Here is a 72089-nt window from a genome sequence, read left to right on the forward strand (position 1 = left end):
GGTCCTCCAGATGTCCCAGTCTGCATTCTAATTGCTCGAGTTTGCTCCTCTGACTTCCTATTGCATTGTCTAATTCTGTAATTTTATTGTTAATCTTTTGGATTTCTACATGTTGTCTCTCTATGGATTCTTGCAACTTATTAATTTTTCCAGTATGTTCTTGAATAATCTTTTTGAGTTCTTCAACAGTTTTATCAGTGTGTTCCTTGGCTTTTTCTGCAGTTATCCTTATTTCATTTGTGATATCTTTAAGCATTCTGTAAATTAGTTTTTTATATTCTGTATCTGATAATTCCAGGATTGTATCTTCATTTGGGAAAGATTTTGATTCTTTTGTTTGGGGGGTTGGAGAAGCTGTCATGGTCTGCTTCTTTAAGTGGTTTGATATGGATTGTTGTCTCCGAGCCATCACTGGGAAACTAGTTTTTCCAGAAAATCCGCTAAAAAAAAAAATGCAGTCAGACCCCTATCAGAGTTCTCCCTCTGGCTCAGGCTATTCGGATGTTAATGAAGCCGCCTGGGGAGGGTGGGGGAGGGAACAGAGAGATAGGAGAGTAGCACCTCAGAATATAGCCAGAGTTGCTTGTCTTGCTTGGAATGACTATTGTATCTGAGATTCCCGCGGGCGCGTCGCCTATGTGTGCTGGCTGTGTGGAGATTGCCCCCGGGGGGTCTGGCCCCTGGAGTCATGGCAGATCCTCCGCTTCCAGCCCCACGCCCAGCGTCAAGCCTCCCCTACTGGGACGGTGCACTCTCAACTCCAAAATCAGTCGCTGCCTCCCGGGGACTTCTCGTTCCTCCAGCCGCGTGGCCGTGCCACCTCCGTGCACCCGGTGGGCCCCCTCCCGGGGTTAGTTCAGATGGGTAGAGCAGCTCCCCGTGCTTGTGCCGTGACCGAGTGTCCCGGCTGGGACGCTGTTCTCCCTGCTCCAATACCAGTCGCTGCCTCCCGGGGACTTCTCCTATCGGCTGCGTCCCACGCCGCCCCCGCGACCCGGCTGGGCCCCTTCCCGGGGTTAGTTCAGGGGGGTGGAGCAGCTCTCCGTGTTTATGCCATACCTGCGTCCAGTCCAAATCCCGGTGGGACGGTTCTCTGGCTGGGACGCTGCTCTTCCTGCTCCAAGACCAGTCTCTGCCTCCCGGGGACTTCTCCTACCGGCTGCGTCCCACGCCGCCCGCAGAACCGGCTGGTCTCCCTCCCGGGGTTAGTTCAGGGGGGTGGAGCAGCTCTCTGTGCTTGTGCCGTACCTGACTGGTACGCTGGCTCCAGGCTCTGGAAACAATCGCTGCTTCCCCGTATTAGTTCGTTCTCCGTCTCTAAATCTGTGTTTGTTGTTCAGGGTTTGTAGATTGTTATGTATGTGATCGATTCACTTGTTTTTCCGTGTCTTTGTTGTAAGAGGGATCCGAGGTAGCGTCTGCCTAGTCCACCATCTTGGCCCCGCCCCCCGGTTGAATGTTTTTACTAATGTATATGCATGTCTAGGAGGGTCTAGCTCCTAAATATCGGAAGCTTTTCATTTATTTTTCATCGGGAAACCCTGCATTCATGTGTTATTATTAGATGCCTTCAAATCACTTCCAACTCAAAGCAATCCAATGTACAACAAAATGAAACAATGCCTGGTCCTGTACCATTCTCACAATCATTGCTATGCTTGAGCCAATCCTCGCAGCCACTGAGTCCATTCATCTCACTGAAGGTCTTCCTCTCTTTCTTTGACCCTCTACCAAGCATAATGTCCTTCTCCAGGAACTGGTTCCTCCTGATAACATACCCAAAGCATGTGAAATGAAGTTGTATAATCACTACAAATCATGTAGTAAGAATGTGATGAAGCTCAAATAACATGATGTTTCCGAAAGTGACAATGTGTGTCCAGAAGGAAGGTAAGCAAATGTTTCCATTCAACAACGATTCCCTTCAGCTTTGGCAAAAAAAAAAAAAAGGAATTTTGAAAGACCCTAGAATTTTCTTCCCAGTTCCAAGGCTGGGCTCTCAGATTAGAATTGGCATTATCATCATCCTTCTTCTCAACTGACTGGAAACAACTTTATAATAAGTGACCAGAGAAATGTGGTCTAGGATATTTGCTATTCAATTCTTGACATTCTTAAGATAGGACTACGAAGTAAGATAATGTCATGTATTGAATTGTGTCCCACCAAAACTGAGTGTCAACTTGGCTGGGCCATGATTTCTGATATTGTGTGGTTGTTCACCATTTCATCATTTGGTGTGATTTTCCTATGTGCTGTAAATTCTACCTCTAGAATATTAATGAGGCAGGATTGGGACAGTTATGTTAATAAGGCAGGACTCAGTCTACAAGATTAGGTTGTATCTTAAGGCAATCTCTTTTGAGATATAAAAGAAAGCAGTGAGCAGAGAGACGGGGGACCTCCTATCACCAAAAAAGCAGAGCACATCCTTTGGGCCCAGGATTCCTGTGTGGAGAAGCTCCTAGACCAGGCGAAGATTGGTGACAAGGACCCTTCTCTAGTGCTGCCACAGATAGAAAGCCATCCCCTGGAGTTGGCACCTGAATTCAGATGTCTAGTCTCCTAGACTGTGAGAGAATATGTTTCTGTTTGTTAAAACCATCGTTTTGTGGTATTTCTGTCACAGAAGCACTAGGTAACCAAGAGAGATAAAAAACATAAAAGCCAAGCTCTATGTGGAATGAGAATTTTTTAAGTTCTATTGTTGTTGTTGTTAGGTGCCATGGAGTCGATTCCAATTTATGGTAGCACTGGGTATGTCAGAGTAGAACTGTGCTCCATAGGGTTTTCAAGGCTATGATCTTTCAGAAGCAGATATCCAGGGCTGTCTTCAGAGGTGCCTCTGGATGGGTTTGAATCACCAACCTTTCAGCTAGTAGCAAAGCTCTTCCTTTAGCTTACAATCTTTCTAAGCCTCTAGTGGACTCAGACTTTTCACACAATAATAAGGCCTATATCCCTTCTGCCATGGCAGCCAGGGCTTGCTGCCTGATGAGGAGGTGATGCAGAGAAGGGAAGAAAGACAGTCTCTCTGCTACTAGAGGTTCATGGGAAGGTAAAGGAGAAACAGAAGCAAAAAGGAAAAGTCAGATCTGTAAGTGCCCTGAGGTTTCTTCTCTCCTCTCTAGCCCAAGATCGGGTGCTAGGAAAGAGACGTGATACGGTGGAAAGAAAAAAGCTGTTGGGTCTTCTTTGGGTGTTGACAATAAGCCCAACCCAAGGCCACAATGCCCAACTTGGGGCAGAGCTACATCAAATTTTAATTTGGTTACACAGAGTGGTATGACAGATCCGCCTTGAAGTTTTGCTTTTCAGGGCACCCTTCTGTTATTAGAAGTCAGACATAGAAACTAAATGTTCCTTTACTTCCGTGTTGAAGGGAGGCAAGTGGGGCTCAGCAGTCAGGGGACTTGAGAGCCAGGTGATTGGCTTGTCCATAGGGCCTGGTTTAGTGAGGTAGAAAGGGATCTCCAGCCTTGTCTGGGATGGGCCGTCAAAGCCAGGGGCCAGATGGAGGACATGGGGTTTGTTGCACCAGAGAGAGCTAAGAAATGTTGTCGAGAAAAACTTGTACATTGTTTCAAGTTTATAATGGGTTTAAAACAATTGCAATTGGGGAACTACATAGCCCGTTCAAAATGGAACCAAGTAATCCCAGGGCAGGTTCGTTATACAAGTATTCTTACGCGGTAAAAAGAGGAACCTAACCATAAAAAAAAAAAAAAAATAGGGAGAACAATTACAGAAAAATCAATTAATATTGTAATAATCACACTCTAATTGGTTATTGATTGATCTGTGATTACAGAGAGTTTCACAGGATGCTAACATAGTCACAAGATGCTTACATGTAATTTCTTTGTCTATCTTGGAACAAGAAAATATACCTTGCTGGCAACAGCACTCAGACAGCACTCTTCTGGAGTATGTGTATTTTGAGGAGTGTATATGGTCACTTGGTTAATACCCCTCAGGACATATGGTTTCACATCCTGGTTTTGACTACTGAGGAAAAACATGTTTTTTTCTCAAAAAAAAAACATAGCTGTTAGTCTAGAATCCAGATTAAAATTAGATATCATGGTCAGCATACTATGCTTCTGTCTCACTGACTGCACTAGAAGTTATCTTTTCCTGACACAGGAATAATCAGGAATGCAATGCTGAGCTCTAACCAACGAAGATAAACCAGGTCATGAGTTCCAACAGGTGAGGATCTCAGCTGCAAGAGCAGCAGGCGAGCAGCCTGCAAGCAGATAGGGACATCATCATGAAGACTAGAGGAACAGGAAGCATCATGGGGAGCTGAGGAACCCATCTTCCTCCAGGCCAGGAGATTATATAGTTCTCCTTCCCCCAGATGCCCTGGGGGATAATCATGGGTGGGGAATGGGAGGGAAGGGTAGGGAGACTTTGTGGGGAACTGAGCATTTCTTATTTACCAAAGGATAAAGAATACAGCCAAAGGGATTGTTCAAAAACCTACAATGGTCCAAGTTTAACCCTAAATAAGACCAGAAGTGACTTTTTTCATTTACTCAATAGATGAGTCCTCATGGGATAGATCAGGTATTTTTATAAATAATTTTAAGTATAGCTTGACTGCATATCTGAGATGTTGTTATCAGCTGCTGTTGTGTCACACCTGACTCATGGCGATCCCATGCTTAAAGTGATCAAACTGTTGTGATCCATCGGATTTTCATTGGCTGATATTTGGAAGTAGATCACCAGACTTTCTTCTGAGGTGCCTCTGGGTGTACTCACACTCTAAACTTTCTGAGGCATTAACACGTTAATTTATTTCTTTGTATATTTCTTCCTTAATGATACGTGTGTTTGTTTTGTGCTGATTTTTTAAATTTGATTTTATGTATCTGGAGCTCTGTTTCTTTTTCTTTAGAATGTCTTTCTTCCTTTGTATTATTTTAATTGTTGTTTTGTGCTTCTGGTCTGTGTTTGATTTTTGTGGTATCTGCTGGCCGGCTATGATTTCCTGTCACTAGCGTGTATAATGGAGCCCTGGTGGTGCAGTGGTTAAGAGTTTGACTGCTAACCAAGAGGTTGGCAGTTCGAATCCACCAGCTGCTCCTTGGAAATCCTATGGAGAAGTTCTAGTCTGTCCTATTGGATCTATATGAGTCAGAATCGACTCAACAGCAATGAGTTTTTTTTTTTTTTTCAGTGGGTATGATGGATCTCACCCACATGTGAGTCCTTTGTGATGCATGTGAGTCCTTTGTGATGTCTTCTCTTTCCAGATTGAGTGGAAATGGGAGAGCAGGTACTATCCCTGATATGAGGTGACAAGGATTGGGTGGTCAGGATCTCTCCACAGCCCTTGTGGGAGTGTAGAGTCCTTCTGCGTTGATGTTAGCAGTTAGTTCTTTCTCTGATGGTCAGAGCAGGATGTCTTTATATCCGCTGTGAAGAAATGCTACCCAAATGAACAGGGTAGGCCTGCTGCATGTCCATGAATTGACTTCTCAGTAGGTTTTGGGGTACCAAGGAGTTTCCATGCAAGTGCAGAAGGACTTCAGGAACTGTTTCGGTGTGGGATGTGTGATGATGCAGCCAGACAGACATTGGATGAGGGGACTAGGATCACCTACTCATTGTTTGCAAGAGGTACAGATGGCACCTGTTAGGATGTGACTGGCATTGCTGATATGGTGATTTGTCTGTCCAGCTGGTCACCGGGGTGTGGGTACAGAGAGTGTTCTTGCTGGACACTGGGTTGGCAGCTGTGTGTGTGCACCTCTGGTTGCTGGATGGTTGGGGCTAGGGTGCATGGGTCACTGGTCACTGGGTGGGCGGCATGGGACCTTGCACATCTGGTTTCTGGACAGGTGAGGCAGGCTGTGCAGCTTGGAATCGAGCAGAGTGGGTACAGGGTAATGTACCTCAGGGAGGGGTGGTGGGTGTGGTCAACATTTTCCATAGACTTTTGAGTTGCCTGAGCCTCTGGGAGGGGGTGGTAGGCATGGCTGGGCTTGCGCCCTTCAGTATGGGCCTTCTGCTCCTCAGGGAGGGGTGGTGGGGTTGTGCTATTAAATATAGATTTTGATTTACTCTAATTTAGCTTCTGAGAGTAACTTTCTTTTGATTCTATCAAATCGTTTAAGTTACATTGATCTTGCTCTTTTTAATCCTAGATTGTGTGATTTGTAAAGTTACAAAGGTTATTTATTTTTTTATTTGACACATTGCATCATCAGAATTTTTGGTTAAACATTTTACATGAAATTCTAGCTCTTAAAACTTTGAACTTTTCTTTATTCCAAAAAAGCCTTTGCCAGTTGATTAAATCTGGGCTTTATCTAGGTGTTCATGAGCCCCAGTTCTGGTTCACACATAGGCATAACTGGGGTTATTATATAATTAATCTTCTCCACTGCAATAGTTTTGAACGTGAAAGAGGAGTTACTAATGCAAATGTTTAAGCATTTGCCTGCTAGCTGAAAGGTTGGAGGTTCGAATCCACCAGAGGAACCTTAGAAGACAGGCCTGGAGAGCTGCTTCTGAAGCGTCACAGCCTTGAAAACTCTATGGAGCAATTCTACTCTACACACTTGGGGTCGCCAAAGTTGGAATTGACTCGATGACAACTATCAACAAAAACATGGGACAGCAATAATTGTCCTGAAAACCAAGATGTGTTGTCACTCAGCTGTAACTGTTGATGCTGTGGTGTGGATGTTATGTGAACCTTGAACTTATAAATCATCATGTAAATGTCATTTTTAATGTGTTGAGAGGCTAATTAGCCTGGTAAGCAAAAAGTCAGGCCTTTGTTAACGTGAACATGCTGTTGCTGTTAGGTGCCATCTAGTCGATTCTGACTCATAGCAACACTATATACAGCAAAGCTGCCCAGTCCTGTGCAATCCTCACAATTGTTGTTATGCTTAGGCCTACTGTAGCAGCTGCTGTGTCAATATATCTCATTGAGGGTCTTCCTCTTTTTTGCTGACCCTCTACTTTACCAAGCATGATGCCCTTCTCCAGGGACTGATCCCTCTTGACGACATGTTCAAAGTATGTGAGAAGTAATCTTGCCATCCTTGCTTCTAAGGAGCATTCCAAGACAGATTTTTTCATTCTTTTGGCGGTCCATGGCATATTCAATATTCTTCTCCAATACCACAATTTAAAGGCGTCAGTTCTTCTTTGGTCTTCCTTATTCATCATCCAGCTTTCACGTGCGTAGGAGAAGATTGAAAACACCATGGCTTGGGTCAGGTGCATCTTAATCTTCAAGGTGACATCTTTGCTTTTCAACACTTTAGAGAGGTCTTTTGCAGCAGATTTGCCCAATGCAATGTGTCTTTTGATTTCTTGACTGCTGCTTGCATGGCTGTTGATTGTGGATCCAAGTAAAATGAAGTTCTTTACAACCTCAATCTTTTCCCCAAATATCATGATGTTGTATATTGGTCAAGTTGTGAGGATTTTTGTTTTCTTTATGTTGAGGTGTAATCCATACTGAAGGCTGTGGTCTTTGATCTTCATCAGTAAGTGCTTCAAGTCCTCTTCACTTTCAGCAGGCAAGATTGTGTCATCTGCATAACGAAGGTTCTTCACGAGTCTTCCTCCAATCATGATGCCACCTTCTTCATATAGTCCGGCTTCTCAGACTATTTGCTCAACATACAGATTGAACAGGTATGGTGAAAGAATACAACCCTGACACACAGTATACATTCTTCTCTAATGCACACGCATCATTCTCCAGAATAGACCATATTTTAGGCCACACAGCAAGCCTCAATAAATTCAAAACATCAAAGTGATACAAAGTGTCTTCTCTGATCATAACAATTCAAAACTAGAAATCAATAACAGAAAGAACAAAGAAAAATAATTAAATACATGGAAACTAAAGAACACATTACTTTAAAATTATTGGATAATAGAAGAAATTAAAAACAAAATTTAAAAACTCTTAGAATCAGATGAGAATGGAAATGAAATATACCAAAAAACCTTTCAGATACACCAAAAGCAGTGCTCAGAGAACAATTTATAGCAATAAATGCACACATCAAAAAAGAAGACAGGGCCAAAGTTAATAGCTTAACCCTACAAGTAGAACAAATAGAAAAGGTGCTGCAAAAGAAGTCTATAATCACCAGAAAAAAAGGAAATAATAAAGATCAAGCAGAAATAAATGAAACAGGAAATAGAAAGAATCAACAAGAGTAGATGTTGGTTCTTTAAAAGGATCAATCTAATTGACAAAACAGTGGACAAATTGAGAAAGGAAAAGAATGAGAAGATGCAAATAACCAAAATAAGAAATGGGATAGGTGACATTACATCAGAACCAACTAAGATAAATAGAATCATAACAGAATATTATGAAAAACTGTAGTCCAACAAATTTGAAAACACAGAGGAAATAGACTAATTTCTAGAAATACGCTACCTGCCTTAACTAACACAAATAGAGCTGGAAAATTTGAACAGACCCATAATAAAAGAATAAATTGAAAATGCCGTTAGAAAAAAAAAAGCCCTAGACCAGAAAACTTCACTGGAGAGTTCTACTGAACATTCTGAGAAGAATCGATACCAATTTTACTCAAACTGTTTCAGAACATAGAAAAAGAACCCTCTCTAATTCATTCTATAAAGCCAGCATAACCCTGATTACAAAGCCAGGCAAAGACACCAATAAAAAACAAAATTACAGACCAATATCCCTCATTAATAGAGATGCAAAAATTCTTAACAAAATTCTAGCCAACAGCATATCAAAAAAATAATCCATCATGATCAAGTGGGATTCATACCAGGGATGAAAGTTAGTTTATCATTAAGAAAATTAATCAATGTAATTCACAACATAAATAATAAAAAGGAAAAGAATAACATGATTATCTCTATTAACACAGAAAAGTCACTTGATAAAATACAACAACCTCCCCTGACAAAAACTCTCAGAAAAATAGGAACAGAAGGGAAATTCCTCAACATGACTAAGGGCATATATGCAAAACCAACTGCCAACATTATTCTCACAGGAGAAAGATAGAGAGCTTCCTTTGAGAACAGGAACAAAATAATAATCCCTTTATCACCACTTATTCAATATTGTACTAGAAATTCTAGCTATAGCAATAAGGCAAGAAAGGGAAATAAAGGGTATTCAAATTGGAGAGGAAGTCAAACTATCCTTATTTGCAGATGACATGATCTTATGCATAGAAAATCACAGACTACACATAAACTTACTGGAATTAATAGAAAGGATTCAGCAAAGTGACAGGGTACAATTTCAACACATGAAAATCAACTGGGTTCCTCTACACTAACAAGGAGTACACTGAAAAGGAAACCAAGAAATCAATACTAGTAACAATTGCCCCCAAAAGGTTAAAATACATAGGAATAAACCTAACCAGGGACTTAAGACATTTATACAAGGAAAACCATAAAACACTACTGCAAGAAACTAACAGAGATCTACATAAATAGAAAAACATCATGCTCATAGATTGGGAGACTGAACATTGTGAAAATGTCAATACTACCAGAGTGATCTATAGATATAATTCACTCTTGATCTAAATCCCAACAACATTATTTAATGAAATGGAAAAACTAATCACCAAATTTATATTGAAAGGAAGGAGACCCTGAATTGCCAAAGCAATATTGAAGAAGGAGAACAAAGTACGAGGCCTCACATTTTCCATTCTTAAAACTTACTATTCAGCTACAGTAATCAAAACTGGTTCAATGACAGACACATAGACCAAAGGAATAGAATTGAGTCTCCAGAAATAAACCCATCCAACTATGGAAAGCTGATTTTTGACAGAGAGTCAAAGTTCATTCAATAAGGAAGAAACTGTCTCTTTAACAAATGGCCCTGGCAAAATTGGAAATACATATGAAGAAAAATGAATCAGGATCCATACTTCACACCATGCACAGAAACTGACTCAAAATGGATCAAAGTCTGAAATGTTAAAGCTAAAACTATAAACTTCCTGAAAGATAACAAACATAAGGTCAAAACCAGGGGTCCTAATTTTTGGCTTAAATACTCTATCAAACAAAGATAAAATTGCTCAAATGACAGAAGATAAATGAAATAACTGGAAGCCCCTAAAAATTAAATACTTATGCTCATCAAAAGACTTTACCGAGAGAGTAAATAGAACCTACAGATTGGGAAAAAAAACTTTGGCAATGACATGTCTAATAAGGGTCTAATCTCTAAAATACATAGAAAACTTCAACAACTCAACAACAAAAATACAAACAACCCAATAATAAAAAATAAAATCAAAGAAATGAACACACACTTCACCAAAAGGGGCATTCAGGTGGCCAACAAATATATGAAAAGATGCATGTGAATATTATCCACTAGATAAATGCAAATCAAAACTACAATGAGATACCATCTCACTCCTGCAAAAAAGGCAATGCTTAAAAAACAAACCCAGGAAACAACAAATGCTGGTAAGGCTCTGGGGAAATTGGAATCCTTATACATTGCTGATGGGATTGTAAAATGGTACAACTACTATGGAAATTGGTATGGCACTTCCTCAAAAAAACTAGAGATAGAAGTACCTTATGATAATGATCCACGCAGTCAAATGCCTTAACATAGTCAAAAAATACAGGTAAACATCTTTCTAGTATTCTCTGCTTTCAGCCAGGATCCAACTGACATCAGCAATGATATCCCGGGTTCCATGTCCTCTTTTAAATCCAGCTTGAAGTTTTGGCAGTTCCCTGTTGATACACTGCTGCAGCAGCTTTTGAATGATCTTCAACAAAGACATACTTGCATGTGATATTAATGATATTGTTTGATAATTTCTGCATTCAGTGGGATCGCCGCTCTGGGGAATAGGCATAAGTATGGACTTCTTCCAGTTGGTTAGCCCGTTAGCTGTCTTCCAAATTTCTTGACATGGACAAGTGAGCACTTCCAGTGCTTTCTCCATTTGTTGAATCAACTCAATTGGTATTCCGTCAATTTCCGGAGCCTTGTTTTTTACCAATGCCTTCAGAGCAGCTTGGACTTCTTCCTTCAGTACCATTGGTTCTGAAGAAAGATATTTACCTGTGTTTTATTGACTATGAAAAGGTATTTGACTCTGTGGATCATAACAAATTATGGATAACAGTGCAAAGAATGGGAATTCCAGAACTCTTAATTGTGCTCATGAGGAATCTGTACATGGATCCAAAGGCAGTCATTCAAATAGAACAAGGGGATACTGCATGGTTTAAAGTCAGGAAAGGTGTCCATCAGGATGGTATCCTTTCACTATACTTATTAAATCTGTATGCTGAGCAGTTAATTCGAGACGCTGGACTATATGAAGAAGAATGGGACATCAGGATTGGCGAAAGACTAGTTAACAACCTGCGCTATGCAGATGACACAACCTTGCTTCCTGAAAGTGGAGAGGACTTGAAGTGCTTGCTGATGAAGATCAAAGACCACAGCCTTCAGTAGGGATTACATCTCAACATAAAGAAAAAAATTCTCACAGCTGGACCAGTAGGCAACAACATGATAAACAGAGAAAAGATTGAAGTTGTCAAGGATTTTGTTTTACTTGGATCCACAATCAACACCCGTGGAAGTAAATCAAGATATCAAGACACATTGCTTCGGGCAAATCTGCTGCAAAAGACCTCTTTAAAGTGTTGAAAAGCAAAGACATCACCTTGAGGACTAAGGTGTGCCTGACCCAAGCCATGGTGTTTTCGGTTGCCTCATATGCATGTCAAAGCTGGACAGTGAACAAGGAAGGCCAAAGAAGACTTGATGCCTTTGAACTGTGGTGTTGGTGAAGAATATTGAATATACCACGGACTGCCAAAAGAACGAACAGGTCTGTCTTGGAAGAAGAACAACCAGAAAGCTCCTGAGAAGCAAGAGTGGAAAGACTACGCCTCACATACTTTGGACATGTTATCAGGGGGAATCAGTCCCTAGAGAAGGATATCATGCTTGGTAGATAGAGCGTCAGTGAAAAACAGGAAAACCCTCAGCCCAATGGATTGACACTGCAACAATGGGCTCAAGCATAGCAACGATTGTAAGGATGGCGCAGTACTGGGCAGTATTTCATTCTGTTGTTCATAGGGTGGCTATGAGTCAGAACCAACTCGAAGGCACCTAACAACAACAACAACAACATGTTTATAGGAGGTATATTTGAGTAAATTCACATGCATGTATATGTGTCTGCAGGCATATGAATATACATGTTTTTGCATGCTGTACATATATATTCACATGTATAAAAAACCACATAGAAAGCACAGTCACAGACGCTTCCTAGACATATTCAAACAACTTGCAGGGTTGGCTTACTGCGTTAAAAGGCTTGGGACCATAGCCTCAGGAGACAACTTAGTCAATTGTTCTACCATAGTTCACAAAGATAATGTTCTACATTCGAGTTTGGTGAGTAGCTTCTGGGGTCCTAAAAGCTTATAAACAGCCATCCAAGATACAAATATTGGTCTCTACTCACATGAAAGAAAATAAAGGCTCAAAGAAGAAACTAGCCCACACAAACCACAGCCTCTTTAAACCCGAGAACAGAAGAACTAGGTGGTGTCCAGCTACCACTACCAGCCATCCTGACCAGGGACACAATAGAAGGTCCCTGATAGAATGAGAGAAAAATAGAGAACAAAACTCAAATTCCTAAAAAAGACCAGACCTACTGGACCAGTAGGGACTAGAAGAACCCCAAAACTATAGTCCTAAGAAAACCTTTGAACTTAGAATTGGAACTATTTCTGCAAGTCGCCTTTCAGCCAAATAATAAATTGGCTTATAAAATAAACAATATCACTCGCGAGTAATGTGCTCCCTTAAACAATTAACTATGTGAGACTAAATGGTCAACAGTTATCCCAAAGCAAAGATTAGATGGCAGGGATGGGAAGGGAAGCTAGATCAATGGGAACAGAACAAACATAATGGAAACAAGGAGAATGCTGATGCATTGTGAAAATTGTAACCAGAGGCATGGAACAATGTATATAAAAATTGTTAAACCCAAAAAAATTGTTAAAGGGGAACCTAATATGGTATGTAAACTTTTGCCTAAAGCACAATAAAATATTATTTTTTACGTAAGTAAATAAATAAATATCATCCTATGATACCTTGTCTGAGATCTGAGTGGTAAGTAGAAAGGGCAAGCGGGAGATGTTAGAAAATAACTTCAGGAATAAGTATTTCTCTTGAACTTAAATTCAGTCCTCAGGAAAGTGGAAACTAAAAAAACAGCTGGAGGAAAGCATATGCCTTTATCTATAGAAGTGACTCCAGAGGCATTTGTTTCCAAAAATCTCAAATAAAAATAAATTTAGAAAATAAAAATAAAAAACAGGTTTTGGAAGAGTCATGAGCTGTTTATCTGACACATGTTAACTTTCTCTCCTACAGGGCCAAACCATAAGACCATCAAACAGTAAATGATTTCCAAGTGTGAGGGGACTCTGGGGATTTCTGAGCTCTCTGTACTGTCATGCAGTTTTTATTTATTTTTAGATCACCTTTATTGAGGTCACATATATATTTTAAAAACTCACCAATTTTAAGTGTACAACTCAATGAGTTTTCACTAGTCTATAAGCCTATATATACACTATCCAGTCAAGGTATAGAGCATTTCCATCACCCTCAAAAGTTTCCTCATGCCACTGTGCACTCAGTCCACCCTCATATACCCAGATGCAGGCATCTCTTGATAGATTTGCTTTCCTCTTCTTTAATTTAATATGAATAGAATCATGCCACTATGCACTGTTTTGTCTCTAGCTTCTTTCCTTGATGTAATGTTTTTGAGATCTATACATATTGTGTGTGTATCAGTAGTTTGCTCCTTTGAATTGCTTTAAGAATAGTTCATTGAACGGATTTACCACAATTTGTGTATTTATTCACCAGAAGATAGAAACGTCAGTTATTGCACTTCTGGTTAATATGAAAAGTCGCTATTAACACTCATGGACAAGTCTTTTTGTGGACATATGTTTTCATTTCTTTTGGGTAAATATCTAGGAGTAGAATTCCTGGTCTTTTGGCAAGTGGGTGTTGACCATTATAAAAGTGGCCACACTGTTTTCCAAAGTAGTTGTACCATTTTACACTTCCTCTAGCAGTGTATACAAATTCCAGGTGCTCCATATCCTCATAACACTTGATATAGTCTTTTTAATTTTAGACAATCTAGTTTTTAGTAGGTGTAGAGTTATTTCGATGTGGTTTAAATTTGCATTTAATTCAAAACTATTGATTTTGAACATCTTTCCATGTGCTTCAATAAAATGTGAGAAATATCTACTCAAAGGGTGATTATGAACATTAAATAAAATAGCATATATCAAAGTGCCAGTCTTATTGCTGCAACAATAATTGTACTCAATAAATTGTAGTGCAAATGTTGCTGCAATAAATTTAAAATTTGATTCCGAGTGAAAATCGTATTTATTTTAATAACTAAAATAGGAAATTTCAAAACATCAAAAATCCATTTTGCTAACTTTACATTTTAGAGTTGAAATAACCTTCACCTTACTACTAAATGATAATATTCAGAAATATAAAATGTGATGATCAAATTCTGTATTTAAAATTTCTAAAAATAAATATTTGAAATGGAAATTAATAACTTTGGTATCTAACAATAGATAGAATTTGTGATTTTTGTTACATCCTGTTTCTTTTCTAGTCTTCAAAATAGTTTTCTACTTTGATTTGCTTTTCTGTTTATTTTACTTTAACAATATTAGTATTATTTTATTTTCATTTCTCGTGAACCTTCTTGCAGAACAAAATTTGTACCCAAAATACCTTCCTCATCATAACACAATTGTCTCTCTCTCTCATCATTCAGAAAGCTTCTTCCCAATGACTTCCCTACTTCTATAATCTCTTTTTAACACTTCCCTTGCTTATACATAAATTATGACCCTAAATTCATAAGATTTTAAATAAAGAAAAAGAAGCAGGTGATTAATAATTTGAAAAAAAGTTTTCATCATATGACAAAATAAAACCCCACAGGGCACCTCCAATACCCCGCTCCTAGGATACATTTAGAATGTGATTGACAGTGATTCCATTTCACGTTTCTTTTCAGGAGTTCCAAGAATTTAGGTAAAATGGATTATTCCAAAAGGGAAAATAGTTTACATCTGTCTTCTAAAACATGTCTCATATATTCAGTTAGTTTATTTATATAGAAATATGTATTACAGTATATCACACTTTGGCAGGTTTGAACAAAAACGATTTCCACAGTGACAGGGTGGAGGTGGAGGAATGTTATGTGGATGAGAGTGTAGGAGTAACAGATACAGGGAGGAAGGACAGAATGTGGTATATGGGTTATAAATGAGAATTCACTGCCTTGGTTTTCTGACTTCTCATGAGAGTTGATGGACTTCAATCATTTCAGTAACACATCCATCCAAGAACTTAAAGTTCTAAGTAACCAGAAAAAAGTACTTTTAGCTTTTTGACTTAGAATAAAGAGATAAAAAAAAAATCTGAAACATGTGTGATTGATGAGGAAATTTCTAATCTACTAGTACTCCTATGAACTGACAAGAAAAAGACAATTCAATAAGGGGGGGGGCAGGGATCAAAACATGAAATTTACCTGAGGGAAAATTAAAATTTCTTGTCAATAAACACATCAGTTTCCATAACATGTACTCTGGATGAATGTAGAGGAAATACTCTTACAGAGATGGCAGTAATGTGAATTTGTTTTGGAAAGCCAGTTGTCACTATTTAATAAAATTTCTAAGCATGTATACCTTTCAACTCAGCAACACTACAATGAGGAATTTATCCCATAGAAACAAAAGTACCAGTTTATAAGGATTCAGACAAAAGGTTAACTCAGCACTGCAAAAAAAAAAATACTGTAACTAGTACAAATGTCTAAGTTATAGCACATGCATATTTTGGAAAATAAGGCTTTGGTGATAGAAATGACCCCAGAAACTGTATGACTGAATTTTGCAAGACGAACGGCTCCTTCATTGCAAATACCTTTTTTCAATAACATAAACGATGACTATACACATGGACCTTGCCAGATGGAATACACAGGAATCAAATCAACTGCATCTGTGGGAACAGATGATGGAAAAGCTCAATATCATCAGTCAGAAGAAGGCCAGGGGACGATGTGAAACACACCAGCGATTGTTCATAAGCAAGTACAAGTTGAAGTTGAAGAAAATTAGAACAAGTCCACCAGAGCCAAAGGTCAACCTTGAATATATCCCACTTGAATTTAGAGACCATCTCAAGTATAGATATGACTCACTGAACACTAATGACCAAAGAACAGATAAGTTGCGGAGTAACATCAAGGACATAATACTTAAAGAAAAAAAAAACAAAATGGATGGCAGTAGAGATGCTGAAAATTGCTCTTGAACTTAGAGTAGGAAAGGAAAGGAAGAATGAAGAAGTAAAAAAGCTGAACAGGAAATTTCAAAGGATTGCTCAAGAAGACAAAGTAGAGTATTATAACGAAATATGTAAAGACCTGAAGACAAAAAATTTAAGCCTTGAGTTGCAATATTGAAGGATTCTACAGGGAAAATATTATAACAATGCAGGAACCATCAAAAGAAGATGGAAGGAATATACAGAGTCACTGCACCAAAAAGAATTTGTCGATGTTCAACCATTCCAGGAGGTAACATATGACCAGAAACCAATGATGCTGAAAGAAGTTCAAGCTACAAGCAAAGCATTGGCAAAAAACAAAGCTCCAGAAATTGACAGAATACCAATTGAGATGTTTCTACAAAGTGATGCAGGGTTGGAGGTGCTCACATCTGTTTCAAGAAATTTGGAAGACAGCTATGTGGCCAACTGACTGGAAGAGATCCATATTGTGACCATTCCAAAGAAAAATGATCCAACAGAATGTGGAAGTTATTGAACAGTATCGTTACTATCACACAGAAGTAAAATGTTTCTGAAGATTATTCAAAAGTGTTGAAGCAGTACATCGGCAAGGAACTGCTAGAAACTCAAGCCAGATTCAGAAGGGGACCTGGAACTAAGGAAATCGTTGCTGATGTCAGATGGTTCATGGCTGAAAGCAGAGAATACCAGAAAGATGTTTACCTGTGTTTTATGATTACACAAAGACACTCAACTGTGTGGATCGTAACAAATTATGAATAACATTTTGAAAAATGGAATTCCAGAACACTTAATGGTGCTCATGAGGAACATGTACTTAGACCAAGAAGCGGTCATTAGAACAGAACAAGGGAATACTGCATGGTTTAAAGTCAGGAAAGGTGTCCATCAGGGTGGTATGCTTTCACCATACATATTCAATCTGTATGCTCAGCAAATAATTCAAGAAGCTGGACTATATAAAGAAGAACCTGGCATCAAGATTGGTGGAAGACTCATTAACAACCTACCATATGCACATGACACAACCTTGCTTGCTGGAAGTGAAGAGGACTTGAAGCACTTACTGATGAAGACCAAACACCACAGCCTTCATTACAGATTACACCTCAACATAAAGAAAAACAAAAATCCTCACAACTGGGCCAGTAAGCAACATCATGATAAATAGAGAAAAGACTGAAGTTGTCAAGATTTTCATTTTACTGGGATCCACAACCAATGACCATGAAAGCAGCAGTCAAGAAATCACAGGACAGATTTCATTGGGCAAATGTGCTGCAAAACATCTCTTTAAAGTGTTAAAAAGCAAAATGGCAGTTTTAGAACTCATGTGCGCCTGACTGAAGCCATGGTGTTTTCAATCACGTTATATGCATGTGAAACCTGGGCAATGAATAAGAAAGACTGGAGAAGAATTGATGCCTTTGGATTATGGTGTTGGCAAAGAATATTGAATATACCATGGACTGCCAAAAGAACCAACAAATCTGTCTTGGAAGAAGTACAGCCAGAATGCTCATTAGAAGACCAGGTCGTGAGACTCTGTCTCACATATTTTAGACATGTTATCAGAAGGAACCAGTCCCTGGAGAAGGAAATCATTTTTGGTAAAGTAGGTCAGTGAAAAAGAGGAAGACCTCAGTGAGAAGGATTGACACAGTGGCTGCAACAATGGACTCAAGCATAACAACATAACAGTGATTCCTTCTGTTGTACGTAGTAGGGTCACTATGAGTCAGAACTGACTCGGTGGCACCTAACAACAACAACAACAGGCTTTATATCTAATCTCCCCAAATTCAATGTCATAAATCAAGTATTTACTTAACAGTTTACTTTGATAATGAAGCCCAAGTTGAAGAGAGAGCTTAAGTTAACTTCCTTTGCACCAAGTTAGAAAATATTTTTGTAACTTTTCTCTGACACAGGCATAGAGAGCATTTTTTTTTTTTTTTTTTATAGAATACACAGAATATTTGTTCATATATCTCTATGTAAAATGTGTTGGGAAATAATCTCAGAGAAGATATAGGCAAAGGCAGGGGCATATTCACCAGTAAGCACTGTATGCTTGACTTACATTGAGTGAGGTATGCTCGTGCTTGAGTGTATTTACTTGCTAATATGTGGTGAGCAATTCACAGGGGGTTAAAAAATAAATAAATAATTTTTTTTTTTTCCAACATATCTGTGATGTGATGGAGGACAGGTGAAATTGTGCACTGCAGTTTGGTGGGAAAACACAACTGGGCCAAGGTGTACCTTGCTTTTTAGGTAATCCAGCCCTTGGCAAAACCTTAGAGATGTTCCAGACAGTTTTCTCTGTGAGTGCCAAACTCAAATAATATGAATGTTTAGCAAATGTTTTAGTGAAAAACTGTAGATCAGTATGATGAAAAGTCATGAAAATGGTCATTTCTGAGATGATAGGGAAACACAAAAAATATTATATAATTATTTAAAAATTATATAAAATGGGTTGAATTCCATGATTTCAATAACATAAAATTATGTACCAGGGAAAGATACAATCTAAAAATTGAAAATAGTTGTTTAAGAATAATGATTCTATGGTGATTTTCCACAGGATGGTTTAATTTCATTAATGGTCACATTTTAATAACAGCCAGCACTTACTGAGTGTTATTAAGTGTTTTGCTTATATCAGGAGACCTGGTGGCACAGTGGTTGAGCTCTTAGCTGCTAAAGGAAAAGTCAGCAGTTTGAACCCACTAGTTGGGCCTTATAGATAAAGAAACTGATAAGAGAGATTAAATAAATTGCCTGAGATAATGAGATTCTGAGAGGTTTCCCCAGAGTTCAAATTCCTAACCAAGGAATAATAATGATAGTAATAACAGCTAATAATTATGTAGCATTTTGTATATTGCAAGCGCCGTTCTAAGTGCTTTATATTTACTATATCATTTACTTCCCAAATCAACCCTATAAGGTAGGTGCTATTATTATCCCTTTTTACAGATGGCGAGACCAAGGCCCAGAACCAGGTCCTTCAGTCAGTGTGTGGCAGAATCAGGATTAGAACTCAGACAGACCAGCTCCAAAGTCTGAACTCTTGTTTGTTCACTGTTCTAGTTCTAGGGTTTAGTGGGAATAGCAAAGGAGAAATGAAGAAAGAGAGAGAGATTTAAGGAAAAATTAAAGTACTTGTGATAAATTCAAAGCAATTGCAAATGTTTCAGCTTGAATGAGTTGAAGAAAAATGGTTTCATTGACTAACATGAGAGGTTGATTTGAACATGTTTAATTTTAGATAACCTTGAAGTGTTCTGAGTGGATGTCTGTTGGGTGCTGAGGCACATGGGAATGTTACAGGCAATATGAAATGACTCATTATAAGGATTTGAGATTTCTAAAAAGAGGTGAAATTTTTTAACTCTATATTAAAGAGTTTCTTGAGAGATATTTTAGAACGAAGAGCAGTCTTTAAGAAAACTGGCAGTAGAAAGAGATGAAGAACAATCAAAAATTATGTGGAAAATAGCATAGAGTCGTGATAGAGAAGGGAACTCTGAAGCAGAAAGTCAAGAAAAAAGCAGATGAAGGAAAACACAGTTTGGTCACTGGAATTCCTTAATGACCTTTGAGGGATTGATGCACCTTCAGCCAGATGGCTGGGGTAACTGGAAAGGGGAAAAAAAGGAAGCAAATCACTCTCTAAGAAATTTGTCAGTGAGAGGAAGAAAAATAGGAGACAGGAGAGTAGCTGGAAGGAAGAACTCAGTTAAGGGGAAGTTTCTTCCGTAACGGTTAGTTATCTGTGCAAGAAAAGAGGCAGAGAGGAAAGATTAGAGAAGTGAAGCCAAAAAGGGAGCTGGAGAATGGAGTGCCTGTGGAAACAGGGTTCCTCAGTGCTGGGAAAAGGCAGGTGGAAGGGTTTAGCTTTGTAAAAGTGAGATGTCCTATCCTATGCCAATTGGAGTCCTTGGGTAGAGCAAACAGTTAAGCACTCATCTACCAGCTGAATGGTTGGTGGTTCAAACCCACCCAGAGGTACCTGGGAAGACAGGCCTGGTAATTGGTTTCTAAAAGGTCACAGTCTTGAAAACCCTGTGGAACAGTTCTACTCTGCGCACATGACTTGATGGCAACTATCAACTGGCATATGGAAGGAGGCAAGGATGGCATAAAAGTAAAAAAAAAAAAAAAAAACACCGAATCTGTTACTGTTGAGTTGATTCTGACTGATAGCAAACTCATGTGTTACAGAGTAGAAGAGCTCCACAGGGTTTTCAAGGCTGTAATCTTTATTGAAGCAGATCTTCAGGCATGTGAGAGCCCTAGGCACTGATAATCTGTGTTGTCCCCTATCCTGTTTAGGAACACATTTGAATGATACATGTGAGTTATATACATATATATATGTATGTATGTATGTATAAAAGCAAAACCAAACCCACTGCCGTCGAGTCAATTCTGACTCATAGCAACCTATAGGACAGAGTAGAACTGCCCCATAGAGTTTCCTGGTGGATTTGAACTGCCGACCTGTTGGTTAGCAGCTGTAGCTCTTAACCACTATGCCACCAGGGTTTCATATATATGTATAAAAAAAAATACGTATATATACACATGGGTGTATATGTATACATATGTGTGTGTGTGTGTGTGTGTGTGTGTGTGTATATATATATATTGCTGGCCCTCCTGGCTGGAGTTGCTGGATCAGCAGATGCGGATGTATAGGACCGTTCTCTCAAAATGTATCGGAGACCTGTTATCTATTAACATAATCTTTCTTTGTCCAGTAACCTCTTGTGTTGGATCCAGTTGCACATGATGAATGTAGCAAGAGTTAGACTCAACAGTCCACCCCCACCTTTTGTTTATTAGAAACAAATAGTATACTCCCAAGAGACCCACCAAGATAAGGAGTTTCAATTACAAGGGAGGGGACCATAGAAGACAGATATCGACGAAGATGTTGAAGTGGTAAGGTCCTCACAGCTTAAACAGCCTTGTGCGTGGGAGCTCTGGTGATGCTGCCTGAACTTTATTTCTGGCCATCATATTCTCATGCACTGAAGCTGGATCAATTTCATTTACTGCCCTGCCAGTTCCCTTCCACCACAGAACAAGATATAAACCCACTGCCATCGAGTCGATTCCGACTTATAGCGACCCTGAATCTATAATCTCTGAGCTTCTCTTACCTCATCCATAAAATGGGAATAATAACAGTATCTTCCTTTCAGGGTTGTCCTGAGGATTATGTGTGATAATATACGAAAAACTCCTAGTAGAGTTCTAGAAACATGGTTGGTGCTCAGTAAATTGTGGTCATTAGATTCTTGCAAATGCATGCCTCATAAATAAGCCACCAATTTATTAAGAATTCAAATTATTTCTGATAACTTGTCATGCCCCGTCACTCTGTAAGAACATTAATCTAATGAGTCTTTCACATTGGCTGGGACAAGCAAGCTTCCTTGACACCACCCAGGCCATCTGAAAAGTGGTCAGTTTCCCTTTCTTTGTGCTGCTCTCCAGAAGTAAGAGTGGTGTCATTCTCTAGAAGTGGTGCCCATTCCATGATGATAAGGCCACAGTGAGAAAAAGGAAGGCCTTTCTCACTTCTCTCTAGGGTAAATACAGTGTAGCACTAGCGTGGTTCTCTTAAAAAAAAAAAAAAAGTTGCCATAATATGGCACTACCCAGATAGACTGACTTGGGTGCCTGTGTGTCTGTATCCCTTGCAGATTGTGAGCTTCCTTTTATGAACAATAATTGTAGCTAATATTTATTGAGGGTTGTCCTATCTGCCAGGCTCTATAATAAGTGGTTTACATGAATTATCTCCTTTATTCATCAAACTACCCTTTGAAGTAGTAATATTATTCACTTTACTTTGCAAATTAAGGAAACTAAGGCAAAACACAGTTAAATAATATGTTCAGGTTCACACAGCCAATAATGAATAGAGTCGACCTGAGTCTAAAGGCCATGACATAACCACTGCCCCATCCAGCCTGTTGGTATGAGCAGGACCTTCTCTTATTCATCATTGCCACCTCCACTGTATTCAGCACAGTGCCTGGCACAGGGAGGTACTCAGTCAATGGTGATTCGTACTAAGTGGAGCAGAAAGGCCAGGGACAGTGAACACCATTGCGTAACTGATTGGGTATCTGACTTCTCTGCTATGATGAGGAGAACGCTGGGTCAAACACCTTTTTCTGGCTCATAGCTCTCTACCTCATTTGTTCCGTTCTTTTCCTCCTCTTATGTAACTCCAACAAACGGATTGGAAAGCTGGAGCTTAGTGCAGACACTGGAAAACCAGGTATGGCCTGTGTGGGATCAAGGGCAGAAAAACATGAAATCCAGGAAAAGGGAGGGATTAAAATTTATGTGTAGGGAAATACATAACCTAATGAAATCAAGCTGTTGTATGAAATTGGCACATTGCAAACAATATCAGGTTTTGAATACTGGTTCAGTACTCTTTGCTTTCTGATTGGACTTGGTCTAGGAATAAATTGATGGGTGTGTCTTAAATATCCAGATCACATGTGTAGAATTGGGCGTTACTCAGGCAAACAGGGTATCTGCCCACTGTACCCACTTGTGCACTCTAGCAGGGAGAAGTCAGCAAGGATTCACTGGTTTCCTGAGCAGCACAGAAGACAGAAACAAAATGAGTACCAGCAGCACAGCCGGAAAAGTAAGCAGTAAAAAAAATTTGGAGATACATTCTCATTTGTATAATAAATAAAAGGATAGGGTGTTTAATGAATAATTTCATACCTAAATTAGAAACAAAATATACTGATATACAATATTCTATATATGCTACATATACAAGGTATACTGAACTGCAATGGAAATAGGTGATTCCTATTTATCTGTAATAAGAAGGCATAGTATCTGTATCTACTGAAGTCTTTCTTTCCTAAATAATTAAATAAATGCTCAGTTGTTACCAAAACCAAACCAAACTCATTGCTGTCAAGTCAATTCCCACTGATGGCAAACCTATAGGACAGAGTAGAATTGCCCCATAGGGTTTCCAAGGAGCAGCTGGTGGATTCGAACCGCCAGCCTTTTGGTTAGCAGCCGATCTCTCAGCCACTGGGCCACCAGAGCTCCTAAGTAGTTACAGCGATAGTTTATTCAATACTAATCATAAATAGGAAACCCTGGTGGTGTAGTGGTTAAGTGCTACGGCTGCTAACCGAAGCGTCAGCAGTTCAAATGCACCAGGCGCTCCTTGGGAACTCAATGGGGCAGTTCTACTCTGTCCTGTAGGGTTGCTATGAGTCGGAATTGACTTGACAGCTCTGGGTTTGGTTGGAAACCCTGGTGGCGTACTGGTTAAGTGCTACAGCTGCTAACCAAAAGGCTGGTAGTTTGAATCCAGCCAGGTGCTCCTTGGAAACTCTGTGGGGCAGTTCTACTCTGTCCTATAGGGTCGCTATGAGTCAGAATCGACTGGACGGCAATGGGTGGTATGGAATCATAAATATTTTGAAAATATGTTACAAGTGTGTTTAATCAAGAAATTATATTAGGAAACCATAATTTAAAAGTGTTATTCTTTGTAATCATGTTCTTTTTATGAACACAAGGAAGTTCAGTCTAACAATAGTTTTATGAAATGGATTTGATTCAGAGGATTTTGAAATATCCTTTGAACCTTACTATAAAATCTTCTTACCAAAGGCATATTAATCTCAGAGGGTTAGAATCATCAAGGTTAAGCAAACCAACATCAACCAACATGCAAGTTCTGACAATAATTCAGGAAATTTCCATAGCACTTCTACAGAACAGTGTCTTCTTCATACAAAAGTCAACACGAATTCTATAGAAAATTACTGCTTGTAAAATTTTAATCACTTCTTAGCACTAGGAAGTGAGATTTTTGGTTCCAAGTCTCCCATAGATTCGTGCTTATTTGCTCAATGTTTTCACAGCTGCAGAGAAATGCAAGTGGTCATTCAATATGATCAATTCATGTTATGAAATTGCAAAAGCCTGTGTGCAATTGGTTCCAGTACATTCTTTGTGTTAGGAGCGTGTAATATAATATCTTCATAGGAAAACTCAATTTAAATATTCTGAGATTTCTACACAGACACTCTGTGACTCCACAGGCTTCATCAATAAGATTCTTTGGTAATCACAAGTGGCCAAAGGTCTGTTTTCTTTTTCCAACGCTCTTTATTTTCCTTCATTACCGATTAGGATTTACGATGGAATGTTACATTCCAAATGAAAAATGAGAAAAAGGAAAAATTGAACGTGCCAAAACTCAGCTTAAAAGATTTAATAGAATTCATAGAGCAAAAGAGTAAACATCATATTAATGAAACTAATAAACGATGAAATAGACGATCAGTCTTTCTTCCTGAAATGCGCCGTCAATAACTTTCAGCTTTGCAAAAACACTTCACATATGTTTAGCCTTTCTGCATTTTGGTTTCCTCAAATATTAAATGGATATTAGTAATAATACATATGTCACAAAGTAGTTGTGAGAGTTTAATTAATTCTGTAACGCACTTAGAATAGTGCCTGGTATATAGAAAAAACTCAATAAATACCAGTCACTGTTGTTGTTCTTGTTATTTACATTTTATTAAGGTATTTAGATACCAAAGGGTAATGAAAATATAATGCTGGATTTATCTTAATTCTGTACACAGCCAACTTTGTGACTCTGGGAAAATTACTCAGTTAATTAAAGCCCCAATCTTTTCATGTCTAAAATAAGGTCAATAGCCCAATAACACTACCCTGGTAGCATACTTGTAAGTTGTAAAGATCACCCAGCACAGGCCACAATATGCCTGACACTTGATACCAGTTGCCATTGAGTCAGCTCCAATTCATCGTGACCTCACACATATTCAAGTAGAACTGTGGTCTGTGGGATTTTTAGTGGCTGATTTTTTTAGAAATAGATTGCCAGGTCTTTCTTCCTAGGCACCTCTGGGTAGATGCAAACCACTAATCTTTCAATTAGCACTCCACTGTATTAACAATTTTTGCCACCAAGGGACTCCCTGCCACATGATAGTCACAATGGTTAAGGTTGTGTGTCAACTTGGCTAAGCCATGATTCTCAGTGGTTTGGCAGCTATGTAATGATGTAGCTTGGCACTCATGCAATGACATAGTTTGGCAGTATGTAATGATGTACTTATCCTCCTTTTTGTCATATAATGTAATCACCTCCATGATATGATCTGATATATATGATCCGATCAGCCAATCAGCTGTAAGGGGGTATAGACTGCATCCAATATATGTGGATATCCTGGGAAAATTTACTGGCTTTTGCTCACTTTGAATTCCTCTTCTGGTTCTTGGGACCTGACCCACCAACCTGCTGTATTGCCTGCTTATTTTGGGATTCATTGGCTTCCACAGTCTGTGAGCCACCAGTCTGCCCTCTTTCCTGCCGATCTTGGGTCCATAAGGCCCTGTAGCTAAGTGAGTGAGGAGAAGCGTCCAGCCTGATGCCTGACCCATGGAATTTGCAGCAAAGAAGACAGATTTTAAAGTACATTCTCAAGCACTGAAAATATGCACGTAACTTTTAATAACATCTGTGGATAAGCTGTCCCACCTAGAAATCCAAACACCCTGTTCTCCTGTTTTTTGTAATTATGTATTTTTTATGTGTGTGTATATATATATATATATATATATATATTATTCATGGAGCCCTAGTGGCACAATGGCTAAGAGCTTGGCTGCTAACCAAAAGGCCAACAGTTCCAATCCACTAGCTGCTCCTCAGAAACCCTGTAGGGCACTTCCACTCTGTCCTATAGGGTCTCTGTGAGTAAGAATCAACTCGATGGCAATGGGTTTCATTTTAGTCTTTATATATATTCATATGTGTGTGTTTTTACTTTTCACTCTCGAGCCTTAAACCCTGTACTTTTTGGCTCAAATCTAAACTGGAAGGAGTTCCTACACATAAATTGGACAATACAAAAGAAGGCTGCAAATGTGTAAGGCAAACAAGAAGCACATAAAAGTGTGGGAAGAGAAACTCAAATAAAGAAGAGAAGAAGCAAACAGAGAAAAAAAGAATCTGTCCTAGACGGGGGGGCAGGTGGGTACCTCTTATCTTAAAGTCAGATTGTTCTGGCTTGAACAAAGAGTTGAGCAAGAGGGCAATAGATTTTATGTGAACAAACATGCCTTTTTCTATCAACGAAATAATGGTAACTTAAAACTTCATGTACAAGCCAGCATTTGTGGGTAAACAACCAATTTCAGGGCAGCATTAGGAAATATCAGGAATAAACATCCTTAGAGAAAAAAAAGTAGTGAAAGAATGGCCTAAAAGAATATATTCAAATTTATCTCATTATATTATCATGGTTCATTCTGTTTTACATATTTTTTTTTTTCTCTTTGCAGATCAGATGTTTTCATTTCTGTGGAGCAGTTGTTTGTACAGACATGGGGCTGGATATTACACATACTAAGATGAAAAGACACAACCCCTGACTTCAAGAATGGGGGGAAAGCCTTATCATCTTTCTGTTCTATTTTCCAGGTAATAAAATGCAAGGCAGCTGTGCTCTGGGAGCTAAAAAAACCCTTTTCCATTGAGGAGGTGGAGGTTGCACCCCCCAAGGCCAGTGAAGTTCGTATTAAGGTGAAATTTTTTTTTACACTTCCATTAAATTTTAAGTTTAGAAATTTCAGAGAATAATAAACAATGGAAATAACTAAAAATCCATTAAGAGGAGCTTTGTATATAAATACAGCTATATATTGCTTAATGTCCACTCTGTGTTCTGTGAAACAGAACATTTAGCCCTCTGGACATTGTGGGAACACCATATTATATATAGGCAGTCCCCAGGTTATGCTCCCAGCCCTGCCCGATGTTCCACCTGGCTGAGGAGCAGGAGAGGCTCTACCAGCAGCAGTCCCTGCCGCCTGCCCACAGGAAAAGTCCTGAGAGCTGTGTCCACTGAATTCAGGAGGCTGGCCTTGCTGGGTGTGTGCCTGCAGGCCAGGCGGGGCTGCGCCAGAAGCCGGATTAGAACTTTAAGAAAGTCCAGGACCAAGGCAGGGGTCGCATGGGAGACAAGGATAGGTAGCACAGAAAGGTGGCCAAGAGGACTGGGCAGGAAGCTGTTGTGCAGGTGTGAGACCGAAGCTGGTGGTGGCAGCCCTGGCTGCCGCTGCCGCTGCCACTGCCACTGCCCTCTTGGTGTGGCCGCTTCCTGATCATATGCAGCCTCCATTGCTGGCTTCGGGAGCAAGGATTCCACAAGCCTCCCTGGCCCAGCTGGCACCCCACCCCACCCACCCAGCTCCCCTGGCAGGACCAGAGGTGCTGCAGCAGGTGCTGCCCTGCACAGGGAGTGAACAGCTTCAGGGCTGCTGGGTGGGTGATTGACGCCAGGAGAAGGGGAGAGGAAAAGGCAAAAGAGAAGGTGCTGCAGGGATTGGGATGGCTCTGTAACTCCACTGCTTGTTCACTGTGGGGTTTTGTTTATTATGGGGGAATAACAAACAAAAGGAGAGGTTCCTTCCCTTAATAAAAACAACTTTAAGGGACCATGGACATATATATGATCAGACTTCCCAAATGGTCATTGAGGGATGCATGACTACAAAGGTAATCCAGACAATGAGTTTGTTGTCAAGGAAAGGTATAAATGGCATATATTGTTAAATTTAAGAACTCACCAGAGATTATGTACCATATAATTCCAGTAAAATAAAACAAGAATGTGTTTGTACAGAAAAGTGAAAATATGTATCAAGATTTCAAATCAGTTAGTATTAGATAGTAGAATTCAAGTGACTATTTTCTTGGTTCTAATCTTCAATTTCTACTTCTATAAAAAGCATGCATTCTTGCATATTTCAAACTTACATATTTCAAGAACAATTATTTCACAGATTATGCTGGAACATTTGATGCAAGAAAGGAAAGTAGAGGAGGGCTTTAGACTGGATAATCTCAGAATAAAATGAATCTTTTGTACTGGGGAAGCATAGGGATTACCAAAACTCTTTAGAAGCTCAATTTCTGAGAATTCTGAGCATTAAATTCATCTGAAGGCTGTAATCCTTTATGAATTTAGTCATTCTCCCTTTATCCTGTAGATGGTGGCCACAGGAATCTGTCGCTCAGATGACCATGTGGTTAGTGGACAACTGTCCTTACCGCTTCCTGTGATCTTAGGCCATGAGGCAGCCGGCATAGTGGAGAGCATTGGAGAAGAGGTGACTACAGTAAAACCAGGTACAAAATTAACACTCAGGGAATGTCTCTCAGTTCAGGCCCCACAAGATCATCCATCCTGGATGAGGAAACTAAGGCAATGAGAGATGAAAGACCTTGCATGAGGCCACAGCAGCAGCAAATCGCTAAGATGCGGCATGGACAGAGAACTTCTTTCCTCTCTCCCTGCCTGGGTTCCTTCATGGGTTCAGGCATATATATCTTCAGGCACTCATGTGTGCTTTCCTGCAACAATTGTTTATTAAGTGTGACTAGATGTCAGGCCCCAGGTTAGATCCTGTGGATTCATGAGGGTCAAAAGACATGCAGTGCCTAACACCATGGAGTTCATAGAACCTTAGAACTTCCATTTTAGAATTCCTGAGCACTGCCTTCTGTCAGGACCCAAAACAGAACTACAAATGAGACTAGGAAAAAAAATTAGTCTATGTCCTGAGTCTCTGGATCAGTGTATGGAAACTGTTCTTTGCTGAGTTTACAGGGTGGAGGCTGAGAGCATAAGGCTGAATCAACATGGTCTCTTCTTTGATGAGAAGTGGAGCCCATTCCACTTCCTCTTCCAATATGGCCTCCCTTCTTGAACATGGAACAAAGGAAACAGACCATATGAAAGGAAATGAAAGAGACCTAGCAAAATGGAGTCTCTGGGAGGAACAGTTAATGTGATTGACTACTAACCAAAAGGTTGGAGGTTTGAGTACACCTAGAGGCACCTTGGAAGAAAGGCCTGTTGATCCACTTCCAAAACTTAGCCATTGAAAACTCTACATGGGGTCGCCATGAGTAAGAATCAACTCCACAGCAACTGTTTCTTTCTTTTTTTTTTTTTTTAATTTGGTTAACAGCAGATAGCCTGCAATAAACTGTCTTTTTTATTACCTTTAACCATAGTTAACTACATCTGAATACAAATTGCTGACTAATTTATTTTTAATATTTATTTTATCCTAATTTTATTGTGTATTAATGTATTGTGTATTAACGGGTTTGGTTTGGTTTTAGAAAGAGTAAATAAAAACCAAACCAAACCTGTTGCAGTCGAGTTGATTCCGACTCATAGTGACCCTATAGGACAGAGTAGAACTTCCCCATGGGGTTTCCAAGGAGTGGCTAGTGGATTCAAACTACTGACTTTTTGGTTAGCAACTGAGCTCTTAACCACTGTGCCACCAGGGCTCCAAACAGTGAATACAATAGAAAATGTCCATGTTGTCATTTTCACATGATGTTTATCAATTAAATATGATGGCTTAATCATTTTTTCTTGGTCTTGGGAAATTGGTTGCAAACATGATTAAAAATAAATATTATGCTTTATTCGAAAAAACCACTTAGTCAATAGGTTCACCCACCCCCTTCACCAAATATTTAACTGACCTATGAACAGAAAAAAGTAAATTGTCTGGTTTGAGTTTCAGCTCTCAGTATTTCCTTTAGTTAGAAAAAGATTAATAACAAAATAACACTCTTACTTTTCACCTTTGTTCCCTTCACTTTAAGAGGAAAAATAGATAATTCACAAAGTAAGTAATTGGCTAGAAACATTTGAAAGTCAGTTCTTATCCTGCAAGGAAGTACCTGCCTCACTGCTGAGAAACAAGGCTTTCCAAGGAATTCCTTGAATTCTTTGTCCCATTCTTGTTAGCCAACTTGCAACTAAAATTTATATGTATGCTTACAGTGAGAACATTTGAAGTTTAATTAGTTAAGAATTAAATGACAGGATGTGTATAAGCCTCCAGTAGACATCTGGGTGCCTAATAAAAGATAACTATTAATACAGTGGAAATTATTAAAAGCCCATGATGTTTCCCATATTGGCATTTCTTCTTTGGTAATCTTCAGGCACATATAAACCCAAAGGGAAAACAATGCTGACAGACAATGACCACTGGCGTAGTGAAAATAAAACCCTATTTCTTGGGAGACTTGGCAAAGATACATGCCTCTAATATATATGCCTAACTTTGAAATACTTGCTCTATTAATACTTAGGTAGAAAAAATTTTTTAATCAACTTCTGGGTTTGAAGATAGCTTGTATAGAGAAAGAATTCATTTATCTTGGCTCAAAAGCCTTCTTGTGGGAGGCTAACTTTTCAGGGCTTTGGTCTGAGCTATGAGTTGTGTGGATGTAGACTAGAGTAACTATTGGACTATAAGTGGCTAGGAACTTAATGTTTATATCCCCTCTTGCTCCTCCCTCCCCAAAGAGGCTATGTGTCTGTGTGTGGAGAGAAAGAAGAGTAGAGAAGGTGAGGGGAGGAGAAGGGAGGGGAGGGGAAGATGAAAAAAAATAGCACTGGTTCAGGGAATATAGGAAAAAGACTTATCTTCTTGCTATCTGTGAGACAAGAAGGACTCTTTCAGTTGCTTGTAACAGAAGCTTAACTCAAAACTGGCTCACTTAACAGAAAAATCCAAAGATAGAATAGGAATCATGCATGGCTGGATCCTGTGTTTAAACGATGTGCTCAGAACATCTCCATCTTTGGACTCTTTTCCTCCGGGTTGGCTTCATTCTCAGGCAAGCTCTCTACTTCTGAGGGCAAGATGACTCCCAGAAATTCCAGATTTACACCTACTAGCTTAGCCATGCCAAAGAGAGACAGCTTTCCTTTTTTAAATTCCAGCATGTTCTGGTGTTTATTGGCCCTGCTTCAGTCATATATCTATACTGAGATTCTCTTAATAGCTTAGTATTCTGCCCATTGATGGAGTAGGATCAACCCCACCAGAACTAAATGACCAAAAATGGAAAAGTATAGCTTCTCAATGGAAAACGAGAGTATTGTTTCCAGAAGGAGGGGGGATACAAGCTGGGCAGGCTAAAACAAGAGTCCACAGACTGTTCACCCTTTCTCTGATCCAAAGCCTATTTTAGCGCCATTTCCACTGTATGTCCTCTGCAAGTTATATAACCAAAACGAGGGTGATAACAAGCCCTGAATCAATGTTGATAAACTGCTCATTCTTAGTCACTAATCCTCAGAGCTACCAATTACTTATTGGCCCTAGGAATAACTCACCTTTCTTAACTCAGACACAATGAGGGGTTCAGAGTGGCTGAGAAGGTGACATAATCTTAGACTTCCTGAATGTGCTGTAAAAGTCTCCAATGTTTAACTGAAGAGCTTTTGTCAACACTAATAACTCAAGGAGTTGCATTTATAGCCAGAAACCTGGGAATCTCCTAGACCTTCCCATTAATCTTTTCCTATCCTAATCAGTTATAAAGTCCTATAGAGTCCAGCTGTTTGGCATGCCTACAATAAATTTTTGTGGGAACAGACAGCGTTTTGTTCTGTTGTACATGGGTCACTATGGTTGGAACCAACTCAACAGCACCTAACAACAACAACAGCAGAATAAATTTTATCTTCTCCATTCCTACTCTGCAACCAAGATTAGGGCACCAACTGCTTCATTAGTCTCTCTGGCCTCTCCACAGTCCTTCGTCTGTACTGCAGGCAGAGTGAGCGTTCTAAAATGCAAATAGAATTATGACACTCATCACTTAAAATTTCAATGATATTCTGTAGCTTCCACATAAAGCAGCAGCTTTACAACCTGTCAGTAGTTTCCTACTGCTCATATTGTTTATTTGGCCTAGAGTGCCTTCTTTATCCAGCTTTTTCCCTATTTGTCATTCCAAACTCTGCTGAAGTACCACCTCTTCTGGAAAGGCTTCCTGGACCCCTGTTTAGATCTTCATCTGGGCTTCTTTGGCATCCCATACATATTACAGCATATTAAAATATAAGCTTCTTGGGGGCAAGAATCTTTGTTTAGTTTGCTGTTATATACCCAGTGTCTAGAATAGCATCTTGCACATAATAGCTGCTGGATAAATATTTGATAAATGACTAGTACTTATTAGTGTAAAGTAATCCCTGATATTTGTGCCTTCTTGTGGAGGACCCAGCATAGTACTCAGCATTTTTGAATGGATGACTGTGGCATGGAAAGGTGGCCAGCTGAACTGCTCCCATCTCACCTTGTAACAAACTAGTAAGGGATAATAGGAAACTGCTTTAGACTCTATGTAGCTATCAACGTACATTCAATAGTTTTGTGTGCGTGTGTGCGCGCGCATGCACGCTTTAGGTGAAAGTTTACAGCTCAAGTTAATTTCTCAGACAAAAATTTATGTACATATTATTTTGTGACATTAGCTGCAATCCGAACAATGTGACAGCACACTCCCCGCTCCCCACCCCGGTTCCCTATGTCCATTCATCCATTCGAGCAGTTCCTGTCCCTTTCTGCCTTTTCATCCTGCTTTTGGACAGGAGCTGCCTATTTAGTCTAGTAAATCTGATTGAACCGAGAAGCACACTCCTCACTTGTATTATTTTTTGTTTTATAGTACCATCTAATCTTTGTCTCCTGGGTTAACAGAGCATCTCTAGGCCATAGTTTTGGGGGTTCCTCCAGTCTTTGTCAGACCATTAAGTCTGGTCTTTTTACATGAATTTGAGTTCTGTCCTATATTTTTCTCTTGCTCTGTCCAGGACTCTCTGCTGTGTTCCCTGTTAGTGTAGTCACTGGTGGTAGCCAGGTACCATCTAGTTTTTCTGGTCTCAGGCTGGTGGAGTCTCCAGTTGGTGTGGTCCTTTAGTCCTTCGGGCTAATACTTTCCTTGTGTCTTTGATTTTCTTCATTCTCCTTTGCTCCATGTGGGATGGGACCAATTGATATATCTTAGATGGCCACTCACAAGCTTTTAAGACCTCAGATGCCACTCACCAAACTGCAATGTAGAACATTTTCTATAAAACTTTGTTATGCTAATTGACCTGGATGCCCCCAGAAGCTATGGTCTCCAGGCCCCAGCCTCAGTTACTCTGTCCCTCAAAGTGTTTGGATGAGTCCAGGAAACTTCTTAGCTTTTGATTTGGTTCAGTTGTGCTGACTTCCCCTTTGTTGTGTGTTGTTATTCCCTTCACTGAAGTTGATCCTTGTCTACTATCTAGGTAGTGATTTTCTCTCCTCCTCCCTCCTCACCCTCATAAGCATCAAAGAATGCTTTTTTCTGGGTTTAAACCTTTTCTTGAGTTTCTATAATAGTGGTCACATACAATATTTGTCCTTTTGTGACTGACTAATTTCACTCAGCATAGCACCCTCCAGAATAATCCATGTTGTAAGATGTTTCCCGGATTCATCATTGTTCTTTATCATTGCATAGTATTCTATCGTGTGTGTATGTACCATAATATGTTTGGGTAGAAATTTAAGAAGAATTTGCTTTATTTCCCTCCAGGTGATAAAGTCATCCCACTCTTTACTCCGCAGTGTGGAAAATGTGCTGTTTGTAAACATCCAAGAGGCAACCTCTGCTTGAAAAATGAGTAGGTTTCTGATACTGTCCTTGCACACCCAGTGAGTTTGCACGTTCCTTACGTTCCTGGCTCATGCATTGTGTGTCTCTGTTGCACTGTGCAGTGTGAGCGTGTCTCGGGGGACCATGCAGGATGGCACCACCAGGTTCACTTGCAGAGGGAAGCCCATCTACCACTTCGTTGGCACCAGCAGCTTCTCTGAGTACTCTGTGGTGGATGAGATCTCAGTGGTCAAGATCGATCCAGCCTCACCTCTGGAGAAAGTCTGTCTCATCAGCTGTGGGTTTTCTACTGGTTATGGGTCTGCCATCAATGTTGCCAAGGTAGGAATGACAACAGGTGACAAAACTAATTACACTCAGACTGTCAGGAACCAAAAGGGAAACATTTTCTCACAGGAATCAGGGATCACTCCTCACAGATTTTACTAACATCTTTTCCCCTGTTGCCATAATAACACGGATATACTCCATAGATTTTGAAATGTCAATGACTGGTAGAAAAATGGTCCCAGAAGAAAGTGAGAGTATGTCCCAGAAAATTCACCTGCTTATCACAGATGAAAAAACTCTTGATAACTTAGTTAAGAAAAAGTAAAATTTCTCTTTCAGTAATTATTTTTCTCCATTTGATCTTTCTGGAATTATTAAATTTTGGAGCTGGAGGCTTATTTAATCTTTCATTCTACAAGTAAAGAGGACTACATGCATCAGACACAATAGATTCTGCTAGGTTCTGAGGTGACCAAGGTAACTGAGAAACATCTAGTCCATGGATTCCGTCCTCCCAGAATTAGGATCAATAGTAAATTCAAAAGCATTACCTGATACACCTTCAAACCTACTGCCACCAACACATGCACCCTGTGGACTCCATGATGGAAAGTAATGAAGCTTCAGTGGAGAGTTTATTCTACTCCATTCAGAGATTTTATTACTTCATCTCCTGCCCTGCCATGAAAACACACACACACCACACCATATCACACACAACATCACAACATATACCCCTTTCCTAAAGATTTGGAAACCACAATCTAGTATACCTAATCCTCACTTATCAACTATCTCATTATCCAACAGTTCACATTTACAACAATAATAAAAAAAATCTACTATCCAACTATTTTGCACATTAATGATGTACATATGGCAGTAACAAACCCTGAGGTGCAAGGCGAGGGTAACGCTGACCGTGAGGATTATGTATCAGCTTGGCTGGGCCATGATTCTTAGCGGTTTGCACTTATGTAATGATGTAATTTGGCAGTATTTTTTTTTTTATTGTGCTTTAGATGAGGGTTTTCAGAGCAAACTAGTTTCTCATTAAACAATTAATACACATATTGTTTTGTGACATTTCTTGCCAACCCCATGACAAGTCAACATTTCCTACTTCTTTAACTTGGGTTCTCCATTATCAGCTTTCCTGTACCCTCCTGCCTTCTCATCCTTGCCACGGGGTTGTTATGCCCATTTAGTCTCATTTTGTTTTTATGGGACTGTCTAATCTTTGGCTGAAGGGTGAACCTCAGGAGTGACTGCAGTACTGAGTTAAAAAGGTATCTGAGAGCCATACTCTAGGGGCTTCTCCAGTGTCTGTCAGAACAGTAAGTCTGGTCTTTTTTTGTGAGTTAGAATTTTGTTCAACATTTATCTCCAGCGCTGTCTGGGACCCTTTATTCTGATCCCTGTCAGAGCAGTCGATGGTGTTATCCAGGCACCATCTAGCTGTGCAGGACTCAGTCTGGTGGAGGCTGTGGTACTTGTGGTCCATTAGTCTTTTGGACTAATCTTTCCCTCGTGTCTTTGGCCCATCTTTGGTTTTCTTCGTTTTCTATTGCTCTAGACGGGGTGGGATCAGATGGAGTGTCTTAGACGGCCACTAATAAGCTTTTAAGACACCAGACACTACTCAACTAAGTAGGATATAGAACATTTTCTTTATAAACTATGTTTTACCAATTGACCTACATGTCCTCCAAGACCATAGCCCCCAGCCCTTAGCCTGGTAGTTCAGACCCGCAAGGAATTTGGATGTGTCTCTGTGAAGCTTCCATGACCTTGCCTTGGTCAAGTGGAGCTGGCTCCCCCAGTATTGTGTACTGTCTTATCCTTCACCAAAGTTATCACTTACCTATTGTCTATTTAGCTTTTTTCCCATCCCACCCCTCCTCTCCCTCATAATGATAAAAAAAAGTTGTTTCTTTTTGTGTTAAACCTTTTCGCGAGTTTTCATGATAGTGGTCTCATACAATATTTGTCATTTTGTGATTGGCCTATTTCATCCAGCATAATGCCCTCCAGATACATCCATGTTGTGAGATGTTTCACAGATTCATCTATGTTCTTTATTATTGCAGATTATTCCATTGCACGTATGTACCATAGTTTATCCATTCATCTGCTGATGGGCATTTAGGTTGTTTCCATCTTTTTGTTATTGTGAGTAAGGCTGCAATGAACATGGGTATGCATATGTCTATTTGTATGACAGCTCTTACTTCTCTAGGATATATTCCTAGGAGCGGGATTGCTCGATCGTGTGGTGTTTCTATTTCTAGCTTTTTAAGGAAGCGCCATATCATTTTCCAAAATGATCTTACCATTTTGCATTTCCACCAGCAGTGCATAAGAATTCCAATCTCCCTGCAGCCTTTCCAACGTTTGTTATTTTCTATTTTTTTGATTCGTGCCAGTCACATCATGGTGAGATGGAATCTCATTCTAGTTTGATTTGCATTTCTCTAATGGCTAGTGATCACAAGCATTTCCTCAAGTATCTGTTAGCCGTCTGAATGTCTTCTTTGGTGAAGTGTCTGTTCATATCCTTTGTCCATTTTTTAATTGGATTGTCTTTTTTGTTGTAGAAGTGTTGGATTTTCCTGTAGATTTTAGAGATTAGACCTTTGTCAGATTTGTAATATCAAAACCAAAACCAAACCCAGTGCCATCGAGTCCATTCTGACTCATAGAGACCCTATAGGACAGAGTAGAACTGCCCCATAGAGTTTCCAAGGAGCGCCTGGTGGATTCGAACTGCTGACCATTTGGTTAGCAGATGTAACACTTAACCACTATGCAACCGGGCTTTCCAGATTTATAATAGCCAGTTTTTTTCCCCAGTCTGTAGGTTCTCTTTTTCCTCTTTTGGTGGAGTCTTCTGATGACCATAAATGTTTAATTTTTAGAACATCCCAGTTATCTAGTTTATCTTCTGGTGTTTATGTATTGTTAGTTATGGTTTGTATCCTGTTAATGTCATGTGTTAGGGCCTCTAGCAGTGACCTTATTTTTTCTTCTATGATCTTTGTTGTTTTTTGTTTTATATTTAGGTCTTTGATCCTTTTTTAATTAGCTTTCGTGTATGGTGTGAGATATAGGTCCTGCTTCATTTTTTCTTTTTTTTTTTTTTGCAGATGGACATCCATTCCCTACTTCTCTAACATTTATAAAAAGACTGTCTTTTCCCTCATTTAAGGGACTTTGGGCCTTTGTAGAAGATCGGGTGACCATAGGGGGATGGATTTGCACCTGTGTTCTCAATTCTGTTCCATTGGTCAATGTGTCTGTCATTGTACCAGTACCAGGCTGTTTCAACTACTGTAGCCGTATAGTAGGTTCTGAGGTCAGGTAGTGCAAGCTCTCCTACTTTATTCTTCTTCGATAGTGCTTTATTTGTCCTGGACCTCTTCCCTTTCCATATAAAGTTAATGATTAGTTTTTCCATCTCTTTCAAGAATACTGTTGATATTTGGATATTGCATTGTATTCGTGAATTGCTTTGGGTGGAACTGACATTTTCGCAATGTTGAGTCAACCTGTTTATGAGCATGGTATGTTCTTCCATTTTTGTAGGTCTCTTTTAGTTTCTTACAGTAGAGTTTTGTAGTTTTTTGTATAGGTCTTTTACATCCCTGGTTAGATTTATTCCTAAGTATTTTTATTTTTTTAGGGGTTATTATAAACAGTATTGCTTCCCTGATTTCCTTTATTGGTGTATAGGAATCCAACTGATTTTTGTATGTTTATCTTATATCCTGCTACTCAGTTAGGCAGTTCTTTAATAATGTAATTTGGCAGTTAATGTTTTGATGTCATCATCCTCCATTTTGTTAGCTGAGATGATCATCCCCCATTTTTAAAAAATACCAATTTTCACACAAGGACCTTGTCTTTGGAAATTAACCATATTGATAAGTGAAAAATGGGTATATTATTTCTTCATTTTAATAACTATATAAAAATAATTCCAGAGACATAAAGCTGTTTGCCTTAAAGCTTATAGCTGGTTATGTTAGTATCAAGGCTAGAATATCTTCTTCAAAACTCTTCCTGAACATTAAATTGTACATCTAAATTACAAGCACTTTTAAATAACAATCATATGCCCTGTTTTTATTAGAACAAGTCCACCATAGCCAAAGTACTACCCTGTGTATATTCCACCTGAGTTTACTGACCATCTTAAGAATAGATTTGATGCATTGAACAGTAAAGACAGAAGACCAGACTAGTTGTAGAAGACATTAAGGACACCAAACATGAAGAAAGCAAGAGGTCATTAAAAAGACAGGAAAGAAATAAAAGACCAAAACAAACATGAGAAGAAACTCTGAAACTTGCTGTTGGAGAAATGATGACATAATAGAGCTAAAGAGATTTCAAATGGTGGCTCAAGAAGACAAAGTAAAGCATTATAATGAAATGTGCAAAGACCTAGAGTTAGAAAACCAAAAAGGAAGAACATACTTGGCCTTTCTCAAGCTGAAAGAGCTAAAGAAAAAATTCAAGCCTTGAGTTGCCATATTAAAGGGGTCTATGGGGAAAATATTAAGCAACACAGGAAGGACCAAAATAGATGAAAGGAATACAAAGAGTCACTATACCAAAAATAATTGGTTGACATTCAACTATTTCAGAAGGTAGCATATGGTCAAGAACTGATGGTACCAAAGGAAGAAGTCAAAGTTGCACTGAAGGAAATGGTGAAAAACAAGGCTACAGGAATTGATAAAGCATCAACTGAGATGTTTCAACAAACAGGTGCAGCACTGGAAGTGTTCACTTGTGTATGCCAAGAAATTTGAAAGACAGCTACTTGGCCAACCGAAAGGAATAGATCCATATTTGTGCCCTTTCCAAAGAAACATGATCCAACCAAATGCAGAAATTATTGAACAATATCATTAATATCACACACAAGTAAAAATTTTGCATAATATCACTCAAAAGTGGTTGCAGCAGCACATAGACTAGGAGCTGCCAGAAAGTCTAGCCAGATTTAGAAGAGGACATGGAATGAGGGATATCCTTGCAGATGTCAGACAGATCTGGCTGAAAGGAGAGAATAGTAGAAAGATATTTACCCGTGTTTTTTTGACACTGCAAAGGCATTCGACTGTGTGAATCATAACAAATTGCGGATAACATAGCAAAGAATAGGAATCCCAGAACACTTAATTGTGCTCATGTAAAACCTGTACATAGACCAAAAGGCAGTCTTTCAAACAGAATATGGAGATACCGCTTAGTTTAAAGTCAGGAAAGGAGTGCATCAGGGTTGTATCCTTTCACCATACTTATTCAACTTGTACACTAAGCAAAAAATCTGAGAAACTGGACTATATGAAGAAGAATGGGGCATCAGGATGAGAAGACTCATTAACAACCTGCCATATGCAGATGACACAACCTTGCTTGCTGCAAATGAAGAGGACTTGAAGGACTTACTAATGAAGATAGATACAGTATAGATTACACCTCAACATACAGAAAACAAAAATCCTCACAACTGGACCAATAAGCAACATCATGATACACAGAGAAAAAATTGAAGTAGTCAAGAATTTCATTTTACTTGCATCAACAATCACCACCTGTGGAAGCAGCAGTCAAGAAATGAAACAATGCACTGCATTTGGCACATCTGCTGCAAAAGACCTCACGAAAGTGTTCAAAAGCAAAGATGTCACTTTAAGGACTAAGGTGCACCTGAGCCAAGCTGTGGTGTTTTCAGTTACCTCATATGCATGCAAAGGATTGACAATGAACAAGGAAGACTGAAGAAGAACTGTTGCCTTTGAATTACGGTATTGACAAAGTATATTGAATATCCATAGACTTCCAGAAGAAGGAACAGGTTTGTCTTGGAAGAAGTACAGCCATAATGCTCCTTGGAAGCAAGGATGGCAAGACTTTGTCTCACATGCTTGGACATGTTACCAGGAAGGAACATTCCCTGGAGAAGGACATCATGCTTGCTAAAATAGGCAGTCAGTGAAAAGGAGGAAGACCCTTGTGATCGTTAAGGTTGTGTGTCAACTTGGCTGGTTGATGATTCTCAGTGGTTTGGCAATTATGATGTAGTTTGGCAGTCATATGATGATGTGATCACTTCCTTGATGAGATTTGATATGATGTGATAACCTCCATGTTGGGATCTGCTGTGAGTAGCCAATCAGTTGAAAGAGAGTTTCCTGGCAAGGCTCATGGGCTTTTGCTCATTCTGGATCCTGCAGCTGGCTCCAGTTGTTCTATTTCCAGTTCTTGGGACTTTAGCTAGCAGCTTATTTGCTGTCTTGCCTGCCGATCTGGGGATTCATCAGTCCTTGCAGCCTATGAACAAGAACGCTACTGTCTGACCTACTGATCTTGGGTTTCCCAGTCCCTGTGGCTACATGAATCAGGAGAAGGCTCCAGCCTGACCCACAGATTTGGGACATTTCAGCCTCTACAACCGTGTGAGCTATTTCCTTGATATAAATTTCTCTATATAGATATCTATACACTTTACTAATTTTGCTTCTCTAGAGAACCCAGCCTAAGACAAACCTCCATGAGATTGACTGACACAGTGGCTGCAACGATGGGATTAAGCATAGCAATGAATTTGTACAACAGAATGAAACAATAATCAGCGGATGGTGCAGGACCGATTATTGTTTCATTCTGTTGTACTAACTCAGTGGCACATAACAACAAAAACAACAGCATATTCTGTATTTTTCTCAGTAATGTAGACAATGGTGTTGTACCTCTACAGTATTTAACAACATTTAATTAATGAACAAGTCAATGGATAAACATCCTTAAGGGAAGTTCACAATGAGATTACTTGGAACAGGAGGAATATTTCACCTACACTGACGGCTACCTAATGAAAACGAAGTTTATTAAACAGTCCAGAGTCAATTTTATCACTTTAGAGCACATCTTTTCCTCATTTCTATGACTCTAAGGCTTAAGTCCCCTGTGCAATTGCATCATCTATTTCAGCAGGTGGTCTAAGTGAACACGGAGCCGAAGCTGAGGTCGATCATAATAATGAATTTTATTCATTAAGATGTAGATCTACTTTTCATTAAATTATTGTTGATTAGTATTTTAAAAAGCAGAAGAAGGGGAAATGTGCTAATACATAATAATACATAGCTGTATTATTTTAAAGTTACCTATTGAATCTTTACAGCTATTAGGTTTTGCTTTAATCTGAGGATAACTCTTCCATGTTCCACAGCCAATCTCTGCTCTCACTGTACGGGCAATTACTACTGAAAATTAATGAATCAAGGAATTAATTATTGAGGTTTCTCTGGATGTTTTTTAAATCCCTTGGAATAACATTTTTACTTGTTTCATTTCGTATAAAATTGCCTTTCTGTATTTATGATGAACTGAAGCTGAATATCACGGGATTTAAGTCACTGAAACCTTCAGGACGGCAGCCACTGATATCTAGAGCTCAAATGCTCCCCAAACTGGGCTAACTATGGGGAGTTTTAAAAAGCACTGATGGCCAGGTTCCACCTGGCATGGCTTGTGGACATGGGGATTTTTTTTTTTTAACTGTGCTTTAGGTGAATGTTTATAGAGCAGATTAGTTTCTCATTAAACAATTAATACACAAATTGTTTTGTGACATTGGTTTCCAATCCCGTGATGTGTCAACACTCTCCCCTTCTTGACCTTGGGTTACCCGTTACCAGCTTTCCTCTCCCCTCCTGCCTTCTACTGTGATTCCTGTCAGAGCTGCCAGTGGTAGTAGCCAGGCACCATCTAGTTGTACTGGACTCAGTCTGGTGGAGGCCGTGTTAGATGTGGTCCATTAGTCCTTTGGACTAATCTTTCCCTTGTATCTTTAGTTTGCTTCATTTTTCCTTGCTCCCAAAGGACTGAGATCAGCAGCGTATCCTAGATGGCCACTCATAGGCTTTTAAGGCCCCAGATGCTACTCACTGTAGAATATTTTCCTTATAAACTGTTATACAAGTTGAGCTAGATATTCCCTAAGACCATGGTCCCCACAGCCCTCAGCCCAGCAATTCAATCCCTCAGGGAGTTTGGATGTGTCTGTGGAGCTGCCATGACCTTGCCTTGTATAAGTTGTGCTGGCTTCCCCAGTATTGTGTACTGTCTTACCCTTCACCAAAGTTACTACTTATCCATTGTCTATTATTTTTCCATCCCCTTCCATTCCCTCCCTCATAACTATCAAAGATTGTTTTTTTGTGTGTGTGTAAACCTTTTCATGAGTTTTTACAGTAGTGGTCTCATACAGTATTTGTCCTTTTGTGATTGACTTATTTCACTCAGCATGATGCCCTCCAGATTATTCCATGTTATGAGATGCTTCACAAATTCATGGTTGTTCTCTAGCGTTACATAATACTCCATTGTGTGTATGTACCACAGTTTGTTTATCCATCCATCTGTCGATGAGCATCTAGGTTGTGTCCATCTTTTTGCTATCCTGAAAAATGCTGCAGTGAACATGGGTGTGCATACATCTATTCGTGTGATGACTTTTATTTCTCTAGGGTATATTGATAGAAGTGGGATTGCTGGACCATATGATATTTCTATTTCTAGCTTTCTAAGGAAGTGCCATATTGTTTTCCAAAATGGTTGTCTCATTTTGCATTCCCACCAGCAGGGCATAAGATTTCCAATATCCCTGCAGCCTCTCCAACATTTGTTATTTCCTGTTTTATTGATTCGTGCCAGTAATGCCAGGCCGAGATGGTATCTCATTGTGGTTTTGATTTGTGTTACTCTAATGGCTAGTGATCACAACCATTTCCCCATGTGTCTGTTAGCAGCTTAAATGTCTTCTTGGGTAAAGTGTCTGTTCATCTCCTTTGCCCATTTTTAAATTGGATTATTTGTCTTTTTGTGGTAGAGGTAGATTTTCCTGTAGATTTTAGAGATTAGACCTTTGTCAGATTTGTAATAGCCAAAATTGTTTTCCCAGCCTGTAATTTCTCTTTTTCCTCTTTTGGTGAAGTGTTTTGATGAGTGTAAGTGTTTAATTTTTAGAGGATCCCAGTTACCTAGCTTATCTTCTGGAGTTTGTGTGTTGTTAGTTATGGTTTGTATCCTGTTAATGTGATGTATTAGGGCCTATGGTGTTGATCCTGTTTTTCATCTATGATCTCTATAGTTTTGTGCTTTATATTTAGCTCTTTGATCCATTTTGAACTAGTTTTTGTGTATGGTGTGAGGTATGGGTTCTGTTTCATTTTTTTCACAGATGGACAGTCAATTTTGCCAGCACCCTTTGTTAAAAAAGACTCTCTTTTCCCTATTTGTTGGACTTCCGGCCCTTGTTGAAGATCAGGTGACCTTAGATGGAAGGATTTACTCCTGGGTTCTCAATTCTGTTCCATTGGTCAGTGTGTCTGTCATTGTACCAGTACCAGGCTGTTTTGACTTCTGTAGCTGTGTAGTAGGTGCTGAGGTCAGGCAATGTGAGTCCTCCTGCTTTATTCTCTTCAGTAATGCTTTACTTATCCAGGGCTCTTCCCTTTCCATATAAAGTTAATGATTAGTTTTTCCATCTCTTTAAAAAATGTTGTTGGTATTTGGATAAGGATTGCATTATATTTGTAAATTGCTTTGGGTAGAATTGTCATGTTCACAATGTTGAGTCTACCCCCCAAGAGCATGGTATGTTTTTCCACTTATGTAAATCTCTTTTGGTTTTTTGCAATAGCTTTTGTAGTTTTCTTTGTATAGGTCTCTTACATCCCTTGTTAGATTTATTCCTAAGTTTTGTTTTTTGTTGTTGTTTTTTAGAGGATTTCATAAATGGTATTACTTTCCTGAATTACTTTTCATCATTCTCTTTATTGGTGTACAGGCATCCAACAGATCCCTGTATGTGTATCTTGTATTCTACTACTCTGCTGAATCTATTAGTTCCAGTAGTTTTCTCATGGAGTCTTTTGGGTTTTCTATGTATAGTATCATATCATCCACAAATAGGGACAGTTTAGCTTCTTCGTTACCAGTTTGGATGCCCTTTATTTCTTTTACTTGTTTTATTGCTCTAGCTAGGACTTCCATCACTGTGTAAATTGGAGTGGTGATAAAGGGCATCCTTGTCTTATTTCTGTTCTCAAGGGGAATGTTTTCAGCCTCTCTCCATTAAGAATGATGTTGGCTGTTGGTTTTGCCTAGATGCCCTTTATTATGTTGAGAAATTTCCCTTCTAGACCTATTTTACTGAGTTTTTTTTTTTTTTTTTTTTTTTTAATCAGGAATGGGTGTTGAACTTTGTTGAAAGCATTTTCTGCATTGATTGAGATGGTCATGTGATTCTTTTCTTTCTTTTATTAATATGGTGGATTACACTGATTTTCTAATGTCAAACCATCTTTGTATACCTGGTATGAATCCTACTTGGTCATGATGCATTTTTTTATATGATACTGAATTCTGTTGGCTAGAATTTTAAATTTCAATAGAATATTTTTATCACCTGCTGCAGTCTGAAATTGATCAAACATGCAATCAAGATGCATTGATAATTATGGGCGATTGGAATGCGAAAATTGGAAACAAAGAAGAAGAATCAGTAGTTGGAAAATATGGCCTTGGTGATAGAAACAATACCGGAGATGGAATGATAGAATTTTGCAAGACCAACGACTTCTTCATTGCAAATACCTTCTTTCACCAACATAAACAGCGACTATACACATGGACCTCGCCAGATGGAACACACAGAAATCAAATTGACTACATCTGTGGAAAGAGACGATGGAAAAGCTTAATATCAGTCAGAACAAGACCAAGGGCTGACTGTGAAACAGACCATCAATTGCTCATATGCAAGTTCAAGCTGAAACTGAAGAAAAGCAGAGCAAGTCCACGAGAGCCAAAATATGACCTTGAGTATATCCTACCTGAATTTAGAGACCATCTCAAGAATAGATTTGACACGTTGAACACTAGTGCCTGAAGACCCGACGAGTTGTGGAATGACATCAAGGACATCATCCATGAAGAAAGCAACAGGTCACTGAAAAGACAGAACAGAAAGAAAAGACCAAGGTGGATGTCAGAGGAGACTCTGAAACTTGCTCTTGAGCGTTGAGCAGCTAAAGCAAAAGGAAGAATTGATGAAGTAAAAGAACTGAACAGATGATTTCAAAGGGCCTCTCGAGAAGACAAAATAAAGTATTATAATGACATGTACAAAAAGCTGGAGATGGAAAACCAAAAAGGAAGAACAAGCTTGGTGTTTCTCAAGCTGAAAGAACTGAAACAAAAATTCAAGCCTTGAGTTGCAATAGTGAAGGATTCCATGGGGAAAATATTAAATGATGCAGGAAGCATCAAAAGAAGATGGAAGGAATACACAGAATCATTATACCAAAAAGAATTAGTTGATAGTCAACCATTTCAAGAGGTGGCATATGATCAAGAACCGATGGTACTGAAGGAAGAAGTCCAAGCTGCTCTGAAGGCATTGGTGAAAAACAAGGCTCCAGGAATTGATGGAATATCAACTGAGATGTTTCAACAAACAGTTGCAGTGCTGGAGGTGCTCACACGTCTATGCCAAGAAATATGGAAGACAGCTTCCTGGCCAACTGATTGGAAGAGCTCCATATTTATGCCTATTCCCAAGAAAGATGATCCAACCAAATGTGGAAATCATAGAACAATATCATTAATATCACACGCAAGCAAAATTTTGCTGAAGATCATTCAAAAACGGCTGCAGCGGTATATCAACAGGGAACTGCCAGAAATTCAGGCCAGTTTCAAAAGAGGACGTGGAACCAGGGATATCATTGCTGATGTCAAATGGATCCTGGCTGAAAGCAGAGAATACCAGAAGGATGTTTACCTGTGTTTTATTGATTATGCAAAGTCATTTGACTGTGTGGATCATAACAAACTATGGATAACACTACGAAGAATGGGAATTCCAGAACACTTAATTGTGCTCATGAAGAACCCTTACATAGATCAAGAGGCAGTTGTTTGGACAGAACAAGGGAATACTGATTGGTTTAAAGTCAGGAAAGTGCATCAGTGTTGTATTCTTTCACTATACCTATTTAATCTGTATGCTGATCAAATAATACGAGAAGCTGACTATATGAAGAAGAACGGGGCATCAGGATTGGAGGAACACTCATTAACAACCTGCATTATGCAGATGACACAACCTAGCTTGCTGAAAGTGAAGAGGACTTGAAGCACTTACTAATGAAGATCAAAGACCACAGCCTTCAGTATGGATTACACCTCAACATAAAGACACCCAAAATCCTCACAACTGGACCAATGAGCAACATCATGATAAATGGAGAAAAGATTGAAGTTGTGAAGGATTTTATTTTACTTGGATCCACAATCAACAGCCATGGAAGCAGCAGTCAAGAAATCAAAAGACGCATAGCATTGGGCAAATCTGCTGCAAAGGACCTCTTCAAAGTGTTGAAGAGCAAAGATGTCACCTTGAAGACTAAGGTGAGCGTGACCCAAGCCATGGTATTTTCAATCACATCATATGCATGGAAAGCTGGACAACGAATAAGGAAGACCGAAGAAGAGTTGAAACCTTCGAATTGTGGTGTTGGTGAAGAATATTGAATATACCATGGACCGCCAAAAGAACGAACGAATCTGTTTTAGAAGAAGTACAACCTGAATGCTCCTTAGAAGCAAGGATGGCAAGACTGCATCTTACATACTTTGGACATATTGTCAGGAGGGATCAGTCCCTGGAGAAGGACATCATGTTTGGCAGAGTACAGGGTCAGCGGAAAAGAGGAAGACCCTCAATGAGGTGGATTGACATAGTGGCTGCAACAATGAGCTCAAGCATAACAACGATTGTAAGGATGGCACAGGACCAGGCAGTGTTTCGTTCTGTTGTGCATAGGGTCGCTATGAGTTGGAACCGACTCGACGGCACCTAACATCAACAACAACAGAATTTTATTGAGAATTTTTGCATCTACATTCATGAGAGATATTGGTCTGTAAATTTCTTTTTTTTTTTTTTTTTTGTGATGTCTTTTCCTAGTTTTAGTATCAGGGTTATGCTGGCTTCATAGAATGAATTCAGAAGTATCACTTCCTTTTCTATGTTCTGAAATAGTTTCAGTAATACTGGTGTAAGCTCTTCTCTGAATGTTTGTTAGAATTCTCCAGTGAAGCCCTCAGGGCCAGAGCTTTTTTGTTGGAAGTTTTTTTTTTTTGTAATTACCTACCTTTCAATCTCTTCTGTTTTTATTGGTCTGTTCAGATTTTCAACATCATTTTGTGTTACTTGGGGTCGGTAGTATGTTTCTAGAAATTTGTCTGGTTCCTCTAGGTTTTCAAGTTTGTTGGAGTATAATTTTTTGCAATACTCCGTTATGGTCCTTTTTATTCCAGTCAAATTTTTTGTAATGTCCCCTATTTTATTTCTTATTTGGGTTATCTGCATCCTCTCCTGCTTTTCTTTTGTCAGTTTGGCCAGTGGTTTGTTAATTTTGTTGATCCTTTCAAAGAAATAACTTTTGGTTTTGTTAATTCTTTCTATTGTTCTTCTATTCTCTATTTCATTTACTTCTGCTCTGATCTTTATTATTTCCTTTCTTCTGGTGGCTATGAGCTTCTTTTGCTGTTTTCTTTGTATTTGTTCAAGTTGTGTAGCTAATGTTTTGATTTTTCCCTTCTTTTTTGATGTGTATATCTATTGCTATAATACTGACCTCTGAGCACTGCCTTTGCTTTGACCCAAAGGTTTTGGTATGATGTGTTTTCCTTCTCATTTGATTCTAGGAATTTTTTTATTCCATCTTTGATTTCTTCTATTACCCAGTGGTTTTTAAGTAGGGTGTTACTCAGTTTCTATGTAATTGATTTTCTTTCCTTGCTCTTCCTGTTCTTAATTTCTACTTTCATGGTGTTGTGACCCGAGAAGATACTTTGCATTAGCTCAGTGTTTTGGATTTTCAAGAGGGTTACTCTGTGGCCTAAGATGTGGTCTACTCTGGAGAATGTTCCATGTGCATTGGAAAAGGATGTGTACTTTGCAGCTGTTGAGTGGAATACTCTATACATGTCTATGAGGTCAATTTGGCTGATTGTGCCCTTTAATTCTTCTGTATCTTTGTTGAGTTTCTTTCTAGATGTTTTGTCCTTTACTGAGAGTGATGTGTTGAAGTCTCCTACTATTCTTGTAGAGCTGTGAATTTCTCTTTTCAGTACTGTTAGAGTTTGCTTTATGTATTTTGGAGTCCTATCATTGTTTTTTTATGATTACAGCTTCACGATGGATCATCCCTTTAATTATTATGTAGTGCCTTTTTTTCTTTGTCTATTATAGTCGATTTTGTTTTAAAGTCTATTTTATCTGAGATTAGTATTGCCACTCCTGCTCTTTTTTAGTAGCTGTTTGCTTGATATATTTTTTTCCATCCTTTGATTTTTAATAAATTTATGTCTTTGTTCCTAAGATGAGTCTCTTGTAGACAGCATATGGGTGCATTTAGGCCATTTACATTCAGTGTAATTATTCATAGGTGTGATTTTACTGCTGTCATTTTGCAGTGCTTTTTTTTTCTTTTCTTTTTTTTTTTTTTTTTTTTGGTGTGGTGCTGAAGTTTTCTTCATTCCTCTTACTCTCCTGTGTGGAATTCCATTTGTTTGTGGATTTTTTTTTTTCTTCTGTTTTTGTAGATTTTGTTTTTACTGAGACTTTATGTTTTTCTTCTTTATTTTGCTGAGTAGGTTTCTTAACTTTCTTTCCGGTTACCTTGAAATTTACCCTTATTTTTCTAGGATTGTATCAGTCTGTTATTACTTGGCATTGCCTTGTCTTCCTCTCCACTAGAAAGTTCTGCACCTATACCATTTATTCCCTGTTTTATTGTTCTGATATTGTCATTTGCAAAGTAACCTCTCTGGTCCCCTGTTATAAATCTTTTGGTTTTGAATAGTCCTTGAGAGTTCATTTCCTAGGTTGGTGTCTGGTTGGTGTGATCTTGTGTCCTAGATTTGGGGTATGGTCTGATGTTGTTTATTCTGAAACTGAAGAACTCCCTTTAATAATTCTTGTAGTTTTGTTTTGGTTTTGCATATTCCCTTAATTTCTGTTCATCTGGAAATGTCTTAATTTTTTTATATCATCATGTTTTGAATGAGAGTTTTGCAGGATACATTATTCTTGGTTGGCAATTATTTTCTTTCCAGGTTTTATATATATCATCCCATTTCCTTCTTGCCTGCATAGTTTCTGCCAAGTAATCAGAGCTAAATCTTATTTTTGCCTCTCTGTATGTGAATTTTCATTTTCCTCGAGCTGCTCTCACGGCTCTCTCTTTGTCTTTGGTTTTAGTGAGTGTGATTATGATATGCCTTGGTGATTTTCTTTTGGGGTCCCTCCTGTATGGGGTTCATTGAGCTTCTTGGATAGTCAGCTTTTCATCTTTCCTAATATTAATATTAGGGAAGTTTTCTGTCAGCAATTCTTCAATAACCCTGTCTGTGTTTTCTGTTTTTTCCCTCTGTCCTGGAACTCCTATCACTTGCAAATTTTTGCTTTTAATTGTATCCCACATAATTCTCAGTGTTTCTTCATTTTTCCTTGTTCTTTTTTCTGATTTTTCCTCAAACAAAATTGTATCCAAATATTTATTGTTAATTTCACTGATCATGTCTTCCATTGTTTTAAACCTGCTTCTCAGACTTTCTATAACACTGTCCATTTCTGAAATTTTGTTGTTTATCATTTGGATTCCTAATTGCTGTTTTTGTATGCTTTCTAGTTGTGAATATATTTTGACCTTTTGTTCCTGTATTATTTTCCCGAATTCTTCCATTTTTTGTCTGCCTTTTTCATGAATTTGTCTATTTTTTCCTCATTTTTATCTGCTTTTTGCTTCAACTCTTGCATAGCTCTGAGCATCAGAGATTTGAATTCCCTATCAGGTAGTTCTAGTGCCTTTTCTTCTACTGGAAAGTCATCTGGTGTTTTATTTTGGATGGCTACTGGAAACATACCTTTTTTAATTATTATTATTGTCTGCTATTTTCACATACAGTAGTTATCTTATTTGTTTATTGATTGTAGGTTTATTTGTTTCAACCTGCTTTTTTATATATTTGGTTATGTCTGAGTAGGCAGGCTGTGCATTCTTTGTTGTTTGCTCATCTGTGGGCAGGATACTTTTCACCTGCTTGTCCTATGGGCAGGGTCAGTTGCTCAGCTATGGCACAGGAGGGAAGGTGCAGCTGAAGGAGAGGGGCTGGGATGAGTTGTTTGCAGCTCGTACTGGGGCTGACAGAGTGGGGCCAGGGGTCAATGCAGTGCAGGCTGTGGTAGACTATGCCTCTGCTGCCTGGGGGTGGAGTGTTCAGTGCATGGTGCAGATAGTTGGGAAGTTGGGGTGGGGGGGTTGTAATGTGTGGAACTGAGTATGCGAAAGAAGAGAGAAACAGGAGCCAAAACATATAAACAAAAAGTGTTGAGGGAGCTTGCCATTAGAGTGAAGAGACAAGAAACTGAGAAACTAAGAAAAACAAAACGGAGAAAAGAAAAAGAGAAAAAACAAATAAATAAAAATTAAAAAAGAAAATCCCCCTAGGATCCCACTGGTGACCAGGGAAATGGCTTTCAGGCCTCGGGGCATAACCCATCTAGAAGGTGCAGAGGTGACACACAGCACCAGGTATTCAGGAGATAGGAAAAGAAGGAAAGCAAAGAGAGATGAGAAACTGAGAAATGAAGAGAAACCAAAAGGAAAAGAGAAAATAGGTTAATTAAAGAAAAAAAAAAAAAAAAGAAATGCACATAGGGATTCCACTGGCACAGCTTCATAGACCAGAGGAGTGGCTCCCAAGCTGCACAGTACAGCCCAGCTAGAAGGGGCTCCCAAGCCATAAAAAGAAAACAGACAAAATAAAACAAAGAAACAAAAAGCCCCAGGGATCTCACCAGCACGGTGGCACAGATCAGGGAGGTAGTTCCCCAGCCAAGCCGTGCTTCACAGCTTGTCAAGAAGAAGCAAAGATGGCCCACAGAGCCAGGTTTTCAAGACAAAGGAGAGGAAGGAGGTGAGAGGCAGGGAAGAAACCAGAAGAAGCAGAAAAAAAAACAACATCGGCAACAACAAAATGGCACTGAAGGAGGCAGCCAGTGTGGGTGGGGTAAATCCAAGTGGCACTCACCCCACTGTGAAGCAGGGGAGGCCGAGCAGGGAGAAGTGAGCAAGGGGGTGGGAAAGCATGTATCGCCAGTTACCAGGTGCTCTGTCTCCTGCTGGGAGCTCCGTGAAGCTGCTTTCCCGTACTCTCCCTGTCCACCGATCTCTGACGGGAGTCCAAGATGGTGAGTCTGTGCTGCATTAGCTGATAGGGGACCTCTGCCCATATCTCTCCTCTGTTCTCTCTCCGTTTCTTGCTCCATTCAGTGCTTCGTTGAGTTCTTTATCTCTTCATTTGATGCTTAGGGTTCCAGGATTTTGTTTGTCTCTGTTTTACTTATTTTTTCAGGCCTTTGCTGTGGAGGGACGATGTGGTGCTTCTGTCTATAGTGCCATATTGGCTCCACCCCTTTCAGTTCTGGAGTTTTTAATGCTCCCTAAAAAAAATGCTCCCTAGGTGAGCTAAATACACAGCAAAGTTTGGGAATCACTAATCTAGTTTAATTCCCTCAATTCAAACGTGAAGCAACTGATGAAAAAAGAGGTTTGACAGTAGATGGGACATGACAGTTCAAGTAGCTCTTCATAATGGACAAAGTCTGGCACTTTATATAGCTTAGGCTGTTCCTAACAATCATAATTAATCCATTCTTGTATTTCTGAAAAAACAGGTCACCAAGGGCTCCACCTGTGCTGTGTTTGGCCTTGGAGGAGTTGGCCTGTGTGTAGTCATGGGCTGTAAGGCAGCCGGAGCAGCCAGGATCATTGCAGTGGATCTCAACAAAGACAAATTTGCAAAGGCCAAAGAGGTGGGAGCCACTGAGTGCATCAATCCACAGGACTTCAAGAAACCCATCCATGAGGTGCTGAAGGAAATGACCGGTGGAGGTGTGGATTTTTCATTTGAAGTCGTTGGTCGGCATGACACTATGGTATGTACTATGACTTGTCTTGAGATGTGTGCTTCTGCAACCTGGAGTCTGTTTTTAGGCAAAAGAATATAAGCATTACGTGCAAATAATATTTTTTTAAATTATGAATGGCTATTTCTCATCTCCTATTTGTTACATAAACCAGTTGCCCTTGCATCAACTCTGCCGACTCATAGCAGCCCCAAGTGTGTCAGAGTAGAACTGTGCTCTCTAGAGGTTTGTCTGCTCTTTACAGGGTTTTTTCAAAAGTAAAGTGCTAAGCCTTTCTCCTGAGGTGCCTCTGAGCACATTAGAACACCAACCTTTTGATTAGCAGTTGAACACTTAACCTTTTACGTCATCCAGGGATTCTGTTTGATTGTTTTATTATTATGAGTTTTTCATTTCATCAGCTAAATAAACCTGTTTCAAATGATATTTCCTTTTTAGAAGTTTTTTTTTGCTGAATGATTATAAATTTATTTTATAAATGTTTGGTTAAAAAAATCCTTCAAACTCAAAGAAATATAAATAATAGAAATTGTATTCTCAAATTGGTAAATTTTGATTTTCCCTTAATCTTAACAAAAATGGTTTAACTGTTTTTTATATGTTTTAATGAATTCTGATTTTTTTTTCACATGCCATAAAAAAAAAATCAAAAGGAATAATGAGCAATTTTAGGCCAGGCATCATTTTATTAACAGAAAATAGGTCATAAAGAAAGTGGCTGCTTTAATGTATCACTATGTTTCCTTAGCAGAGAGCAAAGTGCTTGGTACATAATAGGTAACCAATATCTATATGCTACACTGAATCCTTTAAAAAGTCAACAGATTTTACCACCAAAAAAAAAAGTCAAAGGCATATATATCTCATTGCATTGTTTGTGGATTATGTGAGATAATGCACATAAAATATTTAGTAAAGAGCTACTTGGCAAGCTGTGGCAAACTCTCTTAACTGTTAACTAGTATTATTGTTATAAAATATTATTTCCAATATTGAAGTGCTTTCTTCATCTCTGAAATGTGCATAAGAATTTCCAATTACAAACATCATCAATAGCGATTAGTATCACATCTCCAGCTATATTCGACCTAACAAACCCCAAATGCTGAACTTCTCCGGTAAATCCCGGCAGCATTAGTAATAGGGACCAGCACCCTGAGCATAACGCTCTTTGCAGTCATGACTTGAGACAATATGCCATAGACAACTGAAGCTCCAAGACAGCCTAACTTTTTCCAAGGCTAAAGATTTTCTTATGTTCTTTTTCTATTATTTTTCTCCTATTTTCTCATGTGGAACTGGATTGTTTATTTGATGATATCAAATGTCTCACAGTCTCATCTTCCAAGGATGTCTTCATGTTCCAAAAGCAAAGAACTAATTGTTATATATTCCTGAGGGATCTTAAATAATTTTCTTACTGCCCAACTTGTTCAAAAACCTGGTTGGAGGGGAAAAGTCTTAAGAGATGGGCTTTTTAAAAAATAATTTTTATTGTGCTTTAAGTGAAAGTTTATAAATCAAGTCAGTCTCTCACACATAAACCCATATACACCTTGCTACACACTCCCGATTACCCTCCCACTAATGAGTCAGCCTGCTCTCTCCCTCCACTCTCTCTTTTCGTGTCCATTTCGCCAGCTTCTAACCCTCTCCACCCTCTCATCTCCCCTCCAAGCAGGAGATGCCAACATAGTCTCAAGTGTCCACCTGGTCCAAGAAGCTCGCTCCTCACCAGCGTTCCTCTCCAACCCATTGTCCAGTCCAATCCATGTCTGAAGAGTTGGCTTTGGGAATGGTTCCTGTCCTGGGCCAACAGAAGGTCTGGGAACCATGACCACCAGGGTCCTTCTAGTCTCAGTCAGACCATTAAGTCTGGTCTTTTCATGAGAATTTGGGGTCTGCATCCCACTGCTCTCCTGCTGCCTCAGGGGTCTTCTGTTGTGTTCTCTGTCAGGGCAGTCATCGGCTGTAGCTGGGCGCCATCTAGTTCTTCTGGACTCAGGATGATGTAGTCTCTGGTTCATGTAGCCCTTTCTGTCTGCTGGGCTTGTAATTACCTTGTGTCCTTGATGTTCTTCATTCTCCTTTGACCCAGGTGGGTCAAGACCAATTGATGCATCTTAGATGGCTGCTTGCTAGCATTTAAGACCCCAGACGCCACTCTTCAAAGTGGGATGCAGAATGTTTTCTTAATAGATTTTATTATGCCAATTGACTTAGATGTCCCCTGAAACCATGGTCCCCAAACCCCTGCCCCTGCTACACTGGCCTTTGAAGCATTCAGTTTGTTCAGGAAACTTCTTTGCTTTTGGTTTAGTCCAGTTGTGCTGACCTCCCCTGTATTGTGTGTTGTCTTTCCCTTCACCTAAAGTAGTTCTTATCTACTATCTAATTAGTGACTACCCCTCTCCCACCCTCAAGAGATGGTCTTTTGAGGTTCCAGAATAATGTCGTTGTTGTTGTTAGGTGCTGTCGAGTTGGTTCCGATCCTGAAAAATAGGTGTATTTAAAATAAAACCAGTGTACATTCTTGGGATGTAAAAGTAACATTTAAGTATGCCCATGTTAGACATGGGAAACCCTGGGGTCGTAGTGGTTAAGTGCTGTGTCTGCTAACCAAGAGGTTGGCAGTTCGAATCCGCCAAGAGCTCCTTGGAAACTCTATGGTGCAGTTCTACTCTGTCCTATAGGGTCACTATGAGTCAGAATCGACTCAACAGCAGTGGGTTTGGGTTTTTTTTTTTTTTTTAATGTTAGAAATGACCAGTAAGATAAGGGACGGCATCAAGTGGACAAGAGACAACTTATAACAATGTAACAGACATTATTTCTTCTTCTTCATCAGAATACCTGGTGCAAAGTACCTGCTTAATAAATAAATGAAAAATTAATTAAGCAACTCATAGATTGCTTGAGAGTCATGAGATAATAAAATATTACCCATATTTGAGGAATCAGGCTTTATATGTCTCTGATGGTGTTTTCCTCTTTATTACTTTATAAGGAAGAATTATGTACAAGCAAATTCATTTACCCATTCTCTCATTCAAAAGATATTTTCTGGGCATTCCCTAAAGTCACAGTACTAACATAGATATAACAAGGAACGTAGAAGCAAAAGATATCGTCTCTTTCATCCACATATTCACAGTCGAACTAAGCTGATATTATATGAACTCTTACTGTGGATTTTAGGTGAAGGTTATCAAACAACACACTTTAACAACTGTTAAATATTAATTATATTCCAGATATCTGCCCTGTCATGCTGTCATGAGGCATATGGTGTAAGCGTCTTGGTAGGGGTACCTCCTAGTTCCCAAGACCTCGGAATGGACCCTATGTTGCTCTTGACTGGACGCACCTGGAAAGGAGCAGTTTTTGGTGGTATGTACCCAGGCTGGAAACCCTGGTGGCGTAGTGGTTAAGTGCTACAGCTGCTAACCAAGAGGTCGGCAGTTCAAATCTGCCAGGCGCTCCTCGGAAACTCTATGGGGCAGTTCTACTCTGTCTTAAAGGGTCACTATGAGTCGGAATCTACTCGACGGCAATGGGTTTGGTTTTTTGGGGGTAGTTAGGCTTGAAGATCAAATATTGGGATTTGTTCTCTTTTACACATGACGAGGCCAGATTTTGAAAAGCAAAGTGATTAAAAATAAGCTAAAATTCCTGTTGTATCTATAGGGTCCAAATCAACAATTGTCAGGAGTTCATTTTGACTCATAGCAGGCCCATGCGACAGAGTAGAACTGCCACGGTGGGGTTTCTACCAAGCCAGTTGCCCTTCAGTCAGTTCCAAATCACGGTGACCCCACTTGTGTCAGAGCAGAACTGTGCTCCATAAGGCTTTCAATTGCTTGATTTTTTAGACGAAGATCATCAGGTCTTTCTTCCAAGGCACCTCTGAGTGGACTCGAACCACTAACCTTTGGTTAGCAGCCAAGCAGGTTAATTGTTTGCATGAACTAAGGTTTCCAAAATACCTAGTAAATCAAACCCACCATCATCGAGTCAATTCCGACTCATAGCAACCCTATAGGACAGGGTAGAACAGCCCCATAGGATTTCCAAGGAGCAACCGGTGGATTCTAACCACTGAATTTTGGTTAGCACTTGAGCTCTAAACCGCTGCACCACCAGGGATCTAGGAAATCCATAGTAATACTTCGTGTGTGCACTATGCCCAATTTTAGACAACTGCTAAATTTGACCGTTGACTTGGGGTATTATGTACTATAATTTCTCTATGAAAGAATAACTAAGGACCATAGTTAATCTGGGGAGTGAAGGGGCAGGATTTTAAAAAAAGTCAAACTACCACAAAAAGAAATTGAAGCACACCATCTCTTACTAGAAGCCCTTGTGGTGCAGTGATTAAGAGCTCAGCTGCTAATCAAAAGGTCGGCAGTTCAAATCCACCAGCCACTCCTTGGAAATCCTATAGGGCGGTTCTACTCTGTTCTGTAGGATCACTATGGGTTGGAATCAACTCGATGGCACCTAACAACAACAACAAAAACAAAAATCTCTTTTACTAGCCCAGTAATAGAAATAGCAGTCTGTGTAATGCAGCATTTTTTATAAACGTTCATTTTAATTCTATTTAGAAAGTCTGCATAATTCTGCTACTTCTACCTGGCTGAATTTAACAATGATGTCTTTTTCTTTTCAGGCTATAAAAGTAAAGATTCCGTCCCCAAACTTGTGGCTGATTTCATGGCTAAGAAGATTCCATTGGATTCAATAATAACCCATGTTTTACCTTTTGAAAAAATAAACGAAGGATTTGACCTTCTCCGCTCTGGAAAGAGGTAGAGTTTAAGTTTTTGTTTCATGGTAGGGGGTTGGTTACCAGAGAGAAAAAAAAAATTGCTCAAAGACTTGACCCAAAGATGGAAACCCTTTTGGTGTAGTGGTTAAGAGCTCAGCTGCTAACCAAAAGATTGGCAGTTAGAATCTACCAGCTGCTCCTTGGAAACCCTATGGAGCAATTCTACCCTATCCTATAAAGCCACTGTGAGTCAGAATCGACTCAACAGCAACAGGTTTGGTTTTTTTGTGTGTGTGTGAGAATACGGAAGAATGAGAAAAACATCAGATGCCTTGGTTTTCCATTACAAGCTCAACTTTTGCAGGTAGAACATTTAAGATCTTATTTGTCAAAAGCTAAGGAACAGTTGCTTTGTATTTTCTATTCTGCTGAAATCACATTGTTAGTTACAGTGAATCTGATGGATCAGAGCCACTCAGAGTTCTTCAGAGGAGAACACCAGCCCTTGCAAGGAAAAAGAACCAGAGTCACGCAGTCATAATTATAGCACAGAACCTCCGTAGCCTCTGCCTGGCTGACCATTAATGGCTGTAAATTTGAATTATATTCAGGACGTACCAAACTTTTAATATGGAAGGAGGTGGAGAGACACTGGTGCTGTTCTCTGTACAACTACTACTAATTTTTCATTTGTTCTTGCAGTTTACAAAGAATTTTTCACAAATAAAAATTATTGTAAAGAGGAAGGGTACAAAATTCTATTATAAATGTATGAGCCTTTCATTTTCTCCAGAGCTGAGGAAAATAAGCCAATCCCATTTTCTCTACCTCTGAGATTTACCTTTTACAATCACCTAATAAGAGGAATGGAAACCCTGGTGGCATAGTGGGTAAGAGCTATGGCTGCTAACCAAAAGGTCAGCAGTTTGAACCCACCAGTCGCTCCATGAAAACTCTATGGGGAGTTCTACTGTATCCTATAGGGTCGCTATGAGTCAGAATTGATTCGGTGGCAATAGGTAATAAGAGAAATTTTGTCATCTGTAAGTATTTGTGAGACACAACTAGTAATAGGCAGTTGTATTCAATTTCCACCTTCTAGCCCCAAAGTCCTTGCTTTTTCTGTTCCCGCACACTTCTTCTCATGAAGTTATCAACTTTAAATAGTTAAATAGTTATCTCTTAGGCAATGACACTTGCTGTTGAATAAGCAAAGATTAAAAATTGTAATGCTGAATGCTGGCAAGGGTAGGGGGACATGCACACTTTCATATCCTGCTTATAGGAGTATTCATTGTTGCATTCTTTATGGAAAGCAATTTGGTAATTTGTATCAGAAATATTTAAGGAAAAAAAAAGCTGAATTCCAGCCTTTTTTATTATTATTATTTTAATTATGCTTTAGGTAAAAGTTTACAGCTCAAGTTAATTGTCCCAGCAATTTAATTTTTGGAAATCTATGCTACAGAAATAATTAGATACGCAAACACACATAGATGTTTAAGTATATTTATCTGTTACTTATAATACCACCAATTGGAAACATCTTCAAAAGCCCGACATTAAGAGAATAATTAAATAAGTTCTAACCGTGTACTCCTAGAAATCAATAAAGTCATTAAAATGAAATGTTTCATTACACTGGGAAATTCTCATGATGTAATTTTAGGTTATAAAATAGAGAACACAAAGTTGTATATATAATATGATCTCAAATCTTCAACAAGAACAGTACAACTTTATATATGTCTAGAAAAGAATTGATAAAAATTCAAGATTATACAATTAAAAGTTATTTTTACTTTTTATACTCCCCTGTATTTTCTAAATTATATATGTGTATTTGTCTTATATATACATATATAATTTTTGAAAAGGCATGCAGATCATTGTTTAAAAGTATTTATCCATCAGAATAAGTTTTCTAGAAAGAACATTAGCTCCAGTGTAAACACTAAATTTCAAATTTTCCCAAGAATGAATTCTCTTAGAATTCAATTTTATTATCTACTTCTAAGAATCCTTAAGTATCTCTTCATTAAACCTTCAACATGGTCTTTATTAAATTATCAATTTCTTCAGGCAAGCCATCTATCAATTTGTCATTTGTGCAACTTTGAGTTTGAATCCCAGCACTCCATATTACATGTGTGACCTTGAGCAAGTTATGTGTCTCTCTAAGGCTCAGTTTTTTTGTTTTGTTTTGTTTTGTTTTTGTTTTAATTTCTAAAAGGGAAATAAAATTAGGACCTACCACATAGCGTTATTTAGGTTGAGATTTAAATGAGATAATGCGTGAAAAGCATCTACAAAGTACATGGCAAATAACAACAACTTACTACATGTTACTAATTTTTATTGTTTTATATTTATAATTATGCCAGGTGCTCAGACTCCCAAAAATGATTTTGATGAGGATGCTAGCTAATATCGAATAAAGTCTAAATAGCAGCTATATTCAGACTCTGATGACTGCGTTTAAGGTTTGAGAAAACACGGGAACAAGGAAAAGATGAGCTGCCCTTCCACCTGGCTTTATCTGAATGCGTAGAGATGGGAATGCAGTGGCTGGGAGCTTCTTGGACTTTCGTGTGGAAGTGTGTGTAGTAGTTAAGTGTTAAAACATCTTTTATTTTTCTATTTCAGTGTCCGTACAATCCTGACATTTTGAGACAATACAGATTCCTTCACTTGTACCTGCCTTATCTCCTCCGATGCCTACCTATGTCATCTGAAGTACCAGACGAATAGCAACATTAAATCTGTTTTTCAGTGATGTGATCACTAAATTACACATGGGAGCTTTCCCAAACAAAAATCATATGAAATCGTTTTTCAAGCAAATGTTTAAAATCCAAGTGTTATGGTTGGAATTATGTGTGTATCAACTGGCTAGGCCATGATTCCCAGTGTTGTGTGGTTGTCCACCATTTTGTGATCTGATATGATTAAAAAAAAATGATTATGTGTTGTAAATTCAAGCCCTGGTGGCGTAGTATTTAAGAGCTCGGCTGTTAACCAAAAGGTCAGCAGTTCAAATCCACTAGCTGCTCCTTGGAAACCCTATGGCAAGTTCTACCCTGTCCTGTAGGATCACTATGAGTCAGTATCAACTCGAGGGCCCCAAACAACAACATGATGTTAATGAGGCAAGATTAGAGGCAGTTATGTTAAAGAGGCAGGACTCAATCTACAGGATTAGGTTGTATGTTGAGTCAATCTCTTTTGAGATGTAAAATAGAAAATCGAGCAGAGAGGATAGGAACCTCATACCACCAAGAATGAAGAGCCAGGAGCAGAGCATGTCCTTTGGACCCAGGGTCCCTGTGCTGAGAAGCTCCTAGACCAGGGAAAGATTGATGACAAGGACCTTCTCCTAGAGCCAACAGAGAGAGAAAGCCTTCCTCCTGAAGCTGGCACCCTGAATTCAGACTTTCAGCTTCCTAAACTGTGAGGGAATAAATTGCTGTGTGTTAAAGCCATCTACTTGTGGTATTTCTGTTATAGCAGCACTAGATAACTAAGACATCAATAGAGAGATGGATGCAATGTTGAGCATCAGCTGAGTAACTTAGGCCAGTACACTTTTCCTCTTCATCATTACACTCATGGTATGTTTCTCACTGAGGAAAGGCATTTCATGTGACTTCCTGCACTTTCTGTATCTTTGCTAACCTTAGTCATTGAAGCCCACTTGAAGGAACCCTCATTATTTGTGTCACCAACACACACATGATTGGCTATTGTCCTTGAAGTCTTCTACTCTATTTCCATTTTGTGTGTTTTCTTTTTTACAAAATGTACCAAAATCCTTGAGTGAAAACCACAGCACAAGAAAAGATAGACTCAGATTTATAAGTGGAGAGGATCCTGAAATTCTAAACCCAGGAACTTCTTAGTCATTCAAGGGAAGTGCCACACATTTTTATAAATCAAAGGGAATTGTCTTTTTATTCCTTCTATACTGTTTGTTTGACTGAGTAGTAAATATATAATTTTCCTTTTAAATAAAAGCAGATCTCATGCTATGTGCGGTAAATGGGAGATGTAGATACTAAATGGGAAAATTGAAGTATTTCTGGAACATATTCAAAAATTCTGTAATTTTTACTCATTAAAAGCTATTGGTTAAGTAGGCTTAATGCTTTCAATGACAGAAATGGGGTGTAAGGTAGTTAAAAAGTAATACAGAGACTTGGAATATAGGATGAGAATAAAACCACTGTGAACTCAGGATGGAAAATGGGTTACTAAGAAATGGCACCAGCATCCAAAACAATATATAGTCTACATAGATGTAAACACATACACAGATGTACATTTTTATAGGAATTATTGTCACTATGGAACTTTTCTAATAACTAAAAACAAAATCAATGCCATTGCCATTGAGTTAATTCTAACTCATGACAATCCCGTGTGTTACAGAGTAGAATTGCTCCATAGGATTTTCTCAACTATAATATTAACGAAAGCACATAGCCAGGCCTATCTTTATAACTCTTTTAAATAGCATAAATTTATCTTTTCATTATATATTTAGACTTAAAACGCAAAATGCAAATCTTCCCCTGAGAGTGAGAAAGCATTAACAAATGAATGACAAATTACCTTGCCTTAAGTCAAATCTATAGCCCTGAATTAGTTTAATATTTTGAATATGTAAAAGCTGATTTTTTACTCATTTGCATTTTGAGCTTTATCTCCAAATGCGTAATGAAAAATTTGACCCTGTTTCAGTTATAGCTATCTCCCAATGTGTTATTAGTTACCATGTCTACTGTCAGTTTGATATTGTGAAAAGGACATTGGACTTCTTAAAGGAAAATAATCTCTCACTGTGTGGCTTTCAGTAACTCACTCAACCTCTCTAAGCCTATTTTATCCTTTATTAAAAAAAATATTTTACCAACTATTTACATCTTTATAAAGATTAAATAAGGTGACTCCAGGAAAAGGGATTTGTAAACTGTGAAATCCCATGTAAATGTACTAAATATTTTGTTTGGTTAAAATTGCTGAAGGAGATGTTTAGGATCAAGGCAACTTGCAGAATGTCACTGAGAAAACATAATGGGGCACTGCCTATGGCTGGGTCCTTCATGATTTTTTATTAGTGCTGATTATGTCAGATCCAGAGAAAGGAGAAATGTTTGTAATCCGACATCAGAATAATGGACATAAAATCCTACTGGTTGCATGAGACCTACATCCAGCTTCACCCTTCCTTCTTCCCAGATCATGGGGAGTAGACAGAATGCAGGACATAGGCGGGCACCATCAGTGTCCTTACAGAGTGGCAGAGTCCTCTTGGCGGGGAGGGCAGAGAGCCCTTATGAGCCCAGCACTGACCTTTTATTTACACTGACATCGGTGAGGAAGGAGCCAGGTTGAAATCACTCAGCATGGTGTTTTCAAAGTCCACCATATATAATGGTGGAACTCCAAAGTGGCTGCTATCCAAATAGGCCTATAATGGTGTACACAGTCAGGGTGTTCTGGTGGCTCCCAACAAGGAAAAGTATAATTCTAGAATCAAGAACTTCCATGTTTGCTGGTTTCCTACCTCCGCTCCCCTAAAGAGTATACCTTTGTGAATGTACATAGCTGGCATTCATATCTGGCAATGAAATTCTTAGTCAGAATGAAGAAAATGTCTTGTTTGAAGAGAAAGAATTTCATCTTGATGCTTAACTCATAGTTCTGATGCAAATGGCTAAGTTCCTCAAGCAATAGTATATAAAGAAACAAAAATACAGATAAACTCAGCATTTGACCTTTTTACTTTACAAGTTGCATTTGCTGCTCTAGGATTAGAATGTCAGTTGGTAGAATCATTAGAATATTACTCAGAAGTTGAAGTAGGACTGAGGACGATTTATATTTGATAATTACATATGATAAAAACTGACTAATTCATTAGCAAATGATCACTGCTCACATAACCTCTATCAAGTGTTCTCTGAAAATGTTAAAGCAACAGTTATTGAAGTATTATTAGTCTGTCAGATGCCTCACAATATTGAGGAAGTAGACCACTGCATAAGAATAGAAACCAGAATTGGTGGGACAAGGATAAATCAGAAGTAAACTGGGGGCTATAACTGGGCCAAACATTATTTTGATGAGATTAGCAGTCACTTGGTTTGCTCATTTCATTCACTTTGGACTTGGGGTCTGAAAGGCCATCTGCATGGCACTATCACAAACATCAAGTCCAGAGGCTCCTTATTAACTTACAAACAAAGCTAAGTAGAGGGACAAATATCTGATGTCCTTGTTGAGGCTTGTTCTCTGAAGTATTTGTGACATCAAAAAAAACCTCTGTGGAATTTATTGTGAATGAAAGCATCTGAGAGATCACCAGATCATTCTTACATAGGTATTGCATTTAAAGGCTACCACTCACCCAGAAGCCAGAAATTTACAGTATTTTCAGAGGCTTTTAATTGCCTTTAGGAAATATAACTATAGCATCAAAACAAAAAGGATTTAAGTTCATACTATATTAAAAAAATAAATAGAGTCAGAATGGACTCAATGGCAATGAGGCTGGATACCATATTGCAGGGTGGGCAAGGGGGCGAGGTTGAGAAATAACTTCAGGGCTAAGTATTTCTTTTGTGCCTGAATTCAAGTCTCAGGGAATTAGAGGTAAAAAAAAAAAAAAATTTGGAGTGAAGCAAATTCCGTCATTAGTGTAAGGAAACACTGAGGCATTTGGTTTTATCTTTCCAACCTTATGGAATTTGGTTTTATCTTTCCAACTATAATGAACAACAGAAAGGGTATCAAGCAGTCCATGACCATTTTTTTACCATCTGTTACCTTCACTTCCTTTGGAACGTGCCAAGAAAGAGGTCATTAAAATACTGGTTGATTTCTGAGCTTGAGAGAGACTGGAGGCAATCTGAGCTGTCTCCGTCTCTCCAAAAGTTCTGAGGAAAGAAAAGGGAATTAAAAAGAAAGTGAAGGGGATAACACTTACATCTAAAATTAATATCTAAAGATGTCAGAAATATTTTACTTGAAATTTGTATTTTCTGATTACTTTGTAACCTACAATCAGATACTATGCTTAAAGGAAATAATGAGTGAAAGTCTGAAAGAAAATTGGGGGGAGGCATGTCACACAGAGGGTTCAGCACAAAAGAATAGAGTGTGTTTAGAGAATTACAAGTATTTAGTACTGCTGAACCATAAACATCACAATGGAGGTGCCTGGGTTCCAAAAATAGTGACCCCTAAATTCTATGAAAGACCTTTAGATTTTATCCTCTGGGCAGTAGGAGTGCTATTAAAAATTTTTTTTGAGAAGATTGGCGATATGATCAAATTGACACATTAGAAAATTCATTTCTTGCAGCACTAGGGAAGAGGGGGCATTCAAGGGGAGAAGAGAGAAAGAAAGTGCAGAGATTTTAGTTACTTCCACACTAGAGATCAGATAAAGAACCGATAGTATTGAAGGAAGAAATTGAAGCAGCACTTAAGGCATTGGCTAAAAACAAAGCTCCAGGAATGGACAGAATACCAACTAAGATGTTTGAACAAAGGGGTGCATGCAACCCTGGAAGTGCTCACTCATCTATGCCAAGAAATTTGGAAGACAGCTACCTGACCAACCAACTGGAAAAGATCCATTCCAAAGAAAGGCGATCCAACAGAACATGAAATTTACTGAAGAATACCATTAAAATCACACACAAGTAGAATTGTGCTGAAGATCATTCAAAAGCAGCTGCGGCAGTACACTGACAGGGAACTGTTGGAAGTTCAACCAAGATTCAGAAGAGGATGTGGAATGAGGGATATCATTGCTGATGTCAGATGGATCTTGGTTGAAAGTAGAAGAAACACCAGAAAGAATATTTACCTGTGTCTTATTGACTATGCGAAGGTATTCATCTGTGTAGATCATAACAAATTATTAATAACATTGGAAAGAATGGAAATTTTAGTACACTTAATTGTGCTCATGTGGAAAATGTACATAGACCAAGAGGCAGTTGTTTGAACAGAGCAAGGGGATATTGCCTGGCTTAAAATAAAAAAGGTGTGTGTCAGGGTTATATCCTTTCACCATACTTATTCAATCTGTAGGCAAGAAAATAATCCAAGAAACGGAACTATATGAAGAAGAATGTGGCATCAGGATTAGAGGAAGGCTCATTAACAACCCATAATATGCAGATGCCACAATTTTGCTTGCTGAAAGTGAAGATGACTAGAAGCACTTACTGATAGAGATCAAAGACGACAGCCTTCAGTATACATCTCAACATAAAGAAAACAAAAGTCCTCACAACTGGACCAATAAGCAACATTATGAGAAAAGACTGAATTTGTCAAGGATTTCATTTTACTTGGATTCACAGTCACAGCCCATGGAAGCATCAGTCAGGAAATCAAACAAGAAATTGCATTGGGCAAATCTGCTACAGAAGATCTCTTTAAAGTTTTAAAAAGCAAAGATATCTCCTTGAGGATTAAGGTGCACCTGACCCAAGCAATGATACTATCAATCACCTCATATGCATGCGAAAGCTGGAGTTATGCTGTGGGCAAAGAATACTGAATATACCACGGACTGCCAGAAGAACAAACAAATCTGTCTTAGAAAAAATACAGGCGGAGTGTTCCTTGGAAACAAGGATGGCAAGGCTTCATCTCAAATACTTTAGACTTGTTATCAGGAGATATCAGCCCTGGAGAAAACATTATGCCTGGTAAAAATAGTGGGTCAGAAAAAAAGAAGAAGACCCTCTATGAGATGGATTGACACAATGCCTGCAACAATGGACTCAATCATAGCCATGATTGTGAGGATGGCGCAAAACTAGGCAATGTTTCATTCTGTTGTACATAAGATCACTATATGTCGGAACCAACTCAATGGCACCTAACAACAACAACAAGTATAATATCAAAATCAGGAAATAGACATTTGTGCATTAGTTCATTACTATTAGCTAAATGATGGGCTTTATTTGATTTTTTCCATTTCTTGAACCTAGGTTTGTTTGTGTGCGTGTAGTTCTATGCAACTTTATCGCATGTATAGATTCATGTAACCACCACCACTGTCAAGACACAGAACTGTTCGCTCACCAAAAAATAACTCCCTTATGCTACCTGTCTTAGTTAGCTAGTGCTGCCATAAAAAATACCATGTATGAGGAGATTTAAAAGAGCAGAAATTCATTGTTTTACAGTTTTGAAGACTAGAATTCCAAATCAGGGCATTGGCTATAAAGGAAGATGCCCCTTATTATTAGCCCTCGGTGTATCCTGGCACTCCTTCGCTTGTAGATGGCTCCTTACACGGCCTTTCCCTGCTGTGTGTCTCTCTATTTTCCATTTTTATAAGAAACCGTTCAGAAAAGACTAGATTTAGGACCTACCTTACTCTGATATGACCTTATTAAAATAACAAAAGAAAACTCTATTTCCAAACATATTTACAAATACAAGCATTAGGACTTCAACATAAATTTGGGGGGAGGGACACATTCAATTCATAACACTACTGCTCTTAACGATAGATATTTTTGTTTTAAGGGTGTGGATTCATGTATTTAATTTCATGCATTTAAAGTCAAAATAAGAATAGACATGATCAGTACTAAAGTTGAGCTAATCTGATTTTTCCCATATTCCTACCCTCCTGCAAAAAAAAAAAAGTTTTGAGGATATTTGTATATTTTAATTCATTCACATTTATTTTTTCATTTCACACTGTCATCAAAAACAACAAGGAGTAATTGGTTTCATTAACAGATAAGGTCCTCTGCTGGACTATAAGCTCCCTGATTCATTGTTGTACTTCCTTACAGTGCTTGGTATTAAATACACTCAATGTATATTGGTTCAAGTTTCCCCAGCGAAATCCATTAATTAATCTTTAATTTTAGAGGTATGAAGTTTCGCAGATCAGATATTCTTAGAACATGCTACAGTAGGAACATTGGTATCTTCAAAAGAATCTAGCAACTCAGTTGCAACATATGAATTTTCTGTGCATAGTAGCTCTCTTTTAGGGTTCAAGAAGATGGAAGAAGCTGGGAGTGGGGGATGATGGTCAGAAGTTTGACAAAATTAGAGGAAGGCTGAGAGAACCATTCAGGGTATTGGACAACAAATTGGCTAGGAAAATGTAGTTAGATTGCCAAGCAATGTTAAGGCTTCATTTGATGTTGGTGATCAAGAATTTTCAATGGAACCGATCTGTCCTGTGACTATCCCCACCTGCCCTCGACTGCCAGGGGATTCACAGGGCCGCCATAATAGCTGCCAAATTCTCCCTCAACCCACTACTCTGCAAAGTTGATTAACCTGGGAGACAGTGCCTCATCCAAGTTGAGCAAAGACAGTCTTCCTCAAATTTTTGGACTTAGGATAAACAAGAGATCAGAACTCTCCAGATTTTAAGAATCAAGCATTTTTAGTGGTCATATTTCCCACTATATGGCAAAAGCAAATCAGGGGCAAGAAAATGAAGCCAATATGTATGAGAGATACCATAATAATAATGGGTAACTGATATACATTCACCATATATTAACTCTCTTGATGCTCATAACAACCTATGTTGTAGGTACTACTATAATCATCCTCACCTGATAGGTGGAGAAACTGACACAGAAAGTTTGGATTTCTTGCCTTACAACACAGTATGTAAGTGATGGAACTAAGATTTGAACCCAAGCCTTTTAGGGCTAGTATCTATGCATCTTAACTACTATGTTGTACTGCCTCACATAAAAGAAGAATGAACACTGAGAAAAGGAATACTGTAAAGCAGAGTGGTACAGATTAAATTGTGTCCCCGAAAAAATGTGTGTCAACTTGGTTAGTCCATGATTCCCAGCATTCTGTGATTGGCCACCATTTTGTCATCTGATATGATTTTCCTAAGTGTTGTAAATCCTACCTCTCGGTCTTAATGAGGTGGGATTGGCAGCAGTTATGTTAATGAAGAAGGACTTAATCTATACGATTAGGTTGTGTCTTAAATCAATCTCTTTTGAGATATAAAAGAAAGAAGCAAGCAGAGAGAAAGGGGAGCCTCATAACACCAAGAAAGCAGCACCAGGTGCTGACTTTGTCCTTTGGACCTGGGGTTCCTGCATGGAGGAACTTTTACACCAGGAGAAAATTGATGGCAAGGACATTCCCCCAGAACCGACAGAGAGAGAAAACCTTCCCCTGGAGCTGGCACCCTGAATTTGGACTTTTAACCTCCTAGAAAGTGAGAAAATAAATTTTTCTTTGTTAAAGTCATCTATTTGCTGTATTTCTGTTATAGCAGCCCTAGATAAATAAGACACAGAGGTTCTCAGACTTCAAGAGAGGTTAAGTCCTGTTGAAGTTAAATTGATTCCAGTTTCTATTCCCAGTTGCATTTCTACCCTTCTTGTTTGGTTATTCATTCCTTTCATGTTTTCTGTTAGTCAGTATTTTCACCCCTTCCCTAAGCTTGTTCATGTTGGGCTTTTGTAACTTGGAAATGAAAGAGTTCTGCTTAATGCAAAAATTGGATCCCAAAAGTGAAATGGTTCACTGACATCCCTCAAATGTAAATCTCACTGAGTAGAGCAGGGTGAGAAGCAATAAGGATTTCACCTTCCTTGGCTTGGGAGCTATAAAAAAAAAAAAAAAAAAAAATTAGGCAATTATCACCAACATCTCTTAGGATTCAGACCACATACCCACTAAAGCTCTATATTTAGGCAACATGGCAGAAGAAAATGACTATTATTCCAGCTTTTCACAAGATGGTATCAGAAATGCAAGCCCAAACTTACCCTTCTGAAAAAGATAATTGATATCAGAACATTCCTTCATTTCAGGTCATATTCAATGTTCCTGACTGTTGAGCAGCACATCATCGCAAGCATTGCTCAACAGGGGCAATCTGTAAGTTTCAAAAAAAGGTGCATGGCTGCAAAAGCCAGGGGAACCAGGGTATTGTGAACAAGATTTCTCTTTGAAACAAGGATAGAGAAGAATAAGCAGGTCTAAATCTCTTCAGCCCCATCCAAGCACTTCTCTTCTTTCATTATCTTGCCCATATTGATATCTCCTTATACAGTGGAAAGTATAATCACCTGGACTGTCACCTCATGTACTTCCCTGAACATGTTCCTGAGCCAATGAACCAGATATCAGCACCCTAGTCCAGGTTCTGGTCCAAGTCTTGAGACTTGGGGAAAGATACCTCCTAGACTGTATGCTAAGATAGAAGCAGTCAGTATAAGAGGCCAGGACCCTAAGGGGGTTTCTGAATTACTAGCGGACATAAATATCTTCAAATGAAATTTATAAACAACTGATTGGGTGTTAAAAACTATTTTGTTGCCAGAACTCTTACTCAACATTGTCCTGGAAGTCCGAGCCAGAGCAATTAGGCTAGATAAAGAAATAAAGGGCATCCAGATTGGCAAGGAAAAAGTCAAAGTATCTCTATTTGCAGATGACATGATCTTATACACAGAAAACCCTAAGGAATCCTCAAGAAAACTACTGAAACTAATAGAAGAGTTCAGCAGAGTATCGGGATACAAGATAAACACACAAAAATCAGTTGGATTCCTCTACACTAACAAAAAGAACATCAAAGAGGAAATCACCAAATCAATGCCATTTACAGTAGCCCCAAGAAGATAAAATACTTAGGAATAAATCTTACCAGAGATGTAAAAGACTTATACAAAGAAAACTACAGTACACTTCTGCAAGGAACCAAAAGAGACTTACATAAGGGGAAGAATATACCTTGCTCGTGGATAGGAAGACTTAACATTGTAAAAATATCTATTCTACCAAAAGCGATCTATACATTTAATACAATTCTGATCCAAATCCCAACAACATTCTTTAATGAAATGGAGAAACAAGTCACCAAGTTCATACGGAAGGGAAAGAGGCCCCAGATAAATTCGGCATTACTGAAAAAGAAGAACAAAGTGGGAGGCCTTACTTTACCTGATTTTAGAACCTCTTATACCACCACAGTAGTCAAAACAGCCTGGTACTGGTATGACAACAGATACCTGGACCAATGGAATAGAATTGAGAATGCAGACATAAATCCATCCACATATGAGCAGTTAATATTTGACAAAGGCCCCAAAATAGTTAAATGGGGAAAAGACAGTCTTTTTAACAAATGGTGCTGGCATAACTGGATATCACCTGCAAAAAAATGAGACAAGACCCATACCTCACTCCATGCACAAAAACTAACTCAAAATGGATCAAAGACCTAAATATAAAATCTAAAGCGATAAAGATCATGGAAGAAAAACTAGGGACAACGTTAGGAGCCCTGATACATGGCATAAACAGTATAGAAAACATTATAAAGAATGTAGAAGAAAAACTAGGTAACTGGGAGCTCCTAAAAATCAAACACCTATGCTCATCCCAAGACTTCGCCAAAAGAGTAAAAAGACTACCTACAGACTGGGAAAAAGTTTTTAGCTATGATACTTCTGATCAGCACCTGATCTCTAAAATCTACATGATACTGCAAAAACTCAACTGCAAAAAGACAAATAACCCAATTAAAAAATGGGCGAAAGATATGAATAGACACTTCACTAAAGAAGACATTCAGGTAGCTAACAGATATACGAGGAAATGTTCACAATCATTAGCCATTAGAGAAATGCAGATCAAAACTACAAAGAGATTTCATCTCACTCCAACAAGACTGGCATTAATCCAAAAAACACAAAATAATAAATGTTGGAGAGGCTGTGGAGAGATTGGAACACTTACACACTGTTGACGGGAATGTAAAATGGTACAACTGCTTTGGAAATCGATTTGGCACTTCTTTCAAAAACTAGAAATAGAACTACCATACGATCCAGCAATCCTGCCCCTTGGAATATATCCTAGAGAAGCAAGAGCCTTTACACGAACAGATACATGCACACCCATGTTTATTGCAGCACTGTTTACAATAGCAAAAAGATGTAAGCAACCAAGGTGCCCATCAACGGATGAATGGATAAATAATTATGGTATATTCACACAATGGAATACCACGCATTGATAAAGAACAGTGAGGAATCTGTGAAACATTTCATAACCTGGAGGAACCTGTAAGGCATTATGCTGAGTGAGATTAGTCAGTTGCAAAAGGACAAATATTGCATAAGACCCCTATTTTATAAGTTCTTATGAACTTGAGAAATAGTTTAAACTGAGAAGAAAACATTCTTTTGTGGTTACAAGAGGGGGGAGGGAGGGAGAGTGGGAGAGCGGCGTTCACTAATTAGATAGTAGATAAGAACTACTTTGGGTGAAGGGAAAGACAGCACACAATACAGGGGAGGTCAGCACAATTGGACTAAACCAAAAGCAAAGAAGTTTCCTGAATAAACTGAATGCTTCGAAGGCCAGCGTAGCAGGGGCAGGAGTCTAGGGACCATGGTTTCAGTGACATCTAAGTCAATTGGCATAATAAAATCTATTAAGAAAACATTCTGCATCCCACTCTGAAGAGTGGCATCTGGGGTCTTAAACGCCAGCAAGCAGCCATCTAAGATGCATCAATTAGCCTCAACCCACCTGGATCAAAGGAGAATGAAGAATACCAAGGACACAAGGCGGTCACAAGCCCAAGAAACAGAAAGGGCCACATGAACTAGAGTCTGCATCATCCTGAGACCAGAAGAACTAGATGGTGCCTGGCTACAACCGATGACTACCCTGACAGGGAACACAACAGAGAAGCCCTGAGGGAGCAGGACACCAGTGGGATGCAGACCCCAGATTCTCATAAGACCAGACTTAATGGTCTGACTGAGACTAGAAAGACCCCAGTGGTCATGGCCTCCACACCTTCTGTTGCCCCAGGACAGGAACCATTCCCAAAACCAACTCTTCA

The 72089-nt window shown here is 38.9% G+C and overlaps 1 protein-coding gene across 1 annotated transcript; it reads left to right on the forward strand.

Moving 5' to 3' along the window:
* Positions 1-23138: 23138 nt before the first annotated feature.
* On the forward strand, positions 23139-59858 carry LOC100657356 (alcohol dehydrogenase E chain). Its single transcript, XM_010590463.3, has 9 exons — positions 23139-23147; positions 27003-27104; positions 28574-28712; positions 33978-34065; positions 34160-34379; positions 52162-52422; positions 55668-55803; positions 57089-57227; positions 59834-59858. The coding sequence occupies exons 3-9, from the start codon at positions 28574-28576 to the stop codon at positions 59856-59858; spliced, it is 1008 nt and encodes a 335-aa protein (XP_010588765.3). The 5' UTR covers positions 23139-23147; positions 27003-27104.
* Positions 59859-72089: the final 12231 nt, after the last annotated feature.

This window comes from Loxodonta africana, chromosome 5 (assembly GCF_030014295.1).
Source record: "Loxodonta africana isolate mLoxAfr1 chromosome 5, mLoxAfr1.hap2, whole genome shotgun sequence".
Taxonomy (NCBI): Eukaryota; Metazoa; Chordata; class Mammalia; order Proboscidea; family Elephantidae; genus Loxodonta; species Loxodonta africana.

What these genes read in the sequence shown, in the direction of transcription:
- LOC100657356 (XM_010590463.3), top strand. Translation starts at nt 28,574, where the DNA reads ATGGTGGCCACAGGAATCTGTCGCTCAGATGACCATGTGGTTAGTGGA. An exon ending in GGTGACTACAGTAAAACCAG is followed by an intron (nt 28,713 to 33,977) that starts GTACAAAATTAA and finishes ATTTCCCTCCAG; the next exon opens with GTGATAAAGTCATCCCACTC. An exon ending in AACCTCTGCTTGAAAAATGA is followed by an intron (nt 34,066 to 34,159) that starts GTAGGTTTCTGA and finishes TGCACTGTGCAG; the next exon opens with TGTGAGCGTGTCTCGGGGGA.